The 72,089-nt window shown below is 44.2% G+C and overlaps 1 protein-coding gene across 1 annotated transcript; it reads left to right on the top strand.

Annotated features, from left to right (window-relative positions):
- Nucleotides 1-37,209: 37,209 nt before the first annotated feature.
- On the top strand, nucleotides 37,210-71,878 carry LOC311426609 (urea transporter 2-like). Its single transcript, XM_084503076.1, has 17 exons — nucleotides 37,210-37,298; nucleotides 40,251-40,443; nucleotides 41,291-41,438; nucleotides 43,098-43,232; nucleotides 43,817-43,866; nucleotides 44,779-45,037; nucleotides 57,742-57,837; nucleotides 58,712-58,743; nucleotides 59,380-59,499; nucleotides 65,162-65,324; nucleotides 66,045-66,234; nucleotides 66,744-66,872; nucleotides 67,802-67,994; nucleotides 68,928-69,075; nucleotides 69,672-69,806; nucleotides 70,653-70,702; nucleotides 71,366-71,878. Exons 1-17 carry the CDS (start codon nucleotides 37,225-37,227, stop codon nucleotides 71,540-71,542), a joined length of 2,292 nt encoding a protein of 763 aa, XP_084359202.1. The 5' UTR covers nucleotides 37,210-37,224; the 3' UTR covers nucleotides 71,543-71,878.
- Nucleotides 71,879-72,089: the final 211 nt, after the last annotated feature.

Below are 72,089 nucleotides of genomic sequence, written 5' to 3'. Positions count from 1 at the left end.
TTCAAAACAGAGAAGCATCAAAAAATTAGTATAGCCATTTTCCGGTCTTGCTCTGATTACCTCTTGAAACAAGATCTCGCTAATATTAATCAACTTTGAAAACAGTGTTAACAGTTGTACAAAGTGACTTCCACAAGAAAGAAATCATTCAGCTTTTTTTTTCTTTTTCTTTTTCTTTTTTTTTTTTCTGAACCAAATAAAATACAAAGGAGGAAGAAAATGAATTTTTTATATTGTTCCAAGACAAAGTCTGGCACAATGCATGTACACACATGTATACAAAGCAAAAAAATGTTTCTTGAGAACACAGAATGAAACAGTTGTCCACATTCAGAAGAACCAGGTATACAGAAAAGTAACATAAAGCGAAGAACGATATTACCAAAATAAATGAGGCATTTAAACTCTCCAAGGCTTTGTTTAGGCTGGAAGTGAGGAGAGCACTGTTATGCTCCAGAGGAATTAAGTCTTAGTATGTCCATAGTAACAGAAGGATGGAGGGGGAAGAAATTCAAGCTGCTTTTGACATGATACTCAATCAGCTTCTGAATGGAGATGAGACTTAGGGCCTTCACTACAAGAGAATTAGGTTTCACAACTCAGCTTCTGCTGCTCTGGGTTTCCACAGGACTACAGAAGCTATGCCTGTCCTGCAAAAAATGCCAGATTGCCACTTGAAATCTCTTTGGAAAACCAAGCAGCAAAAATTGGATCTTTTCCTTCAATAATGCAAAGTTATTTCTTTTCTTTCATGTTATGAGCCTGTGTGACAGCTAGCATACTGCAGGTGTCACTTGCCATCGTGCAAATGAACGACTATATAAATATTACTAATCAATGGCAGGTATCGAAACTGTAATTTTCTCAGGACTTTGTAGGACCTAGGTAAACTGCAAATCAGGCATGGAGCTGCTGACAGACAGACAATACAGACCATTGTATTGCTCTTACACAGGGACCTGTGGCAAGGGAATATATTAATTTTTAATGGAAAATGTTATTCTTTATGGTCAGCTCTTTCAGCAGAATCATTTATCAAGACTGACACCAACCAGATACACTGTACATTGCTAAGGATTGATGTTGCAGCAGAAGGGAGGGGAAGGGGGAAATTGAGTATTTACAAATGGCATGGTTTTTAAAACACCACTACTTAGAATCAAGTGCAATTACAGTGCATTTAAATGAGTATTAAAGTATTTGTATTGCCAGTTTGCAAATTCAGCATCTTGAGAAGCCCGAATGGATTTTCATGTAATTATTGTCATTAACTCAAAGGAGTAAATGCTCAGCAGAGAGTCTGCTTAAAAAAAAGCAAGTGCATAAATGTATCATTAAATGGCACCTTCATGCTTAATTCCTCACGTGATCTTCTAAAATATACACCTCATAAGTGCTGAGTACCTCGGTGACATAGCACAAGCTTGCTGTCTGCATGGCATTAGCATCAGCGAAGCTATATTTGAGATCTTCTGAGAAGGTTCTGTCAGGAAGGTGACATTGGGATTCTTTTTTTCTCTGCAGCCCTATTTATCTGACTTTCTTGCTAACAGATCCACCTTGCCTTTTTCTACAAGCACTACACACACACACACACACACACACACACACACACACACACAAAAGGCATTACTGCATGTTGATGCTCTCACAGCTGTCACAAGTTGCCATGGTTGTTAGTCCCTTAGTAAAATCAATAGGTATGGTTCATGAAAAACCTCCAAACCTCCATCAAAATCACCTGGTTTGTCAGATTGTGTATGCTGTGGAAGAGATGGTCACTAGTGGAGTCTAGAAATAACTGGTGACCCTTGACCGAGAAATGAAGACTACTGAGAAATACCTCATCTTTGCCATGCCGCCCCGAGGTCCCGCAGGGCCTTGCGCTGGTGTGAGGGTTTGACTCTAACAGGGTTTCAGCATGCGGCCTAGCTGAGCCTGCATTTCCCAATGGCAAAATGGGGATAAAGGCACTTGTCTCTGCAAAATGTTCTCATCACCCTTCAGTGAAAGAGGATATGAAAGTTCAAACCCCTGTGCTCTTAGTTATGCAGTCTAAATTTCTGGGTAGACCTGTATGGAGCCAGGAGTTGGACTCAATGATTCTTGTGGGTCCCTTCCAGCTTGGGATATTCTGTGATTATATCCCTGAGCAATTCCAACAGTAGCATGCAGTTCCTTGTGACAGAAAACCTTCAGTGTACCACTCATAACCTGACAGCACGAGACCATCAGTGGTTAGGACTGTCCTTCTAGCCAGCTGTGTTTAGGCTCAGGTTGGACTTTGGATAATTCAGTAGCTAACAGGGACAGTGGGGCTTTTTAACATTGGCTCTCTTTCTTCTGGGGCAAAACAACAAGAAAAAATTGCAATAAATAAATAAATAAATAAATATGACAGAATTAGATTAGCCTAACTTTAATAAAGATTAAATTATAAACTGGAAAGTCTGTGTCAGGAATCGCATCTTTACATAACAAACTTCTGTTTGAGGGTGGATATTGAACAGTCACTAATCGCAACAAGTGATATGACATTCAGTTCTCTTTCAGAGACTGTAAACATTTGCCCAAGATAAAATCAGTTATTTATTTGGCCAGACTAATAATGTCTTTTTTCAATACTTTCAGCAACAATCTGCTTTCACCAAGACATCTCAGATGCCTTCATTCATATTCTCAGTTCTTTCCTCGTTGCCACACAAGGACTAATTTCTCCCAGGACTGCAACAAGCAGGTCCTTGTTCCACCCGGATGTGATTTGTGCTCACAAACCGGTGCATGAACTCAATTTCAACTGCTACAAGAGCAAGTCCAAACTCAGAAATGTCAGTGTGTCGAGTGGGGCTTTGCTTTATAAACATTCCTTTGTTAATGAATTTGGAAAAGTTCAGAGGAGGAATTTTCCATGAGTAATCATTCCTCATGTAAACACTGCTTAAAAGTCCCTTTCCCCAAATTCGCTTTGACAGCTGCTTGGGCAATAATAATAATAATAATAATAAAATCTTAGTCTTATTGTTTTATCAACAGAATGAACATCTGCAGGTTCAAGCACTGGAACCCAGATTTCTGGGTCTTCCTCCAACAGGATGCTCTCCTGTAACTCTGAGGCTGGGGAACAGCCACCCAAACTGGGCACAAGATGGTGATGGTCCATTTCTGGAGACCACTGCTTCCAGAGGACTCCAGGAAAACTCTGATGCCATTAGCAAAAGGGAAGCAAGCAGACTCTGTGGCTTCTACGTCTTTCCCAGATCATAAAACCCATTTTCCTCCCTTGCTGCCCAAGGAAGCTGATTCCACCTACTCCCTCTTATCTCAGAAACAGATTGCCATCTCTTGGGGAAAGGGGGCTGGATCTTTGTTATATGTCTCTACAGCACCCTGTGAAATGGTGATGGGATCTCCAGGGATTTCTGAAGTACCGATAATGAATCTGACAGACTCTGCTACGGAGGGGCTGTCAATCAGCAGCGAGCTATTCACATACCCTCTGTCAGGCTCCCATCACTCCACGGCGAGCTGTTGCCAGGGTTGCAGCAGATAGAGCAGAGGGGAGAGGAAACAGCCTAGGGCCAGGTGGTGCAGCCGGGGCCAGCTCTGGTACAGGCAGAGGAGGCAGTCGCCTGGGGCAGGTTATTGCTGCAAGGAGGTTGGAGGAGAATGAAAGACAGGTTCAAAAAATAGATATGGCCCTGCAGACTTTGCATCCTCGAAACTTCACTGTAAGGTGGCAACTCCACCAGAGTTCCTGCTTGCATCTCCCACACTTACTAGAGCTCTTTCCACTCCCAAATGACCCGTGGCTCTCCTCGCCTGCCCTTCTTCCTCCCCTGACACCAATGTCTCCCCTGCCTTTGGTGCTTGGAGGTGCTTGGGGAGTGTTAGAGGTTATCTTCTAATTTTATGCTTATAGGCTTAAGACTACTGAGGATATGGAGTAGGGCACCAGAGCTGTGGGTACCTGCAGGTGTCCCAGCTGCCATGAGCTGGCCCGATGACTTGCTATAAATCCAACCTGCCCATCTCAGCAGCTGCAAAACAAAGAACACAACACATCTGAAAAACAAGAAGTCAGTGAAGGAGGTTGGTCCTGTGCTGCCATTTTTGGAGAGAGAACATAGCAGGTGCAAAATGTACCACAAAACAGAGAGAATATCAAACAAACAACAAAGAAAAATAACCCTCAGAAGTTTAAGGAACAATGTAGGAGGGAAACTAGCGTTGATGAATGACAATGTTCTAACCATTCTGAGCAAGGTCTGCCATCAGAAATGGTGGATGAGAAAAGCCAAAAGATAGCACGGTGCGCCACTGCCTGCATCAGAAAGCCAATGTTCTGTTTGAACCAGCAATGTTCAAAATGAAGTAGAAAGGGTCATGAATTATGCAAAACAACAAGGTTTCCCTAAAGTAAAGCCCTATCAGACAAGCTTTCCAAGAGGTAAATGTTCCTACCATGATGATTGCTCTCTAAGCCTGCAGTTACATTCCCTATTTGAAAAATAAGGTTAAAGTGATGGAGTGATGTTAGCACTGCTTTGTGCTGGCTCCTTTGAGTTCAGAGCTATAAATATTTCCCTTGTCACTGGTGCTGGCCACAACAGGAATTGGCTAAAGCCTCTGTGAAAATCAAAAGAGCAGAAATGAACTGTAGAGCAAGGCTTTTGAAATGTACCTAGGACACATAGAAATTTGAGGTCCTGTTCCTAGGACAAATGATCTGTTTAAGATCCCAACATTAGTGTTACCCATCACTTATTAGTTTTGAATTTGCATATACAAGATAAAAAGAGAAAAATAAATCTCACTAGGATTTGACTAGACTTTGTCTTAGGCTGATATATTCAAAGCCTCCCACCCTTCCTTCAGGTGAGAAAGAGGACCTTTGAGAGTCAAAAAAGCTTGGATCAGTGTTGCTTGTTCCTTTCTTTATTAAAAAGAAAAATTGTTTTTGATAGAGCTTATTTTTGATTTTCAGCTTGTCAATATAGGTTGTGACTAGGCTGGAAGACTATCTGGTGAAGGGTAACTGAAAGGGGAACCTTCGTTAACCATTTACTTAACATTGAGTGTTTAAACTTTAATCTTTAGAAAGCCTGTGTTAAAATTTCAACACTAACACTTAAATTGATTCACACGGTCTTTGTGAAACAGCTCAAAGATTCTTCATGAAAAAGTCTCAGCAAGAATAAGCAGCAAAATACTAGAGGTAAAAATAAAAATCTTTCAGTGAGCTTTTGTTCATCAAAAAAATGAACAACAAAAATTTAGAAAACTTGTAAAGGGAAGAAGGGCAACTGTTGAAAATCCTTGGCAGGATACCTTTAAACACTCATTCCCCTATAGGTCATAAATCAAACAGAAGAGCGAAGCCAACTTGCATCTCTTTATAAGATACAAAAGAGCATAAAGATTTCCATAAATAGCCATTTTCTGCATTAAAATCTGCCTGCGGAGAATATTTCTATCCTGCTTTCCAAAGAAAATAAGGACTTACACAATCCCAGATATGTGTGCATCAGCTCATCTCTTTGTGTCCCTCTGACAACTTTTGAACCTGTTTCAACCAAATTTGATAGAATTGTACAGGTTTCATGAAAATTTACAGCCTGGGGGAAGACAAGGCTTGATTAGTTGCACCAGCCAGAATAAGACAGGATCCAGTTACCCTTTATCAGACGCTGGAGAATCCATGCTGGAGAGAGACATTACTCATATTGCGACTATGGAAAAGCTTCAGTTGGCGTGCTCCTTTGACTAGAGAGTTCAAGCCTGAGATCCATCCACAAGAAACAGTTTCATTAATTCTGCTGTTCATGGTACAACTTGTTCCCACTTAGGACTTTTGCTGAAAATATTAGCAAAGATGGGACTTCTGCCGTTAACACTGTAGTTTCCAGTACTCGGTGAGTGTCAATCTCAATGATACAATCAGCAGAAAAACAAGACTTTTAGAGACATTTTAGGCTGGTGGCTCTCTGGGACCATGCATGCAAACAAACTTCTGACATGAGCATTTCTCTGTTTCACCTTGTTGAAATATGAATGGTGAGCACATGGGGTCAGTTACAGATCTGAGTGTGGTCTGGGTGCCTCACAGGAGCACAGGACAAAGCCACTGAGGCCTCTGGCTTTGTGTTGATGGTGAAAGATCCTTTCCAAAGCTAGCAGAACTGAACCAGAACCAGTCCTTTGTACTTTCTGTTCAATGCCTGGAGACAGACCCACCATACCATCAGGGCCCAAAGTCATCTAAGTGACTGGGTCGGTTCCACCATGGGCCCTTGGGGCTAGTCACAGCTCTCTGACACCTATAGGAGGTTTTGGGATGTTCCCCTGTACATACATCACCTTATTGACCACTCTTGCTTTATAGACCTCCTGGACCTCAGATTCCAGTATCTCTTTCTTTTGGAATGATGTGAAGGGGACAGTGAGCAGGAGCCATCTCCATTTCCCAGAACGAGTAGACAGCAAACTTTCTTATTATTCTCAAACTTGTTTTATTTCAAATAACAAAACATCATAAAAATCAAGAAGATTCAACTCATATTGCAAACTGTAAGCACTGAGTGATTTTGAGCTAGTTGCTGTAAGCTAAAAACTATGATAAAAAATTCTTATAACTTGGAAACACATTTCATGTGCCCTTGCATGATGGCAGCCATGGAAATTTTGCTCAGACTTTCCAAGGTGATTCACTCTCTGGCTTATAGCAAACTCGGTTAACTCCAGGTGCCAAAAAATTCCTTCAAAAAGCATTTTGAGCTAGAATGAAAGTTTCAGTCCCAATAGTAACTTTAATAATTGTTCATTATTCCACATTTCCAATTAGGGTCTTTTTAGGAACCCCTCACAAGAAATAGACCCTTCGGTAGACATCTTCCGTTCATTTTCAAACTCTTTGGGGAAATTTCAGTGACGAGGTTTTAATTTTGAAGGTCATCTTGGGACTTGAACTTCTCTACAGCTGTTGAAGATGTCCTGTTTTTTCCTTTTCATTCCTTCCAACATTGCAGCACAGAGGCAACGCTCACAATGTTTTTAATGTCTTTTTAATGATTCTTAATTGCCCTTTCTTTAAACAATTTGAGCAAAGGTCCTGATTTTTGGAACACGCTAGCTAGCTATCTTCCTCCTGAAACTAAAGCTGGTAATGATTTGCAGATTGGATGGCCAAACGTTGAGGCGCATAAAAACGTCAGATGTGTTTTGTGTCTCTGGTGGGTCTGAAGGACAGAATCAGCCACCTCTGGCAATAAAGCAGGGAGAACTGAAGTAGGTGAATGCTGGTCTATTCATGAATGCAGGCTGATTCCCCCCCGAGAGAGGAGTTTTGCAGTCTCAGTTCCCAGTAAGTACGAGAGCACAGCAGAGCTCTGTGGGCTCTCTTTACAGATTCCATGCCATGTGCACTTGGCTTATTAATTAAAACATATTCTTTACTGTTTTCAATACGTTAAATTGAACGCATCTAATGAATATCCAGCTGCACTTTTCCTTCTTTATACATAATAATTTAGAATCATAAATTGCACTCGTTCCAACCCAGGAACATTTTGCCCATTATATGGCTGCTGGTGATAATGTATCAGACGGCAATAATGATGCTTGATTTTCATAAGCTGCACTAAATGCAAAGTGCTCAGAGCTACATGTTTTGATTAGCAGACTAAGCAAACCATGACATGAGAATCCTTATTTACATGGCATACTAAGGATTCTTTTCACAAAGTGATCTACGTAGCTGGAGGGAGATTTTAAACACACCTGAATGACCTGCCGTAACTGAGATCTAGATCCCCAGGTGGACATCGTTGATGCACAAAGCACTAAATGATTGCCTAGTCCAAGCTAGCTATGCAAAATCATATCCTAAAATTCTTTCTGTAGGTGATTTACCAAGAAATGTATTTTTTTAATATTTTGGTACTGTACATGTAGAAATTAAACCAAACGAAGAACATACTGTGGAGAGTTCTGTAGACTGAGAAAAGATACTTTGCCCCAGCTGAAAATTTCCATGCATCTCATTCTTTTCCTAATGCTCCTTCACCTTACTCTGGAGCAGCCCTGTGTCCCGTATGCCCTATACAATTACACGTCTGTCATTCCACCACCTCAATCCCTTCCCGATCCCCTGAAAAGCAAAACCAACCCGTGCGTGCTCAGTCGCGTGCTCTGCCTTGTTCTTCAGCTCCACCTATTGGCGTCCTAAAGCAGGAGTGTTTGGGGGCAGCAGGTCTGTGCAGCCCGCCTGGAGCACATCGCTCAGCCCTTTTGCCAGACAATGTTGTAGTTTAGCGGGTGAGGGACATGGCTAATCGCTGTGGTTTCAGGGCAGCTGGTTCAGACGAACCTTACTTTATGACGTTTAAATAGAAATCCTGCTTTGGATTGGGGCAGCATTAGCAACTGTGCTCCTCCTAAACTGAATGTAAGCCAACCCAAAAGATGAACCATGACCATTATTGTACCCCAGATGGCCTGGTTTCACGTCTGACCCAAACCCTACTAAGGCTGCAGTGGCAGAAAGGACAAACTACAGAGATGTGAAGCAATGATGATGAAAGAAGGGGTAGCCAGAGGACTACATTTGTTCCTCTCTCCTGCTGTTTCATTTTTTTTCCTCCCTTCATTGTGAAAAGCCTTTGTGGGCCAACAGAGACCAATCACAAAGCTGTAAAATCTCAAATTGTGACGTTCTTCCTAAATAATCACTTTTTTTTCTTTTTTTTTTTTGCTCTTGCAAAGCTCTAAGTGGAGGGGGTACATGGGGAAGGGCAGAGCGAGGGTGAGCAGCTGGCTGACATTCGACAACTTGCCACAAGGTCCTATTCACCTCCTGGCTAAGCTGAGCCTCTCACAACCACATTTCAGTAGCTCTTTTCCTGGGAAGAGCATAGCTGGTGGGTCCCACAGACCTTGTACCTGGGGCACTGCCACAGCTGGCCCTTCTTGCAGCTCCGGATGAGACAGGGAATGGGCAGAGGAGCAGCCTCCTGCAGGGCAGGGGGCACAGGGCCAGGCCACACAAAATCAGAGCTCCCTGTTGGCTCGAACTCGCTACAAGCATTTATTTGACCATGGCTGAAAAATTACTTTCTCGCTTTTTTGTCTCTCAACCTGTCTTTCACACGCAGCTTTTCAAAGCTTGCCTTTAGGGGGATGTGCCAGGTAATCATAGAATCATAGAATGGCCTGGATTGAAATGGACCTAATCCTCCTCCTACCTGCAGCCACAGTCACCCAAATAATTGATGGCAAATGAAGACACATGGGAGAGAAGTTTGGCTTCCAGAAGCCTCACGTCGCACCCATCCAGGAATTCACCTGCAGCCCAGCAGTCAGCCAGAGCTGGGGGATGGCAGGGGGAGACTTTGGAGAGCTGCTCTGAAACACTGGAAGGATTCATATTTTTAAATAACTTCTTGATCCCTGGCTGGAAGGCACTTGCAAAGTGTTAAATAACTTAATGAAATGAGGACTTAGAGACTCTTCCCCAGTGATATACTTTTAAGTACTAGGTTTAAGGTTTGTTTGGTACATGGCCCAAAGTACCGGACAGTGTGTCTGTAAGTGTTTATTGGAGATGACTCCGAGTGCTGATTACATTCAGAGAAGCACTGGCAGCTCTGCAGGTCTCTAGGCATTATCTGAACACTCCCAGCCTACAAATCGATTCTGGCAGTCACAGAGAAATGGGTATTTCCGTCACTTCTGGGAGAAACATCTCGACAACAGCCTCTCCATATCTTGGCACTTCTAGTTCCAGAAACTAGAAGATGGAAGGGGTAGGGGGATGTAGAGGTATTTTATTTTCAGGACTTTAATAAAAGGTTTGGTTGGATACATTCAACACGGTCAGAAACAGAGCAGCATATCCATCATGGGAACTGATGGGCACCGTTATAGCTTTTATCTTCTCTCCTATGTAGCTGAAGTTTACAAAGTAGCTTGGCAGGCTTTTGGAGATAACCTGTCACCTGTAAGGTTTACAGCCTCGTGCCTTGTTTCTGCTCTGTAGCACCTAAAGAGGAAAAGGAGGTGGCCAAATTCATCACTGTGTAACTTGGCTAGACTGAAGGGAGTTAGCACAGGGAACAAACCTGACCTGCTGTATCTGATGCGAGTTCAATGACCTGATAGGATCCAGCTCAAGGTTATGCAACAGCATAGGCAAAAACTGTGTATAGGCATCCCAGGAATGAGGGGCAGAGCTGAGACAAGATCATGCAGAGGAAACCCTGGAGAGATGGATTTGCAGCTCCTTCTGCTGCTAGGGGAATCAACTGCTGTTCCTATGAGGGCTTGACATCTCCTGGGAGGAGATGCTGCCCCAGACACCCCAGTGTCTGCCCTGCAGCAATGGCAGCAGCCAGTCAGGCACTCAGAGAGCCTGGCGAAAGCTGAACAGACAGGGAGCCATGCCATGCTGCCAACCGACCGCTTGCCATCGTGCCCACAGAGCGTGCTGTTTCTAGCTATCCTTTGCCTTCTATCTGGCCCCGTAGTGCCTGCAGCTTGAAGCCATTGTGTCCTTGCTCACCGCTTCCCTGCTCTGAATGGCTCTGTCAGCATGTAGCTGCAGGAGCCACGTTTTCTGTCGAGCCGCTGCAGTCAATAAAGGAGACACGTCCACACCCTGGGCTCTTTGACGGAGACTTTTGCTCATTCTTGCAGTAGTTTTTTTGGATCAGGCATAAAAGCACTTTCCAACCCAAAGGCTTGTTTGAGTGGGAGAAAATGCAGGAGATGCTCAGACTGCTGGAGGGAGCGTAGGCTGTGGACACGCAATGTCTTCTGTCTAGGAGTGCGAGCCCAGGAGGGAGCAGCTTTCCTGCACATGGCTAAAAGATGCGGCTGCACGGAAAGGCTGCCAAAGCACAGCTCAGATACCTGAAGTCATGAGCACCAGATAAGGCTTGTCATTTTAAATAGGTACGGGGGGGTCCTGGAGCACTCTGCAAAGAGAAAAACCATGCAGCCTGCACTCTTGGTTGAAGTCCAAAACCGCACTGCCTTTTTATACATGAGTCATGAGGCTGTGGACTTGTTCCATGGCCCCACACTATTTCTGCATCGTTTCACACACATTTAGGAAACCAGTGCATAATCCTTACAGCTGTATATTTGTACTGTAAATTTACCGGCTGGTTCGTTACCCTCTCCTTCCACACACACACACACATATATACATGTGCTCATAAGTAGGCCATGCCAAGGCTGCAGAACCAAATAACAAAGTGCCTTAAATTAGCATAGAAAATTTTCTCCCCTATCCTCAACTTCCTGCAGTATGATAGACAACTGCCCCTTGGTCAGGCACAGCGCAGGGACAGAAATGATCTGGATTTTCATGCAGAAATGAGCTGTGAGGGGCTTGAGAGGAGGAAACATAGCACTTACTCCAGGAAGCTGCTATCAGAAACATGTTCAAAACCAGCAGTCATCTCACTAACCTTCCATCCCTAGTATTCCCCTTCCCCCATCATCTCCACATTATTATCTGTTTACCACATTTCTAAAGTATAACAAAGAAAGCAGAATAAAATCAATAGCTCTCTTTAGAGTGAGGAGGACAAAAATGTTCAACTCCCTGGTGGGAAAACTGGTTCTTTCTTTCTTCCTTTCTTTCTTTCTAATTTTAAACTTCACTTAAGGTTTAGTGATTGAACAAAAGCAGACAAAAATATTGCAGTTATCTGACGTACAGAAGTGTAACACGAAGTCTGCTCATTATGGATAATATTTATGGCAGATCATAACATTAAATTACAACTCAGCCGCCTCAGCCAGAAATTTGTAACACCACACATGTGCTTCTAATTAAGGGCTTTTGAAGTTGCCCTGGATATTTATTTTCAGGGGATTTAGTGCACAGAACGATTAAAGTTTGCTCTTGTTAGGAGTTCTACAATCTAAAAAAAAAAAATAAAATTAAAAAGATTACAAATGGACCTCAAACTAATATATACATTCATTTTTGCATGAGTGTATATGTGTGTGTGTGTTTATATATATCTATTAAAAAAAAAGTGTGTGTTAACATAGATAAAATAATATATTAAAAAGAGGGAGACAAAGGGTCCTTTGTTTCAAATGTGGTCCGAGTCCAAAATTTGTGACCGTAATTTTGTTTATAGGAAATCCTTTATAATGCTAGTTTAGTGTTTCCATATGGAATTCTCATAGGACTCTTTTTTTCCCCTCCCTTTTTTATTTGGATAAGGCAAGAGAAAAGTGAATGTACATTCCAAAGATGCATAGTCATTCCGGATCAAATTCAATGGATTCTGGCAAGAGTTGAAAAACACAGATGCAGTGTTTTAGGTCTCCTGCTGTGCAGCCTCCAGCCGTGAGTGTCTGGTTGAAGCACTTTGTAAAATCATGAAAACCCTATTAAATTCATGAAATATGATATACTGCATTTTCAAGCTAACTTTCCATTGAACTGTCCATGAAGATGGAATTTAGTTGGCTTACACAGCGAGTGTGCACAGACACACACACACACACACACACACACACACACACCCCCATGTGCACATGAGCAGCAAACCAATAGATGTGCTTCAGTCTTTCAGAGGGGTCTTTTTCTTCTGCTTCTACAGCTGAACCTTCCTCTCTGAAGCCGCAGAACCCAAACCAAACCCTGGGAGATAATTCCCATCAAGCCTGCTCTACCTTTTGTATCACTCGGCTCACCCAATGACCTTCGTACAATAAAATTCAGGGTCCTGATATTTAGGTGAAGGGAAGCGAGCCTCTGACACAGCTTCCCTCTTCCAAGTTAAAACAAAATCTCTTGCTAGGAAACTACACAAATGAAAGCAGGCTGATATTCTTACTTCATTTCCTATTGGATTTCACATAATAAAGCCATCATATGTTTAAGCTTGGGTTTCTTTTCTCTTTTTTTAAATACAAAAAAGAAAAAAAGTGAGAGTGGTCCCCTGAGGTGAATGGTCTTGCTGTTAAAATTGTCCTTGAGACGCAGGCAATTGCAGCCCGTTGCATGCCTGTCAAGGTGAGAGAAGTATGTATTTTGGTAAAACTAGTCTGGCCTTACTTATTTATGTCTAGGCACCCACTTGGTTGAAAGTTGTAACAAGTTCAATAAAACATGCATGTACCTGAGCTCACTGTACAACTGCGTGAGGTTTTCTTTACCTCCAGACAAGGCAGATGGAGCTCTCCCATAAAATATGTTGTACTTCCAATTGTGCCTTTTATTCAGGGATCTGTAGGCACTTTAGAAACACTGAGATTCATAAATGTTCAGGCCAGAAGGGACATTTCAGCATTCAGCCCATGTAATACAGACTGTAAATTTCATCCTGTAGCTGCTGTATTGAGCATAGCAATGTTGACTTCCAATTTTGAGATGAAGACTTGAGGAGAAGAGGAATCCACTGCTTTCCCTGGTAGTTTGCTCCAACAGCTAATCAGCCCTTCTGTTAAAAACATTACCAGCAATAAATAACCCACAAGGCTTAAGACACTATTGCTAATGGGAGGATTTAAGTTGTATATCTGTGATCAAGTCCGTCCACAGGAGATTTAGCCCCAGCCTTCTTGAGCAAAAATATTTATAATATGCTTCCTCTTCTCTTCATGATCTCCATCAAGTCTGCTCCATCCCATCTACAGATAACATTTAAGATTTTGAGTAGAAATGCACAGTGATGATACATGAATATATAATCATACTTTCAGTACAATCTTTCCCATTTCTGCTGTGTAAGTTTTCTATTGATAAAAGTTTGATGCTTAAGTGGGCTCACATCTTCTGAAGCAAGGCACTATTGCAAGCGCTAGAGCAATTTGGAAGTTGCTTTGCAAAAGAAATATCCAGAAGTTTGGCCATTTGCTTAAAAATCCGAGATCCCTCTGGACTGGAAATAAAGGCTTGAATTTCAGTACCACAGTGCACGTCTGACACATTTTCTGGCCTCAGACATGCCAAAACAGAAACAATAGGCTGTTTGCTATTTCCCATTCAAAATAAGAAAAGCAAAGGAATGCCACAAGCCCCTTAAGAACTCACTTTTTGCTAAATAAAGCTTTAAACTTAAGCTTGTTTCAACACTGGTGTTTGCATAAGGGTTAGATTTGAATTCTCTTAGCTTGTGATCAGGTGAGTTACCTTCTGGAGCTGCTTGCTTATCTCCACTGACCAAAAAGCAAGTCTAGTGGGTCTCATTCAGACCTCCATGTCTTTTTACAAGTTTATTTTCAGTGAGAATCCCATTTTTTCTTTAACAAAACACATTCAGACGAAGATAATTGCCAAAGTGTTGCTATAGCTGTGATTGTTTAAGAACATAAGTACACACGCAGTTAGCAGAGATAAGACCTGTTTTTTGTGTTTTTTTTTGACTGGAGGGTGGCATATTTCTGTGCCATGTGCCACCAGTGTCAAGGAGTCAGCTAAGCTATTTTACATGCCTGTAAATGTTATTGAGATTATGAGTCATAATACAATACTCTGTGGTCTTCCAATTTCCTTTAAAACACTGAATCATACATTTGCAGATGCTAAAGGAACATTAATTAATGAGGTTTATGTTAACAGACATCTTGAGAGGATTAACGTGCAAAAATTAGATAACTAAGTGCATGCCATTTAGGCTTAAAGTGCAACTCCCGCTGTGTTGTGTGAAAATTTTATGCAGAAAAGCACCTGTATTCTCCATAGTGCAACAAACTAATGGGAGACTTATTAAGCTTTACTAATTCAATATACAAAGTGGCAGCTACAGGACGCGTGCATTTACTCCTCTCTGCATTCTAGCAAGGAAGGCTCTTCAAAGGGAGTAAGTGGAAAATGGTCTGGGGATGTTTTACTGGATATCCAGTAAGCAAGCTGAGAGAAAAGAAAATTTGGAAGGCCCCTGGCTTCATCCTAACCAAGCCCAGCCCTCTCTGGGTACAGCCATCAGCACAGGACATGCCACCCTTTTGACAGGGATACACCAGTGGATACGTCCTGCACAGGGCTCCCTTTGGTGACAGCAAGCAACGTGCATGCTCATGAATCCCCACCCTTCCAAAGCCTCCTGGGACACGAGAGAATGTAAAGTGGAGCTAACACCAGGCTCCAAAGAGCACTCATTTCCACCTCTGAGCAAGATGTCACATCCTGCCATGCAGCGCCAGCTCTCCCTGACTCCCCAGCTGTGCAAGTCTCACCTGAGCACTGATTTACAGATTGCTTCCAGAGGTGCCATTGAGGTGAGGAATGCAATCCACAGACCTTGCAAAGGTCTCTAACTCTGTTGTTCTTCACACAGACAACAAAACAAACAGAAAGTCCAGGTAAAAAATGTCATTATGCAATTCTGTGGCTCAGGTCTCTCAGTTTGGACTTGGTTTTAAGCCTTTTTGTCAAACCAGGATCCTATTTACCTCTGAAAAAAAGATGATCTCTTCCTTCTTCCCATCTCTCTAGTGGCAGGGGAGATATGTCCCTTTTGTAGTCTCATCCTTGCTGTCAGGTTACCCTCTGGTCAGACCCAGCAGATGACCATGTCTCCTCAGTTACTCATGCACACAGAGCATTTCTTCTCAAAAAGAGACTACTCTTTACTTGACTAGTGTTTTCAAGTATATAGATCATGAAGATTTAACAGGTCTTTACAGTATTCCCCATGCTACTCTTTTTTAGAATTTCAGACCACTACAGAGGCAAAAATAAGGAAGCAAAATGCTCCAACATTCAAAAGAGAACTCAAATTTGATAATACCTAAGGTTAATAATTCCAAAATACAGTTCCCGAGCCACTTGTCTCAGCTGAACCCTTAATTTATTTCACTTGGACCACTGGGCTGTCAACAGACCACCCTTCTGCTGTGTTTCCCACCTAGGTGTCCATTGCCACATTCCTCACAGTAAGGAACAGACTTTACTGTAATTGGGCTGCAAATTCTTGGGAGCAGAAGCATCTTCCAGAGCACCCAGCTCCATGATCATCACACAAAGTGCTAGCACTATGCAAACACTACCTGGCGAAATACTGGTCATTAGGATGGGCAGCAATAGCTAATAGCTCCATAAATTCTCACTACCAACAACCACAGTAATTCATTACTTCAAAACCCATTTAAGGCAAGTGATGTTTTGGATCACAGTCTTACTTCTCCCTCTCCAACAACAATAATGACTGTTAAAAAGGAACATTGTGCTCATTGCTTAAATGTAATGAAAATCTTTGTCCACCGCACAAGTAGCTAGATCTTGAAGCTTTCTGTTTCCTCAGGCAAACCTCCAACAAGACGATTCAAAACGACCACATGATAACTGGCATCCTGCTTAATATGAATTGGGGGGGTTGCTGTGGAGTAGCAGGGATGGGCATAGTTCAACAGTTATTTCCTAAAAACCCAGATTAGAAAATTTATAAATGGAAAGGCAAGTTTGTTGAAATATAGTTCCCCATCCACTTGCAAATCCCAGTGAAAAAAAAAATAATAATAATAAAAAAAATTCACTTGAAATGAATTTGAACATCTCTCTTGCTTGTGGCATTCTATTTTTAGATACAGGATTTGTATTAGATGTTCTATGGCAAGCTTAATTATATTCGCTAGTTTTATTCATATTATTATTCATATTGTGTTCCTTATGGAAGCCGTAATCATAAATCCCACTGGGCTTGATGTTATACATATTCAAGCCAAAAAGATGGCCCAGCTCCAAAGTAGCTTTGGATTGAAACATGAAATAAAAGAAAAGATTGATACAGACAAACAGATGGGAAAACATGAACACAATACAAGGCAATACTGGTCAGCTGAGTAGGCAAGATCTCAACACACCAGAAGCCTGATCGTTACCAAATGCTGCATTTCTCTGTTCAGACCACTGGGCCAATTTCCTGCAGCTCACTTACTTCTCATAAGGTGATTAGCTTCCTCACAACCACCCCATTTTCCTAGTAAGCCTGAAGAAGACTAGCAGAGAGAGGGAAAAAGAGAAAATAGGGAGGAACGGATTAATATCAAATGTGACGAAGCTCTAGAACTGCCTTTCCATGAAAACACCAGGAGAAGAAACCTGGCTGGTCCTTATATGCCCAAAGATTTGTTCTGGGGTTGCCTGGTGGCAACCAGAAGACTGATTTGATGGTGTACAGACAGGGGAATGGCATCTCTGAAACACAGAAGGGAATTAAGGGTCTCCATCCCATTAGCTTTGAATATGTAAACTTGAGTTTTTCTTAGAGATTTGCTTCACTCTCCAGTGAAGAGAAGCCCAAATTAGCAAGCCTACTCCAGAAGCAAAACCAGGACAGGGGAGAGGGGCAGGACCACTTTTTTTCCCTGACAGGCATCCCTGAAAGGAGACTCCAGCTCAAAAGTCTTTTAAGCACACCAGAAAAGTCACTAATTTCTGGTGCTACATCTCACACCTCCTCAAGTATTTAGCAGACTCCACAAATAAATCAAAATAACATAATTAATAACAGAATAACATAATAACATAATTAATAACAGAATAACATAAGAGCAAGTGCCGGGTCCTGCACCTGGGACGGGGAAACCCTGGCTGCACGTACAGACTGGGCGATGAGACGCTGGAGAGCAGCCTAGAAGAGAGGGATCTGGGGGTCGTGGTAGACAGCAAGTTGAATATGAGCCAGCAGTGTGCCCTGGCAGCCAGGAGGGCCAACCGTGTCCTGGGGTGCATCAAGCACGGCATCGCTAGTAGGTCAAGGGAGGTGATTGTCCCGCTCTACTCTGCGCTGTTGCGGCCTCACCTCGAGTACTGTGTGCAGTTCTGGGCACCACAGTATAAAAAGGACATGAAACTGTTGGAAAGTGTCCAGAGGAGGGCTACGAAGATGGTGAAAGGCCTGGAGGGGAAGACGTACGAAGAACGGCTGAGGTCACTGGGCCTGTTCAGCCTGGAGAAGAGGAGGCTGAGGGGAGACCTCATCACAGTCTACAACTTCCTCGTAAGGGGGTGTCGAGAGGCAGGAGACCTTTTCTCCATTAACACCAGTGACAGGACCCGCGGGAACGGGGTTAAGCTGAGGCAGGGGAAATTTAGGCTGGACGTCAGGAGGGGGTTCTTCACAGAGAGGGTGGTTGCACACTGGAACAGGCTCCCCAGGGAAGTGGTCACTGCACCGAGCCTGTCTGAATTTAAGAAGAGATTGGACTGTGCACTTAGTCACATGGTCTGAACTTTTGGGTAGACCTGTGCGGTGTCAAGAGTTGGACTTGATGATCTTTGAGGGTCCCTTCCAACTCAGGATATTCTATGATTCTGTGATTCTATGAATTAAACTACCATGATCTCAGTCAACACCAGCACTCATGAAACTATGAAGTCAAGTCATGTAGCCCAAACTCAGCTCTGGTGTGAAAAAGGAGGATGACTGTCTTATTTTTGCCTGTGGTTTGAAGCTGTGGAAAGTTCAGTCCAATATCTAGTTGGGGAAGGAACCACAGGCCTTCATAAGTAAGGAGGAGAACTCTTCTTGTCGCGTCCCCCAGCCCAGCCCCTGGTATGTGGTAGATACCCAGGATAAGGTGGACTCTGGATCAACACAAATCCTCACGTTTACACTAAGTGCCTGCCTGGATGTGATGCTACAGGTCTGACAGACGTTTGGGGCTTTTCCGGCACCAACTAGTTGGATTCTGCTTCAGCTAGACATTGACAGGACTTTCCCTGGCAATATAAAACATAAATCTCCTTTAATCATGTGTACAACAGCTACCAGTTCACCGCTTTGTTCATAAACACCTCTTCCTCATTCCATCTGTCTCTACAGCCAGTGAATATTTTTGCAATGGTTAATATTTTTGTAATAGGAGCAATAATAAACAGAATCACACAATCACAGAATCGTCTAGGTTGGAAGAGACCTCCAAGATCACCTAGCCCAACCTCTGACCTAACACTAACCAGTCCCTAGCTGCTTGACCAGGCACAAAATTTCCCTAATGCTGGCATGGGTGACTGTGTTTGGACACACTTCTGCTAAGGCAGCGTTTCCTTTTTCACTGATTTCCCCAGGTAGCCCAGTGACTCTCTTCTGTCCTCTCATCTCTTTGACTTGCTGGGTTTTGTGATCAGATCTCCCTTGCTCCGTGACAGCACTTCCACCCACGGGTCTCATGGCATGTTTGGGAGCATGCATCAGTTGAATTCCACAGTGAACAACCACTAGCTGAAATTTGTGAAGCCCCTGAAAAGGCTTTATTAACTATGTGGACCTTAAACTAAAGAAAAGGTCCTCATCCTGAACCCGCTAAAGCCAAGAGAAAGACTTACAATTGACTTCAGTGGGTTTTGCATCTCACTTGTGAGCATTTGATTTCTGAGGTTGTTGATCTGTTGCCTTTCATGAGCACTAATTTTACTAATGTATTTTTCAATGCAGTTCAGCTATCACTTGGTTAATTTCAAATCTGCCAAGTCAGATGGATGTGCTGCATGCCACAGTCCATAAAAATGAAAGGTCAGCTACTAATTGGCTTCAGTTTAAGCTTGGTGACTTCAGAAAAGTCCTTTTCACAGCCACGATATTTAATTTATGGATAGATATATTTGGATCTATTTATTTCAACAACAAAATTCTCTGGTTTGCAGCCATTGATTTTATAAAAGAGATAATAAAAGTGTAATGAGTATGGAGATGCAAAAGTGGAAATGACACCGAGAAAGTAATAAACATTAAAATGAAAATATAAACAAGTCTATAAACCAAACCCTCAAGACATTTGCCATGTGTAATGTAACTTTTATACCTCTTACTTCATAATGCATAACTTTCAAAGAAAATTAATTTAATTCTTTCACTAACCTTACCCAACCCCAATCAAGTAATAGGTAGCAGGAAAAACAATTATGTGTGTACACAGTAAACTTTCATTTAGTTCAAATGGTGATTCGAGTATTTTGATTGCATAATAAAGACCTGAAATCCATTTTATTTTACCAATAGCAATACCAAAATTCCAGTATCTTCGTTTTTTACATCAGATTGCTCGGATGCTTTAACCCTGCTTAAGCATCTAAAACAGGGCTTTTATAGCACACTTATCTGTGCTTGCCTCTGCAAATTTCACCAGCTACTTTTCCTGCGATTCAGAAATACGCTGTAAATATGGGAGCAGCCTTGCAGGAGGGACTAGGCGCAGAGCCAAAATTCGCAGCTGGATGTGAAAATGAGAAGAACCTCTGGGTCTGAGCAGGCAGAGAGGAGAGGGCTGTCTGGCATCAGCCCACCACAGATAGGACAGCCCATGGTACCTACAGCCAGCCTGGCCCTACAGCTCGATGAATCACCATCAGATCTGGGGAACCTGGCAGCCACGGCAATGCCAGGCAGGAGGCACTTCCCAGGATGATGCAGCGGGTGGCCAGGATGGAGAAAAAGGGTTGAAGAGCTTTTTAGCCCCCCAAGGTCCCATCCCTAGTTCTCGGCAGAGTGATCACGGCTTCACGCTGCAGAGGGAAGGACTGAATCATGGAAAGACTGAAGTCAGTAGGCTGAAATAGGGGTGTTTGATCCTTACACCTACCCAGAGATGTGTGGCTTGATTTTCTTCCTTGCTAAGCCTCCCTGCCTCCTGCTGACTTCGACATACTTAAAACCACACACACACATCATAAAATCACACTGACTGTTAAGATGTGCAATTACAGATATTTCCATAATCACTGGCAAACATGCCAGCCTTAAATGGCCCTACGTTCAGGTTCCCCACCTGTAAAACAGAAAACAAGGCACTTCAACGTGCCTTTCCAAATCAAGGACAGAGCTGTTTCTAGAGCCAGCTGAGGCCTTAGGCAATGGAAAACGAAACATGATCTGAAAGTCCAGAGATAAAAAGAAGGTATATGCTGCAGAAAGTATTAAGAGGCTTTCAGAACCAGGAAAAATTGCTCTGTGTTAATAAATCCCTGAAGGTTTTGCTGCCCTTGAGTTCCAGTGACACGGCTGAGATATCTCCAGCCGTATAAAGGCTGCAGTTCTGTAAGTGGTTTTGCTGACTGCCAAAGGCAAGATCTACATTATCGTGATTCATATCAATTAGTTTTTAAAACTGATGAAAACCCAAAAGCTTCCGCTCAGTGGGTGGCCTGTTCCAGTGGCTGAGTGACAGAGGATCACAGAGCAATCCACATTTCCTCCAAATTCACCGGGCTTTGAACCGGGCTCTGAGTCACAGACTAGCTTGGGAGCTTTGGACAGACCCTGTGGGCACCAGGAGCCCTTGAGCTCCCACATTTCTGAGAGAAACCGTGAACTTAATGCAGGCATGATATCAGTGTTGGTTACCCTTTTTCCCTCTATCTCCCTCATCATCATCTCAGTTCACAGAAGGAATTCTTCCATCTTTGTCCGGGAAGCTCCATAGGAGCAGTGTTTCTGAGCAGGCCTGGTCCCAGCACAGCAAGGCCTGGTCCCAGGAGCCAGCTGCGGGCCAGGGCAGCTCATCCAGCTGCAGATCACTGCCTGTGCCCCGGGACGGGAGCAGGGGAGAGGCAGCTGCCAGATGGTTGAACATTTTGGCAGGCTGTCTGCAGCCCAAGGGATGAACATTTCTGGCTGAGAGGGACTCCTGCTTGCCCTCTGCCTTGTGAATGTCTGCCCTGCAGGGAGCCAAACAGGTCATTCCCCATGTGCCGGCTGGGGCACCTGCCTCAGGACACGCCAGAGGGCATCAAGGTCTTCACAAGTGCCCAAGTCCCCTCACACCATCCCATGTATCTGGCTGTAAAAGACTGCTCAACTTCAAAACTAATTCCCTCTTCCAGACTCTCAGCTTCTTAAGCATTTACAACTTAAAACACTTATCTCTCCCATTACCTCAACCAACTTGTTGATATGTCAAATGAGGAACATGTTGGCAAGCTGGCTGCAAATGTTTCTTCTCCTTCCCCTAGCATGGCCAAAACATACAGATTACGCCATCCTGAACTCACATAAACTCCCAACTGTGTTTATTTCAGAGCTGTAAAGCTGACTTGACTTTTCAAATTGATACAAGGAAATAGAAACAAATCACTTTACAGCCTCCAAGTTGGCTTTTGCTGCCCAAACAGCTTTCTTTGTGCCTGAGGCCTCAACAATTCTCCACCAAACTGGTCTGAGAACAAGCCATGCAGCTGAGTTAGTTCTCACACACGTCTTGTAGGACTTTTCACACTCAGATCTTTTCTTATTATTATTTTAAAATATCTGGCTTTCTTTAATCATTCACATACTTATACAGATCTTGCCAACATCCGTTTAAACCAAATGATGTCTTCTGAAATGGTTCTGGGTCAGGCCATCCAAAAAGCTATCTTACAACTTCTGCCTCTAGTATAATCTATAATGAGAACTGTGTAAATAATTGATTTTTGGTTTTAATGATTGAACTAAAAAAAAAAAAAATAGAAAAGAAAAAAAAATAAGTAGCATTAGATGAGTCTGAAACCATTTCATTTTCCTCCAAGGAATGAAAACAAGCACAAAAATGCAATAAATGTTTTACTGCAGTACTTTTTTCCTTTGAAAAATTATCACTGAATTTAGCTAAACTAGGCTTTAAAAAACAACTAAATCATAACTCTTTGATTTTCCCTCCCTGCATTTGATCTTTTTTGTTTTCTTCTGACAAAGTACTCTGCTAAATACAGCTGTTATTGCTATATGTGGAGTGACCGTAAACTGCTTTTTTAGCAATAAAATGCATCTTTACCTAAAACAATATTCTTCTATATCCAAAGAGACAGAGAGGGAAATCTAACCATTTCTTCTCTTCTCATAACACAAAACAAAGTGATACATTAGTCCTTCATGAACATTTTAGCTAAGATGCTCTAAAATATTTACTAAAATCTCTCTGGTAGCTTCTGAGGTAGGCTCTGCTTTATCACCACCCCTAACAGCATAAAGGGAAGATTGGGCTCTGTGGCTTTGCCAGAGGGATGGCATGGATTGGAAGTCAGAGTACCCAGCCTAGAAAGCAGTATTTACTCATAGTGTGGGACATGAGGATCACTCTTGGGATTTTGTTTATACCACAGATGGGGAAAACATAATCCATGGCCCAGAGATGACATATGATGTCAAGGACAACATTATTGATAGTGTGTTTTTTTCATTGATGGTGTCACCATAGCATTTCAGCTCTTCCTAGAAACGTAGGAAATCCCAGAGCTGCCTCATGGAGAAGTATTTTGGTGCATAACAAGGACCCTTGAGTGCATCTTGACCCCAAATCCACCCTTGACTTTGGCTCCAGACAAGGCCTTCAGACTAAGGGATTCAAACCAAGTGGAAGCAGACCTCGGCTCTTCGCTTTGCAGCCGGCAAACTACAGCCAAACCCCTGGCTTTCCAATTCAACTTTTCATGACCCTCCAAACTAATCACAACCTTTGCACTGGCCTCAGTACAACTGGCAAATTTATATTATAAGCCTCATTATGCATCCTTTAGTCTCATAAACCCTAAATTACCCAAGCACTGGCTGTCAACAAGGCACTCAAGGCCACACAAGCCTAAGAATACAGCACTTAAATAAGCTGAGTCCAGTTAGACATTTCCTCCACACAATTCGGAGTCTTCATTGAAACAAAATGTTGCATTTTGAGCATTACAATAGAATCTAGCACTAAACCTCACCTTGGCTATAGATAAGGAATATTCTTCCACGTGAAAATTCACTGCAAGTAAAACAAGCTGATGCAAACTTTATATTTTCCTTCACTGTCATGCCAAAGTTCAGCTATAAGCTTGGATCTGCAATGCTTCTTTCAAGTCCTGTAAAAGTAACTTGAACAATAATATAGGGAATAAAAAAGTCATAAAGCACCACAGAAAACTTGAAGTTAAGGTATTCAAATAAAGTGATACCAATACTCTCCACCACAGGAGAAGCACATAGGAATATAACCATAGTTCTGTAATCAACAGTTTCATAAAGGTTATCCCTTATCTAAGACCAGCCTCTGTTAAGAATACATATTGAGCACAAATTCACAATAAGGCAATGAAATCAAGTGAGATCAACAAAATTCAGCTCTGCTTCTCATTCTGCAGCAATATTTTTCACAACCACAACCCCACCTGAAGACTACTTCCTTGCAGGGACACACTTATAACCAAAAACGAGGAATATAGAATTTTATTTTTAAAACATGCATCCTGACGATACGTGTCCTGAACAAATTCTAAAACTTCAAATTGTATTTTAATTTTAAAATAACTTTTAACAAATAAAATTAAATTTTAAATTCCCAAGACCTGCCACCATGCTCTTCCAAATCCCCTCCATGCGTGCAACTAACCACAAACCTGCCCAGCCTAGGGGTAGGCCCCAAACTGGGTTGCCTGCCCAGCACCAAGAGGGAACAGGGTGTTATTCACACACATGGGGTGAAGTTGGGAACATGTCTAAGACACTGACACATTTCCACCTCTTTCCAGTAGAATAATTGAGTATGAACTACAGAAATTGGCCATGACTTTGGCTCTGCTTCCCTGTTCACATGCCATAACTCTGATCAGGTCTCACTCCCTCTCCCTTTCCCACTCCCTCTTTTGCTTTCCTCTGCATGAATTAAGAATTGACCTAATCCTGGCTCTCCAGCTTTTCTTCTCTGGAAGCCCAGTCTGAATACATCTCCAGCCTTTGGCTGCGCTCTTTGCAGTACATACACTTGCAAATGAAATACAGAAGGAGGTCTGGCAAAATGCTCTTTTATGTCTTTCTGTCCCGTCCCTTTCCTCATGAGCATCAGTGCTTCATCTAAAATATATCCCTGCACATACCTGAGTCTCATCAATCCCCCATACTGAGGGCACTAACCCCACTCCCAGTGCTCACACCCCCTGGCCCCAGCACCCACTGTAGCCAAGACAAACTGGTAAAAAATGCCCTCAGTATGGAAAAATAAATCAATAAACTGGGATGTGCAGCCCTGAATGTCACAAACCATACCCCTGTTTCTAAGTTCGTAACTCAGTCTCCAGAAAACAAAAGGTACATTCTGGTGTTGGCTGAAGTCCTCAACCAGGAGGCTGTTTGGCACCCTGAGATAACATCACATGTGTCCACTGGGAGGTCTGAACTTCAGACAACAACTTACACAACCCAGGTGGCCTTAACATGAGCCAGCAATGTCCCCATTGCCACCCAGCTCACAAGGCACATGTGCATCACAGTGCCTAGAGCAGTTCTCCTAGGCAAGATCATCCACCTGGGATCTTAGGTATGACAGACACTTAGGGATGTCTGTCCAGGTCTAGGAAACACAAGAAGGTGCAGGGAACTGAGAACTGGGGCTGTGATACAGCAACCAGAGAAACAGAGCTGAAGGTTATGGGAATGGAAGCAAATGTGAACATTAATGGGGCCACCACAGCTCCAGCTTGCATTGGGGCAAGCTCAGTGGTGTGCCCTCAGTGAAGATACCCGTGTGCCGAGCTGTGCCATGCAGCCTGCAGTGTGCACACATCCTAGGGATTCCCCCTGAATGAATCCTGCAAACCCCGTAAGGATGCCAGGAAAATAAGCAGTTACACATCCCACTTTCTCCTTTCAGTATTAGGGATGGGAGGTTATCCCAGTACCCCGCAGTGCCTTTCAGAGGAGGCCCTCACAAAATATCTTTTGACCCACCCAATGAACAATTTCCCTGGCATTTCAGCTGGGAGGGTGAAAATTTCCATTGCCCCCTCCACAAATCCCTCATTTAATAGCTTTGCTGCAGCAGAGTTCCTAGATTCCTCGACCACATGCTCCATTCATACAAGAATTAGGATTAAACTAATTTGTGCATTTGTCATCTGACCCTCTCAGCCCCCAAATTTAATTTAAAAACTTTTTGCATTTCTGATAAATAATACCCGCCTCTAATTAGAAACATCATTTAATCAGGTTTCATGTGCTTTCAACCTTATTAGATCCTTGTCACAACCCTGTGTGTGATTTGAGCATCCTGCTTGAACACAAACATATTGCCTACCACCATATGCCAAAGACATCTTCTGATGGTGGGAGGTATTTGATGTTTCAGTTACACGATATTACAGTTCTCACAACACAGTAACAAAGCACCAGGGAGAAAAAAAAAAATAAAAAAATGTAGCCACAAAACAAAGAACTCCACAGAAATGTGGAAATCTCAGGACACAGCAATTTTCTTCTGAAAATCTCTAATACTAGTCAGCCTCTAGTATTCCAGTTTCTCATTTTGAAACCACACTTCATTTTATTTGTAACTCGATATTACAGATATATTGCATTTTAAAAGATTAAAGCAAAATGGAGTATTCTGAAAGACCCCAAAATTAAAAAATAATCTTTTTTTTTTTTTTCTTGTTGGAGATCTTTATAAAGGAGGGTGTTGCTCTGCCTCAGCAGAACACCCCATTTATAAATTTCCAAACCCTTTCCCAAATGCCAGCCATTCTTGACACTCTCAGGCTGCAACTAGGTGTGCCTCGTAACACAGACATTGCATGCAGATGCAGTCAGTGCTGGAGGTGGTGCAGACCTGTCCCGGGATGTGTGCTGCTTCAGTAGCACGTGGAAAGTCAGCTTGTCCCTGTAGGAAACAAGCCCCCACCTGCTCACAGCACCAGGAACAGCTTTTATGTAAAACAGCACGAATCCAGAGCAGTTCCACTGAGGTTGATGGATATGACCCTTCTCTTGCTTATATTAGTGGCATTCTATTAACTACAGAGGAATAAATCCGGAGATGGAAACCAGACTCCATCCAGCAAATGCCGGACTTGCGCTGCTGCAACAAAAGGAAGCCCGGGCCGTGGAGAGGTGCCAGGGTCTGCCAGGAGCCTTGGCAGCCACTGAGTTGTTATCTGCAGCTCTTGCTCCTCTGCTTACTCCATCCTAGGGTCTGATACAGAGGTAATTAGCGTTACAGAAATCCCTCCGCTGTGTTTTCAGAAGGCTTAGAGCCACTTCTCCAGGGCGCAAGTGCCGTTCATCTGGCTTGCGAGCAGCACAATCCCTGCGTGGGTGTGGATGCGAAGTCCTGTGTCCTGAAACCTGCCCTACTTTTCCATTTCATTCTAGTCGATAAGCTCCAGTGCTGCTAGCAACTTGGGGAATTTGGCCTGTCGTCTGTAATCTTTGAAGTGTAAACTTCAGACTCATGCAAAGCAGAGAGCAGAAGTGATGTCTGTATTTTCAGGTGAGCAAAGCTGCAGACTTCAAAGGTTCGGTATTAGCCTGTGAAGCTTCTTAAAGATTGTCACCCGAGTTTCTCAAACGCTGGCTGCAAATGCACATGTACATCCAGATAAACGTGTTCTTTGATCCGAGTGATAAAAACAACTGTTTTTCTACATGTAAACTCCATTTTTATAAATGTTTATGAACTGTGGGAAATTATGTCTCTGCCAGAATTTAAAATAAAGTGATTCAATGGGTTTGCTTTACATTTACCATTCATTACGCTCACTAACATTGCAGGAATCCCAACGGAGTTTTCAGGGAAGGTTCACAGTGTTGTAGTTACCAGGGAAACACACGATAAATTGTAGCTATCTAAAAAAGAAAATCCCTACTAACTTTCTATTAAAGAGCAAGCAACGTGAAATATATGGAGAAATGCCTTTATGGTTACCCTTTTAAAATGCTGTGTGTTTTGTTTCAAGTTTGAACCAAATATTGCCAAGCTCTGACATTTTTATTCATTGTGAACAGCACCTAGCACGTTACAGCCTGTGGTTTACCACGCATTGTTAAAGGCAGTCCAGTACTCAGCTGAATCGACCCAGGAATAGCAGCCACCCTGTGATTGTTCCTGCACTTAAAACATTTACAGGCAAAGCTTTCTTGGAGAGAGGCTTGGTTCTTCCTCACTCAGCTAAAAAACAGCAGCATATTTCACACCAAAATGAGGTTCTTTTGCCGATGACTTGTACAGGTTTTCTGAAACCAGCAGAAGGGTTTACAGGTTTAGCCACCAGCTACCCCTGTCTGCTATAGAAATGGTTTCCAAATATATATTCCACATTTGGGTTTTGTGTGCACATAAGTGACATGGGACAAAGATCACCTAGGCCCCACAGGATGGTGGTGTAGACACAGATCCTCCAGCCCCACCATGCCCTTGGTGCTCCAGGGAGTGAGAGCACCCAGGCTTCACTTCAGAAGCCAGGGGGAGATATCAGAAAACTTTTATTTGACCTCAGGCAGCCCTGCTGCTGCAGAGCAGATGGGAGGTTTAAGAAGTCATCACCACCCCTAACAACCACATCTCAAGCTTTTAGGATTGACCCCAAGAGCTGCTACAGCTTCATTGCAACACAAACAGACTTCCTAAAAGCACCTTGAGTAGCAGCTGAATTAAATCTGGTTTCTTCCACACTGAAATATCCTAAAAGCTTGTTTCCTTCCTCATCCACTTGTTCATTCCTGTCTGTTGTTGTATCTCAGCCAGGCAGAAGTAGCTCTTGTTGGGACATCTAAGCTTTGTCTACCAGAAGAGCATCCATTTGGACATGGCCTTGGGCAACTGGCTTTAGGTGACCCTCCCTGAGCAAGGGGTCGGACCACATGACCTCCAGAGGTCCCTTCCAACCTCAACTCTGCACTTCTATAATCCTTAGAAATACTCATAGCAAAAGCATTACAGGTCAGGTGGATATGGAAATTAATTTTTCTCCACTGGTGAGACTGAGCAATAACTGGTTCTGAAAGTGAAGACATGCAGGTTATGGTCAATGGGAAGGAGAAGGACAGAGGGCCACATCAGAGTGAAGGCTGGGAGAACAGTGGTAGGAATGGCTGCTAAGCCCAGAGAGATGGATGCTGTGCTAAAGAAGTGCTACGATGAGAGATGAGGTGAGGGCTTTAGCTCCTTGGATGAATAAGACAATCAGACTTCAAAAGCCATCATGCAGAAAGAACCAGCAAGGTTTGGGCACAGCCTGGGTGCAAGGCACTGAGCAGAAAGAGCAGCAAGAGTTACAGGCTGGGAGAGGGGTGATGACAGAGAGCAGCAGGAGAAATGGGAAAGGGAAGCCCCAGGGAGCCCAGGGGCAGGGTTTTTCCATGACACATCCATGGACCCACTCCTGCTCCAGGTCAGACAGGATGGAAAACATCTCAGACCACCGCTCAGTTCTCCAGCCACAGCACAACGGGCCTGTCCCTTCCTTTGCAATCAAAGGCTGGTCCTGCTTGAAATCACATCTCTAAGGCCATAACCCTTTGGGAAGTGATCACAGGGAACCTGGGGGCTCTTTAAAGGCAGGCACAGGTCCCATGCCCCATCTCAGCTCCAGGTTGCTTTGCTGGTTGCTCTGAACACCCAGCTTCCCATGCAGGGTCAGGGAGCTGAGGCACCCCATCAGCAGAGGTCTGACACCACGCAGCTCCACGCTGTGGATTTTGCCCTGGCCCTAAATCAGCATCATCAAGATGCAAAATAACGGAAAGAAAGTCTGAGGCAGATGAACTAAAACGTTGACCTGTTTTATTTTTCCTCTCCTTATTTTTATTTTATTGGTCCATTTCTTAAATTCATTCCTAAAACAAGCAGGCCCTTTTTTGTTGTTGTTGTTTCCATTTGCAAAGAATTTTTGAATAAGAGTGAGAGACACAGACACACAAAGCCAAAAAGAAACAGAGGATCCAAGCGGAGAGGTATGTGTTATTGGACAAGTGTTTAATTTATGGAACTTGGCCCACAGAACAAGAGTTTGAATTGTACTTCAATAAGTGGAGCTCTTAGAATAAATGTGGCTTGTAAAGTTGTTTTACAGTCTGCTTTGCAGAGCAGCCAACACCTCATGGAAACCTTTGAAAAACATTCTGTTTAGAAGCCACGGTGTTTATATTTCATATTTTCTCTATTTGTTTTCCCCTCTGGTTTTATAACTGAAACCATATGCAAGAAAACAGGATTTTTGCATCTTAAAATATCTACCTGGTCTGACTACTTTTATTATTAAAAAAAAAAAAAACAGTGAGCGTTTTGAAAATTCTTTATACATTAGATGCTCAGTTCAAACACTAACATGTCCTTGGTTGATACCCCAGCCAGCTACAAATTTCCCAGATGACCCTGGGATAATCACTTTGGTGAGATTCGTTGTCCCTCTCCCTCCATATAGGCGGTGCAGCTGTGTGAGCTGTCTTTCCCTTTGCAGACAGCAAATGCAACAGTTTATGCCACGATTTATCTGCACAGGATGGCAGGGGATGAGCCATGCTCTAGATCCATATATTGACCAGCTTGTCCCCACTACAAAGCTAAGCTGCTCAGCTGCAGACCCGTACACTGGAGATACCCACGGCTGGTCACTTAGGAGACCTGTGGTAAGGAAGCCAAGCTCTCCTTCTGCACTGTCACACACATGTATGTGTATGTACAGCCCCTACAGGAATGGTATGAGCAGGCTGCCTACCCAAGACACTAGGACAATCCTTCAGCTAAATTCTGTGCCTCCACTGGGCAGGCTGGGAGATGCTGCTGCAACAGGGGGAAATGAAGAAGCAGTAAAGAGAGGCACCGTTTTATTAAATATACAGACCAAGAAAGGAAGATACAGAAGGACTCCAGGACTATATCATAACAGCCAAGCATCTAAATCTGGATGTAACAGATATGTTTGCACAGATATGACAGAACTGCTCTGGAAAGTGGCTTCATTTAATGCCTATGATGGGAAACAAGCTTACCTGAGTGTTGTGTTTCTGTTGGGTCCCTTTGTTTGCTTGCTTTGTTTTGTTTATTTAAAGGGCTGTGTCTAGGTGTTTTGTACCTCTGCCACTGGGCTGCATTCAGCTTCCATGACTGTTCTGAAATACCCTGCTCTGTTCATTCATTTCGGTGTCACTGATCCCTGGTAGAGCTCTGCTCGGTAAAGCCATTACGACTCAGCCAGGCATTCTGTCACCATCCCAAAGTTTTGCCCTCTAGCTGTACACTATTTTTCTTTTCTATTTCTTTATGGTTTCTTCTGAGACCAACATGCTTTTACAAACTGCTCCTTTTCAAGGCCCTTGCGAGGCCACGTCCCTTGAAGTCAACACTTCTCTGATCACCTCTATGCTTTCAGCCCTCCCTGCTCTCCTGCTGGCTCCCTTTAATTTCCACACCCCGGAGCCAGGTGACACCAGGGGATTCAAGCTAGAAAGAACTGAAGTTTCTACCATGCGAGATTACACAGCTAGAAATCATGATGAGAAAAGATTTGCATCCTGAAAGCAAATGTGCTAACCCAGTACTTGTTTAAGCAACTCGAAATTTTAAAGCCAGGATTTTCATTGCAAGGAGGGAGGTTACAGCATGGGCTCATAAAAACAGGGAAAGAGCAAATGCCCAGCTTTGGATTCAGGTATCCTGAAGGTATCCACTCACACCTTGGTCGTGCACCATCCCACTACTCACAGCCCCCTCGTACTGTTACTTGTTTATGGAGCCAGATCTCTGCAGGATGTATGAGGGTGCTACACCACTAATGTTTACTCCAGTAACAAAAAGCCAAAGAGAAACACAGTGCTTTCTCTAGGAGGCTTAAAAATACAAAGAGCTGTGCTATCGTTACCTTGCACCCCAAAAGCACACTGTAACAGCAGTCTGTTTGGGAATGATTGGGCACAGGAAAGTCCAGAGATGAGCCCCAAGTACTAGGCACTGCCCTGCAGCCTGACAAATGTTCCTACATGCAGGATAGCTCATTACCAGTGATGAATCACTGTTTGCTGACAAAAGGCCCTTTTCTCAAGGAATTCCCCATCAGCCCTAGGTGTGCCATAAGTGATTCAGGCTCTCATTAGCCCTAATTAGCTAATTGTTCAAATGATTTCTCTATTATTCCTGGAGCCTGTACCACTGAGCACACGCCTGCCGACTGACAGGTGCTCACTGCAAAGAAATGTATTTTTCCAGGGTGACTGCTGCAGGGATCCCTGTGCCCATCCCAGCCCTCCGGGATCTCCTTTAGCTGCTTGCAGCGCCTCAGGCTGCTCTGCTACAAAGCCTTAAGGGTCACTGCTGTGCCAGTGTGGAGGGTTTCAGCATCCCCATATCTTTCTGGTATCATTTTCTTCCCCAGAAAGTTGGTAATTCTTCAGGCATCTCCTCCAGTCACATCCCGGGTTGCCTCCCCAGCTGAGGTGGGTGAGCGTGCTTCTTGCAAACAGAGACTTAATTCTCTTCTGATCCACAGGACGACAGCAAACAGGAATCATGAGACCGTAACTTTTCTTAGCCCCACAGCTGGGGTGCCCTTCTCGATGAAGATTACAGGCCTGTTACAGATGGTTCAGTGATTTAAAGCACTAGCCTGGGACTCCAGATCCCTCTTCCATAAACTTTAAGGTTGACCTTGGCAAAAGCTCTTAGGCTGGAATTTCGCTCACCTAAAAATAGCCCTCAAAGCTCAGCAGACAGGCTCCCTCTACAGCCAGCGGAAAGAGAGAGGCACCCCTTTATCCACAGCTAATACAGGCACATGACAAAAGTGACATGAATCACTCTCCCAAGGTACCAGCCTCTCTCTGTACCGATGGCAAAAGGCTCTCACGCGACTGCTTTACACTTAACCCCTACTAGTTAAACTGTGTGAGAGAGGGCAGGAATTTTAAGACATATACAGGTCCCATATCTCAATTTCAGGGGGAGCTGAGCAACGCAGTCCCGTAAATCCCGACTTTAGAAGCTCTGCAGGGACAGTTCCCCTTTGTAAAACCCAACTGTATTTTTTGTGGTAAGGTTTAAAATGACCATGAGCCATTCAGGTGCCAAGAAGACAGACAGCTACTCAGCACTTATTCTCCCTGCTGGTTACAGCTGCACTCTGTCGCTGATCACAGACATCGTTTGCAGCAAAAGGGCCACTACCCCTGCTTCAGCGACACATCCCTGTGACTTGGCGATCCTAAGAGATGGTCCAAATACCTTTCTAGAATCCTCCTCACCCTCAGGATCAAGCAAGCAGTGCTGTTAGGCTCAGCTTTGACGGCTACAGGTAGCTACACCGCCTGCCAGCGCGCCCGGCCCCTGCCGATGCTGGTGGTGCACGAAGGGCACTGCGAAGAGCGGCGTGCGGTAGGGACGAGCTGCCGGCAGAGAGAGCCAAAGCACAAGGCAGCAAGCACTGCCTGACGTTTCCAGAGCTGCATTTAGCATCGTAATGCCAGGGGTGAAGGGAAAACGCCTTCTGGTGGTCAAGGATTTTCTTCCCAGGGCATGCAGAGCCACGGAGCCTTTTCCCATCTCCCAGCAAAAACAGCCGCCCCTCAGCCAGGCATCCCTCCCAGCCTACTTTCTTTGCGCACTAGCCTGCCTGAGCTCCCAAAAAAAAAAAACAGATCCCACCAGAAGGTGGTGCCCGTATTCCACAAAACGCGAGGAAGGCTCTCGGTAAACCCCTCGAAACCCCAACACACAGCTACGAAGGTGTCACCTGCAGTGTAGCTCAGTGGGGCGCGGTGTATTTTTGTCTTAAGCGTTTATATCTGAACGGGCTTTTTAATGAACGGAGCCCTGCAAATGTTATTTGGAGTTTAATAAACACATAATCTCGCCTGGATGCTCACCGGCTAATTAAAGAGCCTACAGCCCGGAGCTTTGATGCTTGTCTTTGTGCAGAGCCGCGCTGGACACCAATTTCTGCATAACTCTTTGACACTGCCCCAGTTTGCTCGTGGTGGTCTATCAAAGGCAGATGTGGGATGGGGAGCATGGCAAGGCTGTATATTTGCCGTGCCGTGCAACAGTTCCAAATCAAAACACCAGGAGGGGCTCAGGCACTGTATTTTCTTGTCTCCTACTGCCTGCTACCTCACTGGCAACTCATGTTGCTTCCCTCCAGCAGGTCAGGCAGCTCTGGCCAGCAGGCAGGCACTGCTTGGTTACTTTTCGGGCACCATGTCCACTGTCCAACCTGTCACATATCAGGGTGAGATGCTCCAGGGCACCCGTGCCATATCCACTCTGCCACCTCACATCTCTGTGCCACAGCTCCACGGCAGCACTGGGTCATTTCCTGGTCCTCATCCCCAGGAGAAGACAACCACAGCAGGTAACTGCTGTGCCAGGTGGCAGCTCACGCTGCTCCCAGCACTGGTTCAGGCAGGTGTCTTCCATGAAATGTCCCATCTTTGAAAAAATGATATCGCCAAGGGGCTCTAACCTACAGCAGAAAGTTGCCAGAGCACAACCCAAGAGGTTTTCTAACACTCAAACTTTGTGATTTACAGTTCCTTCTTTTCACCACCCAAAGGAGATGGAGCTCGGAGAAATCGTAGTGACTGGGAGTCCGGGCGAGAGGAATTTGTACGCAGAGCAGAAGCCACGAACCCAGGACCTGCTGGGGAAGAATGGAAAGCAAATCCACCGAGTCTTCAAGTATCTCACGGGAGAAATGAAAGAATATGGGGAGTGGATGAAAAGTAAGCATGGGGATGTGTTTGGGGCTCTCAAGGAGCGAGCTGGAGCAGCTATGTCACCACTAGCACTAATAGGGCTGGGGCAAAAGGCGAGGGGCTGTTTCACCTTCTGGGGAGGCATGGCCCAATCTCACTGCCAACTTCTGTCCTTTTAGCCCAAATTACTCTATTCTCATGAAAGGAATCTCACTGCATGCTCTTGCTATTATCATGGCTGCACACAATTCAGCACAGGCAAGAAGATGTCTTTTACACTTAATCAGTCATTAGCATCATGTTCCTGGCGGCGGTGCCCAGAATCACACGTCAGGGCTGGGAGTTTGGTCTCATTTGTAAGTGCTTTAGATCAGCAGCCATCTCCTTGGCCACGTGTGGGCTGGCAGTGGGGACTTGGCTCCTGCATGTGCGGGCAAAGGCTCTTGTATAACCATTCTTCGGGGAGCAGTAAGCACCGCGGGTGTTTTGTTCTGATAAAGTACAAAGCAAGTCCTGATCTCAAAAGATTTAATGTCCGGGTAGGAACAATACATGAGCAGATGGTCTGTGTTACCCAGAATTATTGGGGATTAGGGGCTCTGGGAGGCTATGCAAGACTGTGGGTCCTCTGTCAGGGCTAGGTTCGTTAGCAGCACAACTCTTGCAAGGGGAGAGAATAAGAGACAGCTGTGTGCAGCCTGCTGGGCTGCGCAGTGGCCATCCTTGGTGGAGGAGGTGGGCTGAGATGCCTCCATGCAGGGGGCTCAGCACAGTCCCCAGCCATGGGAAAACATCCCCTCTTTGTTTACTCCAGTGGCCTGTGCTTGGCAGACCACTTTTATTATTCAGTGTCCCGAAAAGCTTCCTACCCCTACACACTGTAACCATATTTCAATACCATTAATACTGGTGTCTAACACCAAGAGCACTGCTGATATATTTCATAGCGCAACAGTGAATTTTAGTAAGAATTCCCAAATGAGCCCAATCACTTTTCTCTAAGGAGCTCATTCACTCCTGGTTGTAACTGCCTGGCTCCACATCAACACACCGCCCGAGGGATGCCTGCAGAGCCATCCCTTAAGTCGCACTCCAGCTTTTTGGGAGGGCTCTCCCAGGGATGCTGAAGAGATACAGGATGGTACCCAGCCCTTCAGAGATCCTCTATTTAAGCTTCTCTCCTCAGAAAACAGGTCTTGAGACTCAAATATAAATACAACAGAGAAGGGAAGTGAAAAAGTGGGTGAGAGAAAGCTATTAGGAAAAAGATTTTGCCCAGGTTCAAGAAGTAGCCTGGTACTTTGCACTGTGCCTAACTAACAATGTAAACTGAGAAACAATTAATTTTAAATATTTACAAAGATTAAAAATGTATATACACATTTTATGAACATCTTGTACATGCAAGCACACCTTCTTTTTCATATCTTCTCCTTACACCATGCTTATTAACACACAGCAGCACAATACCATTTACACCTCTCCCTCAAACTTGGCAGCAAAAGCCCTCAGGTCAATTTACAATAGAAAAGCCAGCAACAGAGCTCCTGCAGTGCTGCAAGACCCTCCTCTGCCCACGGAGATCACTAGGAGCACCGTGCTGAGATACGCTCAGACAGCCACGCACATCCCACCTGCCCCTGCACTCACCTGAGGCACTCAAGCTTGGGGTCCATTTGCTCTGTCCAGTAGGCTTCCATGAAGGGCAGTGGCCCTTTGTGCTTTGGAAATGCCTCTTTTCTCTGAGGACAGTCTGAGCTATAGTAACTGTTGTCTTCATTCAGGTTCTTCACTTCCCAAAGTACTTTTATATATAATATTTTTAAACTTCGTGAGTTTGATCCCATCTCCTGTATATAGTGTGCCTCCATATCATGGATTGCCAACTCTCTCCCTAAAACAGCAGAAGTGTTTCTTTTTATATTTCCCTATCCCCACACAGATTGCTTTCAGCCTTTGCCTAAGTCCCTCTCTGTCTGAATTATACATAGAAAAGGGTCTATCTCCTTGTTACATTTATAGCAGAATCTTATGCAACCTACTGTGCAAGAAAGACTATTTTTTTGACCACCATAAATAAACCACTTTTTATGAATCTCTCCATGGACTTTATAGCAGTGCCCAGTCCACCCCTGTTAGCTTTTCAAGTGCCAGATGCAAAATATGCTCAGACAGCAATAAATCAGAGACCATTTTTACAGTCCTGTTGATACTTCGCCTCTGTTCTGTGGCCAGAAAGCAACTGTAGAGCTGAGTGTGCTTTGAAGAGGCCCTGCTGAAATGCTGCCTTATCACCAGCAATTTTATTTGATCTCCTCCAGATAAGCCCCTAATGGTTCAGCTGGTGGACTGGATCTTGCGAGGCACCTCCCAGGTGATGTTTGTCAACAACCCCCTCAGCGGGCTGTTCATTTTAGTGGGGCTTTTCATCCAGAAGCCCTGGTGGATGCTCACAGGCTGCGCTGGATCAGTTGTGTCAACGTTAACAGCACTGGCCCTCAGCCAGGACAGGTAGGTGGAAGCTCGTGGCTGGGATGATCATTATGGTGTCAGGAACCAGCTGAGGGGTCACAGCCTCACGTTCAGGTGTATCAGAACCAGCAGACCAGCTTCCCTTGTGGGTCATCACGGTTCAGTGGGCTCCAAACTGCCTCCTCCCTCGGCACATCAATCCAGCATTTTTTCCATCCTCTCCCTACAGTCCTTTTTCCAGAAGGAGGGCATTTTTAAGTTGTATTTCATTGGGTCTCTGTGACAGGTCACCTTCTGCCTTGCAAACGTTTCTTTCCATCACAGATCAGCCATTGCAGCCGGGCAGCATGGCTATAACGGGATCTTGGTGGGACTGCTCATGGCTGTCTACTCTGACAAAGGGGACTACTACTGGTGGCTTCTTCCTCCTGTGGCAGTTACATCCATGGCCTGGTAAGCATCCCTTCTCCTAGGGACAATTCTCAGAGAATGAGGAATCCTGCTGTGTGCATCTTAAAGACATTGCAAGGCGCCTCTGCCCAGTCTCCTACATCAGTAGCTCTAGCCACAGCAGTGCTGGGAAGGGCATTCGTTGATGCACAGAGCTTGTCAAACACCTTGGTAGAAGGCCGAGTGCGCTGACAAAGCTAATCACAGCAGAAGGACAAAGCAGCTCTACTTCAACACTCTGCAAATGGCCCTCATCAGCAGACCACATTCAGGGCGGGTGTCATTGCACTCAGCACCCCAACTGTCCTCCCTTACCCAGGCACTGAACTGACCTGGAGCTCTCCCTCAGGCTGAATTCAATCTTCCCCGTCTCAGATCCGCAACCAGTCATGAGCAAAATTAATTCCTCCAAGTAGCTCCAAATGCCAGACAATGTCCTTTAAGGATTAGTTACCAATGCTAAATACAGACCTTAACAGCACTGCAGAATCTGCCTAACAGCTTCGATTGAAATTAATTTGAGAGTCACATTTTAATCACTGCTAGTGATAAGACACAAATCATTATTGCATTTCACTGCTTTTAAAATCAGATTTTTCAATATTTTATTTCATTAGTCACTCTCAGCGAAGGTCATTTTGTGACACCCTCTCAAAACCCAGAACATGTTGCAAGAATGTTTAGTCTGTCTTGCCTGCCAGAATTCCCTGAGGCTTTTTATTCAAAATTTTCCTTATTCTTCTAGTTCAGGGACTTGAGGGAAGAGCTGAAAGACTTTAAAATTAGACATTTCAGTGATTTTTTTCAACTGGTACTTTGTATTTCAGCTTTGGAAGTCAGCATTTCTTTAATTGTTTCTTTCTTCCTGACAAGATGTATAACTGGCAGAAGCTTTGTATTTCAACACAGAAATTAGGACACTGTTTTCACTGAAGTGGTGTTTTTTCTTTTGCACAGTGACAAGGAAATCTGTAACTGCTCTGGAAACCAAATTTGTCATAAAAGAATAGGCTTCATCTGAGAATATAAAATGAGAACAAAGCATTTTTCCACTGATAGTATCTACACAACAGGACACAAGCTGTTGCTTTTGAAATGCCAAATACTTCTTTTTTTTTTTTTTTTTTTTTGTGGTGGTGGTGGTGGTAGTGGGATTTTTTGTTTGTTTTGTTTTTCCTTTGTGTGTGTGTTTTTATTTTGTGTTTGTTTTTAATATTTTACATCTCTTAATTAAGATTTTCCGTCCTGCTTGATCACCTCTCCTGCTTTATTCCTCTTCCAGAATTGTCTTACCACTTCTGGTACTCCCCAAACCATTTGAACACACAAAATGCAACTTTATAATTCCTTCTTCTCTCTTGTCTCTTCAAGACTGGAGCTTTTTTCACCAACCAGAGTTTTCCATGGCTGTTCCTGTGGTATTCCCCAAAATCTGCTTTTCTGTTTCTTGCTACATTTCTCTACAGGAGTAGAGGCCAGATCACCTTCTTCCCTGCAGGCCTACATACAGTTCTGGATGCTTTTCTTTATTGTCTCCCTGAGCCTGGTATAACTAGCAGAGCACCCATACACTAGCCAACTTTCCTGAGAGGACAGCATGGCGTTTTTATCACCTGTTGTTAAGCGAGGTGCAGACCATGGCTGCATCCTCCAGCCACTGGGGCCCAGACCGGTGCCTGGGATCCAGGGCCTCTGCCCATGCCAGGGGACATGGCTGCTGCTTTCCCCTTTGCAGACCCAGCTGGTAGAAAAGCTGGGCACGTACCCCAGGGACACACAGGGTTTTGCAAGTGAATTTAGTGCCAGCAGCCAGCCTCAGACACAGGGGCTGTGATCCATGGTCCTGCTCCAGCCCTCACTCCTCCCTCACGCCAGTCCCCCAGCAGCTGGGGAGCACACACCACTCCCATCCGGGGCTGGGAGGAGAAGACCCCACTCCTCCAGCAGCTGATGGCAGGGCCCCGCTGACTTCCAGAGCTGGCACCACAGCCCTAGGCCTACGCCCCACAGCCTGGCTCCAGCAGCTGGCACTAAATTCACTCACACACACACAGATCCCTGTGGGACACACACACACATAGGAGGGAGTGTGAACGCACAGAGAGAGAGTTGGGAAAAGGTTTAATGAGAAAATATAAGAGCACGGGACAAACTGCAGTGACCAGGCACAGGGCTCAAGCAGACAAGCGTACTGAGTGCCCCATTTTATACACAACTAGCCCTTCCCTACTCTTTCTACCGACTCCTCTTCCATCCTCCTGCTGCACTTCCCCTGCACCCTCCCCCCCACCTCATGGCACCCAGTTTCTGCACCCTCCCAGTCTGGGTCCCTCTTATCAGCTGCAAAGTCCAGCTTTATCTTCCTGGAAGCGGGTCTCTAGTTTGCAAGCCCATCAATCTGTGTGACTGTGAGGTTTGTTTCTGGTCATTGTCTATGTTTTACTTTGTCGGGTCCATGTCTCAGCATTCTGATTATTGTTCCCTCTAATTTTTATTATTAGCCCAATTTAGAAATCCTCAGTCAGGCAACCTTGCTTGAATCAACATTACCATATTCCATCTCTTTCCTTATCAGTCTGTACAGGTATCTGGTCAGTGTATATTTCCACTGATTGATCAGGACCTCTCTGAGTGGTTGTTCCCTTTCCCCTTCATCAGCCACCCTCCCACTAACCCATTTTTGTGTATCCCTTAGTCAGACATTTTTTTCCTTCAACAAATAAACAGCCTCACACTACACGTACCCTTATATCCAATAATCGTATATGATAATTGCTGTAAAAAGACAAATAGCATTCTCTAACTTTTGATCTGATGCTGTCTAGAACATGAAACTACCCAATGTTTCTAAAACACTTGTGTTTACAAGAGCTTATGACCAAAGTAGTAGGGTGTTTCACCACTTTAACTATTATGAACAAGCTATACTTGTTTCTTTTCTTCTTTTGTACTCAGTCCAGTCCTGACCAGTGCATTGGGATCCATCTTCAGTAAATGGGACCTTCCCGTTTTCACTCTGCCCTTCAATATTGCAGTGACTTTGTACTTGGCAGCCACAGGACACTACAACCTCTTCTTCCCTACAACCCTCATCAAGCCTGTAGCATCAGTGCCCAATATTACCTGGACTGCAATCAATGTGCCTCTGGTAAGTTTCTTCCCAACTAGTTTATGATATTTCATTAAAAATGTGCACGTGAAGACATTCAGCTCTGGATAACAATTTTGAATAGGTCAGAATGGGCATATGATATGTACAGCCTGTAGCAATTCACAGATAAATGTCTTGGCTCAGTTCATTTCATAGAAGACAGTGCCCTAAAAGCCCCAGGGACAGTCCTGGCTGACCCAGCAGAAAGGCTGATCAAGGCTGAAGGAAGAAAGATCCTGAACTTCTCACTCCACCTAAAGCTAGACTGCCCTAAAACATGGCTTGAGTACTCTTGATACAGAAGTACATCTCGATATTCAATCCCACTGCCCGGATGTGTTTAAAGGGATATCAGCAGGACAGTCAATGACAATATCAAAAGAGGGAATAAACATCATGATATCAAAGGGACAGAAATTCATTTACAACCAGTCCCCACAGGCCAGATCTAGCACTGGAAAAGGTTTTATTACATTCACCCTCACAAAGAAACGTAAAGATAATTGGTATATTTCATATAATATAATAAATCAACCCCACCACAGTATTGCTGCCTAGGAAGGTTACTGTTTCTCTTCCACTAAAGGCACCCCCAACACACTGTGTGTGTTTGTTCAGAGACCATACTACCATCCCAGAAGAAGCAAAAGTCCATCTTTAACTTGAGGAAGTTCAGACCAAACAGTGAACTAATTCACACTGAAGGACAAAATACTCACATTTACCCAGCAGCCTCACTCAGAGCCAGGATTGTTTCCTTTCCTTTCTAAACATTAGCTTGGATGAAATAACTGTTGTGTCCTCAGAGTTAGAATAACATGCCCTTTTCTGCTGGCTGCTGCAGCTCTTGCAATCCATCCCGGTTGGTGTTGGGCAAGTGTATGGCTGCGAAAACCCCTGGACTGGAGGTATCTTCCTTGTTGCTCTACTTATCTCCTCCCCACTTATTTGCTTGCATGCTGCAATTGGGTCTGCAGTGGGGATGTTTGCAGGTAAGAAATATTTACCAAAGTAATTTTTGTAACTAGACTACCTTAACCCAAGATGTCAGGAGATTCTGTCCAGACTTAATAGATGAATGGGCTTAGATGTACTTGGGAATACACTCCTATCCTTGAAAGTCTCTCTAAATTCCAAAGGTCTTACTGAAGGTCACTCAACATGGTGAAGGCAAGAACAGAAGCATACTTTCTTTAAGCTCTGAACTTGGTACTAGATTTGTAATTCAGGCAGGTATTTGTTCCACCTTGATGAATCCCATGGAGATGATGATAAAATAAAATAAAATAAAATAAAATAAAATAAAATAAAATAAAATAAAATAAAATAAAATAAAATAAAATAAAATAAAATAAAATAAAATAAAATAAAATAAAATAAAATAAAATAAAATAAAATAAAATAAAATAAAATAAAATAAAATAAAATAAAATAAAGAAATAATTTCATTGATCTCTTGCCACCAGAAGTATGCTAAATTACAACCACAAGCAAAGATCTGCCTCAGAGCTAACCAGTCAATGAGAACAAACAGACTTTTCTACTATGGAGTTCATTCTACCTTGCTGCAGATTTGTAAAAGCAGCTCAATGAATGCTGCCCAAAATAGCCTGTCTCTGGGAAACAGTCTTAAGCTAAGACAGACAAGATCAATGCCATTTATCAGAGCAATTTTAGTTTAAAAAAATTATGATGAAATAAGCGTGGTCTGAGGCAAGTACCTCTAAAAAAAGGTGCAGACATGCAACATTAAGTTCTGATTTCTGCTCTGAAAAGCTTTATACAAGATGTCATCTGCCTTGTATTTGTCTTTTTAAACAAAACTATCCACAATTTGTACAGTTAAGAGCATTTGGCAAGTTGGGTACAGATCTGACATTTAATCTAGAAGGGAAAGGTCAGGGGAAAGTCTGTGGGAATAAGTGTGGTGAAAAGGAACAGAAGACGAATGAGGGCATTATAGCAGGAAATGTCTTGATCTTAAAAATAAGGTGGCCTGTGTACTACATATTGTGCTATCCTTTTTATTGGTACATCTGAAGCCTATGAGAAGTCCTGTAGAAGTACCTATGACATCAGGTTTGGAGCAGACCTTCAGCTCCCACCCGAATGGAGAATTTCCACAGCAATGATGGAGTGGCCACATTTAGTATTTTAGCAAAGGTCACTCAGAAAAGATGGAAAATTCTGCTTCCTCCCACAAAAAAAAAAAAAAAAAAAAAAAAAAAACACTCAGCTGTTCCTCCAATACTGAAGCTCAGGGTATGCGTGAGCTTTAAACAATATACATGAGCACAGATTTCTGCAAGCAGTAAAGCTAAGCCAGAAACCCCTCGTGCACTCTGGCTAGATCCTCCATCTGGAGATCTGGGGGACTAACCACAACACACTCAGGGCATAAGCAGGAAATTTTTCTGAAAGAAACCTTTCAGACTGAGTCAAACACCAACCCCAAGGACATCATCATAGCACCAAAATCATAAACTTCATTTTATTTCACCTTTTTTCTGCACGTGGTTGTCATGCAACTGTGAACCCAGTTAAATGTCTCGATATCATACGGAAGGGGGATTGGGTTCCCTGCAAGTCACGGATCCTCCTGCAGATACTTTTCATACCTGACCTCAACCCACTGCTTTTTTGTCTTGCAGCACTGAGCATTGCAACACCCTTTGACAGCATCTACCTTGGCTTACACAATTACAACTGTGCACTCGCATGCATTGCGATTGGAGGCATGTTCTATGCCCTGACCTGGCAGACTCACTTGCTGGCACTTGCTTGTGGTATGTATCTTTTACATTAAGGGGAGCCAAAAATTGATGCAGCCACACAGTCTATGAACAATACGGGCTTGGAGTCAACTGTGGACTCCACGTTTTGTTTGCTGCAAAACATGTTACTGTGCAAGAGTTATTTCGGTGATGGCATCAGATTTTAGTCACAAGTGGTTGCAAGTCACAAGTGCGGAAGGAAGGGTCTTTAGATACTGATAGCACAGAAACATCTAGAAGGGGCAGAAGCACCAGGGTTTGTGAAAGAAGCACAGCTCTGCCATTAGCAGAAGCCTAACAAATTCAAAACTCGGCAGATTTATAGAAGCAGCCATTTCAGACCTATATGTACCCTTATGGGAAATGCATCATAAATAGAGAGCTACTGCACAAATTCAGTTCAAAAAAAAAAAAAAACAACAACAAACAAACAAAAAAAAAAAACTAATTGTTGAATTCTAACATTAAACCTCACATCAGGTAGCTGGGAGGATCATTTCCCATGCATTTGGACACTTTAATATTTCTGATAATTTCTTTGGAAAGATGAGCAAGGCTTTCCTCACCTTGAGCTGTCTTTGGTTTTCTTTCCTCAGCATTATTCTGTGCCTACTCTGGAGCAGCTTTTACTAATGCCCTATCTGTGGTAAGTTTAGTTATTTTGGGGGTTTTGTTTAACTGTACTCTTGATTTTATCATTATATAAAGCCAAGGAAGTTCCTCCAAATTGTCAGTTCTGACAGCATTGAAGTGAGAATGCTGCAGCCAGCAGCAGGTCTTTTATAGATTTCACAACAGTTAACAGTGCACCTGCAGACTACAGCTGCAAATATGATTTCAAAAAACTTTGGAGTGGGAGTGTGCACATACATGTGAATTCCAGAAACAGCTTGTAGTTTGAGATGCAAGATTTAGTTACAGGCAGCATTTTTAAACAAATACAGCAGTCTACTGTTTTCCTTGCTTTTTCCAAGGTCTTTTTCCACACTCTCCCACCATTTTTTTTCCCCAAGTTTGGTCTGGCAACAAGAACTATACAAGTAAAAAAAATGAAAATAAAAAAGCCACTGCTCTCTTAAACATAAACTGATTGTATCTGGACATCTCAAGAAAGAGATGAAGCCAGAACAGCCATGCTTTGTGTCTTCTTGAAGATCTGAAAGACTAAAGCAAAACCATATTTTAATAAAATTGATTTAGTAACTTACAAGGAAAAAAAAAATAGAACTAGAAGCTTAAATGCATTAAATGTATTCATCTGGCACCCTCTCAGTAGAGCATAGGTCCACGCAGAGGGGTTGCTTTGTTAACCACACCTGGTTTGGGGATGCATCAGGGAAGAGGACACCTATTTCTTTTCTTGTGACCTTGGTTTTGGCAAACTCAAAGCCAGGTCAGGAGGTGAGAGCACAGTGCAGGACTGAGGGTTGGACGCAATGCCAGGAACGCATGGGCACTGACTGTGAATGTGTGTGAGTAGTACTCTCAGAACATGGTATTTGACAGGATGGTGAGAGGTTTCAAAGTGCACTCATCTGTCTGTCCTGTCCCCTCCCAGCTTGGACTGCCACTCTGTACCTGGCCTTTTTGCTTCTCTGCACTTCTCTTCTTGCTGATAACTTCAGACAACCCAGCCCTCTACAAAATCCCCCTCTGCAAAGTCACCTACCCAGAAGCCAACCGGATCTACTACCTGAGAATGATGAGAAGAGCATCAGAGAGCAGAAGAGAAGAGCAGAAACGAAAGGAGCAGAAACCTTCAGGTGGCTCTAAAATAAGCACAGGAGGCACCCCCCTGTGCACCCCCAAAAACAGCCGTGCTTACTGATTTCCAGTGACCAAGAGAAAGCAGTATCAGGGCAGTTTGTCAGATGCTAGCCAAGCGCTCTGCAGCTACAAACACCACCTTTGGCAGTGGTCTGTGAGCCAGGGATTTGGCACTGTATGCTGGAGGAAACACGATTTGCCCTTAAGCTAAGCTTTCCAAAAAGCACTCAGGTAACATAATAACAGCTGCCTTATCAATCCACATGTTATTATATTGAAAGCCACCTCTTATCAACAATAATTATAAGAATAGGCAAAAGAACATAAACACTGGCAAGAGGCTGCATTTAATCTTGGATATGTAATTTAAAAAAATAAATATGCTGAGATGAGACATGGCATCTAATAATAATAATAAATAATGTAAGAAATCAAGTGCTGCACTTTAAATTAAGAACATGTACATCTGAAAGTGGAATAAACAGACTGATCTCTTACTTCCTTGTGTCTCATCAATGTCTAATCCTCTTAATCCCTCTTAACAGCTACAGCACACACAGGTAAATTCTTACAGTGTGTACTATTTTTGCTGCATCTTCTGACTCCTCATTAAGCTCCAAGACAATGAAGGTCTAAATATACATGCTTTAATCGTACTGGAAAAGTGACTAGCTAGCAATGATCAAATGTTTTTCTTTTCCTTGCATGATTGTCTGTCTTGCAAGTAGAAGATCTATCTCCTGCAGTCTGCAGGATAGCAGATCTGAATCCCCACATGCATCTGGTGGGAAATAGGAGCCTTTTATATAAAGAATTATATAAACATTTACTGTTGGCAGCAATTACCAAAGTCCTTTCTCTCCCTTTCTTAGGGAAATTGTTGCATTAAATCACAAGCAATGAACAAGTCCAAGTCTGCTCTTGGTGTCTGTTGAGGCTTGGACTGGGATCTTCTCATGGTTCTTCAGTATCTGGGCTGTCCCAGAGAAACCTCATGAAACACCACCATCGTTAGTCATGGGAAACTGAGGAGGACCTTGGTGCTGTGACACCCAGGGGAGTGGTTTCTGGCAGACATAAAGTACAAGAACACTGCCACTCTATGCTTCCTCTAAGTCCTTATGACAGGGAAGGGCTAATTAACCAAAAGAGTACTATCCTTGGGAACCTTTTCCAAAGCCACTGAAAAAAAAAAAAAAAAAAAAAAAAAAGCCTACCAGAAAGGCTTCCTCATCTAAAGCCACTTCATACAATCAGTTTAAAAATCATGGACCCAAATGAACCTGAAGATTTAAGGTTAAAATCCAGAGAGACACCACACAATGTTCAGATTAGATTGTTGTCCCTTCAGCCTCTTGATGTTGGGCTGTTTTGCAGATTTATTTGAGGCTCTCTGAGCAAACAGATAGGAGCCCAGCTCTAACTTGAACCTTTTGGAAAAAAGGTGGGCCTGAGCCCTGCCCAAGGGAAAGTCTGTGTCTTTATAAACTTTATAAAGTTAGCAGCACCAGAAACTGCCACTCTAAGCATCCCCTAAGCAGAGGCACACAAGATTGAATTCAGCCTGAGGGACAAAGTTATGGTGCTATTAAAAAGCATCTGAACATACTTAAAACAGGTTAGGCCATTCCAGGGACTTCAGTAAAGTTTAGTTCCCCCAAATGGATTACAACAGATTCAAGATTCCACCAGGTAGGACAGCTTCACACATGCACAAGACCAAATTTCAGTAGGCATAACTCTGTCATTGAAAATGTAGGAACCCAATGAGTTTTTGAGCCTGCTCCATCCCACAGACTTTCACCTATGTTACACCTCCATCCCATTTTAGACCTCAGGCTGACCTCTGAATCCAACCATATAAAGGCCCTCCAGGAAAGCACCAAGGGAACCAGCTGGCATTCCTGCATGCCACAAGTCTTCTCAGAGACTAATAAAAGACCAAGAATCCCAGCAGCCTGCCCAACATGTTGGTCAGGAGACTTTTGCTTTGCCTAGAGGAATGGGACTGACCAGAGCTTGACACCTTGCCTACCTCTATGAAGGGGAGAAAGATCTGACAGACGTCCAACAGCAGCAAGTCAAAAAGCAAATCCATTTGCCTTTGGCTCCCATGCAAATCCCAGCAGCCACCCAGAGATGCTGAGCTCTTACAAGCTGCAGGCACAGATGTATTTCTTTAACACAAGACCAAGGGAGGGGAACCAGTGATTTAGGAGAAACAGATCGTTTGCAGAAGCAATCCATTACCCAGACACTGGACAAAAGCAGTGATGCCTTCAAGCTACCAGCAAGGGCTGCTGCAGGTGGATCTCCAGTCTCAGCCAGAGTCAAATGGCATTTGTAGGCTGTCCACACAGCTGCATATTCCTGCATGGTGATTCCAGAAAAAAACAACACGGGACAAAGAAACCGTCAGAAAAGGTGTCAGTGGGCAGAGAAGGTGGTAGAGTGCCACAGGTTGCCAACCCATCCTTTTAGCCACAATATCAGCAAACCAACACTAGCAAAAAAGCAGTCCTGTACAGCTACTACAGATCAAAGACATCTCAAGGTTACTAATTCTGTAGAAAAACAAAGGCAGAATAACACATGAGGTGATACACGGCTGTCTGAACACCTTCCCTCTATAATAGCCAATGAAATATTAAACACACTTGAAATAGCAGGACCTGTTCATCTGCTCTGCATAATTTAAATTAGCTCATACACAATCCACCATTAAAGAAGGAATTGAATAGTAGCAACAGTTACAAAAATTACTGTAATAGAGTCAACTAAAATAATGCTAGAATCACGTTTTGTTTTCTAAGAAAAATATCAACTGTGGTTAATTATGCCAAGCATATTATTTATTTTCTTAAAAATAAGAGTAAAGTCCAAGCACAATATGGTTACTGGAAATAATTTGTCATGAAAGAGCCATTACAAACTTTAATTCCTCAGCCACAAGAGAATCCATTCTGAAATCAATTAGCAAAACAATTTCTAGAGTTGAAACCATCCATAAAGAACAGGGAATAAACAGCAGTCAAAAGATGTGAATAACTATACACACTACTAATAATTCTTGAAAACAGACAAGACAAATATCAAGTGTCTCCTGGATGGGAGCAGTAGGCAATAAAATCACTGACTGAAACTATCAGTGAAGCAACCCCAAGAGCAGGCTATCAAGTTCTACAGAAGATGTTAAGAGAAAGAAAAAAATAGTTTTTAATGCAACTAATAAGTTGCAGCCATTTCCAGAAGCACCACAGATTTAATATAAATTAATTCTGCCAAAAGGAAGGGGAAGGGGAAGGGGAAGGGGAAGGGGAAGGGGAAGGGGAAGGGGAAGGGGAAGGGGAAGGGGAAGGGGAAGGGGAAGGGGAAGGGGAAGGGGAAGGGGAAGGGGAAGGGGTAGGGGTAGGGGTAGGGGTAGGGGTAGGGGTAGGGGCAGGGGCAGGGGCAGGGGCAGGGGCAGGGGCAGGGGCAGGGGCAGGGGCAGGGGCAGGGGTAGGGGTAGGGAAAGGGAAGGGGAAAGGGAAAGGGAAAGGGAAAGGGAAAGGGAAAGGGAAAGGGAAAGGGAAAGGGAAAGGGAAAGGGAAAGGGAAAGGGAAAGGGAAAGGGAAAGGGAAAGGGAAAGGGAAAGGGAAAGGGAAAAGCCCCCCCAAAAAAGTGTATTTTGTAGTTAGAGCAGTTACTCCAACCAGCTCGCATCTGCAGCAAGTGAAATGAATAATCATGCACAAATAAACACCTGGCATATGTAAAAACAACTTCCTGGAAACGTGCCTTCAAAAACCAAACAATGGCAAATGGGAGCAAACTAAGAAACACGAAGGAACCATGAATAGAGAGGACCACCTATTCTGTGATAACTGGAGTCCAGTGTAAGACTACCTACACCATGTGGCTCTAAGAAAAATACTTACCTTATTATTCTAAATGTCATTTTTTCTTACTCTTTTATTTGCTTCTAACCCCCCAGTTTAAAATAAATAAATAAAACACCTTTGCTGTTTGAGATGACATTTCCATCTCTTCTCACACACACATAGGTGCTTCTGTTGTTAAGATCTGTTGCAGAGCCTCTAACAGCAAAAGCTGAGATGAGTGCTTCGGATGTCCTGGCTTGGGTATTGGTTACTCCAGAATGATCTGTTAATCACTCTTCATGAACAACCAGCAAAGCTCTGCTGAGGTAACATGGAAGGGATTTGCCATCTCAGTGAACGTTGGTGGCACAAGTCAGAGCCACGCTGCCATCCACACCAGAGCATCTCATTCCCCACAATCAGCTCCCTTCACCTGATGGCCTTTTCCAAAGGGGATTTGGGCTTTATAAAATCTGTCTCTTGGAGCAAGGGCCTTCAATTAGATCTGAAGTCACTGATGAAGCACACAAATGCAATCCCTCCAGCCCTTCCCCAGTGCCTTTGCACAGCCCAGACTGCAGCAAAACCCCACCTACTTTGGGCCTTGTACCCATTTTCATCTTGTAGCAAGAGTCAGGTTAAACATGAGCACTTAAAACAGGGTAGCTCTATATTTTTGTGAAGCCATTTATAGTTTGTAAGGGGGAGGGGACTGGAGATGTTTCTTTCCTTCCTGCTTTCCTCAGTAAGTTCAGCTGAAGCCAAGTCTCAGAGGTTTGTTAGGGCTGAAGCTGTTAACTCGCCTCAGGAAGAGTTTGACAAGTCAGATGCAGGGGTGGGTTGCAAAGAGTTGACAGGAAGAAGAGAGATTTCTAGCCAAAGGCTATCAGAGACCTATCCGAGACCCCTTTATATAAGGGAATTCTCCAGCAGCAGAGATTTTGACAGAAGCTGGTAGTGGAAATTGTGACATGAGCCACCTAAAACTCGTTGAAGGCCTCGCTAGGGTATGTTTCGGAAAGAAAGTCTAGCAACAGAAATTGTTTGAGTCGGTCAGGGCTTGGTCTGGGGCCACACACGTCTTTAGGCTCTTAGGAACAAGGCATGCTCAAATGCCTCCTGCCAATGCGTAATAAAACGCATTTCATAAATTACTTCCTCTTGAATTTTGCTGAAGCTCAGCCCAAAGCTACAACGAACAATTTCAAAGCCTGGCCTCCCATGGAGACATATCTCAGCACACAGCAGCAGGATTTCTGCGTTAGCTGGGAAATGGAGTGAGTGCTCACTGCTAGGCTTTTACAAGTCAAAAAAAATAGTGCTATAAAATGTTTTAAGTGCTTCACTGGCCTGAGTAAGAGAGGTTTGATTTGGGCCTGCAGCACACAGTGTGGCCATGTTTTGAGCTCAGACATGGAAACGGTGAGGTCTGCAGCTCACTGACATCCAAGAACCCCTCATGTATTTTCTTTTCAAAGCCCCTGTGCAATGCTGACCTCACTTCTTCCCACAGCCACCACTACAGACCGGTGTCTGTGCAAGCAGGAGAGCCAAATCATCAGACAGGGAGGGCAGGTGTAGCTCCCAGCTGGCATCCTGGCAGCATCCAGCAAGTATCTGGAAGGGCTTTATGCTCCAGAGGGGTACTCCAGTAATACAGGCTCTCAGCATGAGCTGACAAAAACAAAACTTTACAACATGTTCAAATATTACAAGGCCCTAAACTCTCCAGCTGCTAGGAAGTTGCTCTGTGCTTTGTCAGTGCCAGATAGCCCTGGTCTGCAGGGATGTATATATTCCCCAACTGTTTTGTTGTTGTTGTTTTGTTTTGTTTTGTTTTTGTCGATCAGGTTTGCCAGGGTAGCAGAAATGCCAGCACTCTAAGGGTGAGATTCCTTTACCAAACCCTGTCCCCCTGCTTCCCTTTACACAGACAGGTGTGTTTTAATTTTGAAGATGGAAAGAGAGTTCAAACAGGGAACAAACCCTGGTTGCAGCTGGTTTTGCAGTTCTCATGGGGTCCTTTGCAAACTCTTGCAGCTGCTGCAACAGCTAGAATTCACACATCCCCATGGCAAGATGAGAAGACCGGGGAAAGCTCTGTGGGAAGCAAAGGTTTCTTCCACCACACTTTTCCTGAGAACAAGCAAACAGTTTGCATTTGGGCACCTCCAGCTGCAGCTCAGCACCTCCTGAGCATTACCGGTTGCCTCAGAGCATTTAGCAGTTTAAGCTGCCATGGAGCTGCATCCTCACATTCCCCTCCAGGGACTACCCTTTGCACAAAGAATTGAGACAGACACAAATCCATGCTCCAAAAGCATGCAGCTTCACTCAACACAGAATGGGCAAGGTTCAAAGACAGATAGGAGCTTTTCCAAAGACACCTAGCCACCTTACCCACCCAAAATGCAGAGGTGCAGGTGTATGGGCTGCTTCGCACATCTCAACAGCCACACAGCAAATTGTGCAAAAGGCCAAGGCAGACATAAAGAGACACCCTTAAACTGCTCAACTAGCATGATCCAGAGCCTGTTTTTCCCTCATTTCAGGGCACTCCAGCCTGCACCTGACCTTGCTTTTCTCCTTTTCCTTCATTTCAGCTGAGCGCTGACAGCTCCTCCCTCTCATCCACAAACCTCTGCTATGCTAAGCCACGCAGGCAGAAGCCAGGCAGCTTCTTCCTGGCTGCAGAGAGAATCAGGAAGGCGAAGATGATGATGAACTATCAACCAGCTACGGTTTCTTACTGGAGCTGAAGGAGTTTATTTCACTTGTGTAAATTAAATCCCACTCAGGGCATTTTCCATTCCCAGAAATTGAGTTGTCCAGCACACATGACTTTTTTTTTTCTTTTACCTACTACAAAATGTGAATCTTTGCAGCAAATAGATTTATGTGTTTGTGTATGTGCATAAAAATGCTGCTCTGCAGTACTGCTTACAAAATCCCATAAGCATCTACAGCCAGTGCAACTACACCATTAAACATCACACCGATTATTAGCTTTTAGCTCTTCCTATAGTCTGCTGGTCCATTTCCAGAAGCTACCAGCCCTCTTCGTCTTGCTGATCAGAGCTGCAACCCATACAATGTACAGTATAGCATCTTCCACTTCTGTTAAGACCTACTTGCTAAGAACATGGTAACCACAGGGATTTATATGTCGAGTTTCTTTCTGGAACCAGGGCAGTGTTCTGCTCTTTCCTAGGGCCTAACACCTTCATATCCTACAACATTTTGGCTTGTGAGAATGGATTATTTCCTTGAAAGTAGGCACGGACTTACATACCCACCATAAGGGCCAAAGAAGCAGAGAGGGAGTGAAACTCTACTAAGCTGAGATCAGATGCAGGGATGTTGAGGGAACTGGCTCTGAAATAGCAAAAGGGGATGAAGCAGCAGAAAAATGCATTCCCTTGTATCATAAAAAATGAGGCAAGCTTTGTCATTCTTGTGGGGCTAGTGCTCTCTTGAGGTAGGTCTGGAAAATGAATCCCTTTGGATCTGGGATCACCCCTGGTGCCAGAAGCACACAACAGGGGTATGAGGCTGGAATTCAGAACTGTTTGAGTTGCAATTTCCTCTCCAGTTCTGAAACCCAGTTAACTTTCTGATACAGTTAACTTTGGGCTTCCAAAACCCTCTACTGTTTTAGGACATTTCAATCTGGCTGATGCTGTTTGCAAAGCTTTAAGCGACCACAAAAACAAACAGCCTCAAGGTTCAGACTCATAGCGCGAAGCTGAGAGCTTTGCTCCCCACCAGAGTAGGTCCTGGAGCAAAGACACAAACAGGATCGTGCCAAGTGTCAGTAGAACTGATACACCCTCCTCCAGGTCAGAAGTACACAACAGGGAAAGAGGAGAGGATCTGAAGGTGTCTGAAGCTGAAGACAACTGTACCAGAGGCCAGTGACCTCCAGACAGGTGTATGTTGTCCTGGGACCCAGCTGGACATAGTGGGTCATCAGAGCTGGGACCACAATGCTGAAAAGAATGATTTCCAGTGGTCCCACAGGTGCGTGTGACTCCATCTCATTTCCACAGGCTTCCAGACCAGCCACGTAATGCCCATTGCTGATAATAAAAGGGACAGTGCTGCCTGGAAAAAGGGCAAGGAAAAAAAATCCAAACAAGGGGACCCAGCCAGATAAATGCACTTGGTTTTCCTTGACTTGCATTTCACAGGGCTTCCTGAGACAGATGACTCCCTGGTTTTAATTTGGGCTTTGGAGATATCTCCCATGCTGGACACCACGGCTATGTCTACACTAGAGTACGGAGTGGTGCCAGGTGGTGCACATCACCACCGAGATGGCACCCAACGTGGGGCTCGAAGGGTTGAGATAACAATAGAATTGATTAAAACTCATACAACTAACACACTTACTCACTAGTCACCATGTTCAGTGTCCTGTTAATATTGGCTTGTATGATCGTATGTCATGCAACCCATGTCATGTTCTCCTTTCTCCTCTATATCTGATCCGAGAATGTGCTACAATCTGTGTTCATTGTTTTGAATTCGCTGTGCTGCCAAGCACTGACCTTGAGTTTAATCTGGCATTCAGGCTCTGCACTGTTATCATTTGGGTCTCATGGAAACTATCTTTTAGAGAATATTCAGAACTACACTGCCTTCCTTTCCTCATCTGGATGTCAGTTTATGAATAATATCAGGAATGGTACCTCCTCCTTCTTTCACAGTGGGCTAATTGCAACAGCTTTTGAGTATTTTGAATATCCATGTGTAACCAATATTGCTGTTTCTAATCCTGAATAACAGGTTTCCTCTTCTCTCTAAGATTAGTCGATAGTTTAGAAAGCTTACCCGGGAATCTGTCTCGAGACAGTCTTGTGGCAGGTGGCAAGGTGTGTGGGAGGATATAGGGTACCTGTCACAGGTGTTTCCTCCAATAGTTTTGAACTTCACCCCTGAACAAGTGCAAAATCCTAAAAACCTGATAGAATGCTTGAGAGTCGTATGCCCTGACCCTGATAATGCTGGGAGAATGACAGGTCAACTTTGCAAGGAACCGGGAAAGTGCAACAAGGACTTGAGCTAAGCTGGTGCTGGCGTCCAGACATCCAACTCCGCCTGCCCTTAGCAACCAGTTTAGCAGATGAAGACCAAATCATCAACAGTTCTTATGAACATTTTCCAAGAAAGACCTATGGAATGAAAAGATACACCTGCCTATTAATCTGTTAAAGGACAAGGAATAATGGTGATGAGCATACTTATATGCTAAAGTATGGGGGATCTGAGAGTGACACAAATGTTATGGAATAAGGTTGGAGGTTGTACTGGGTCTGTCTGGGATGTTAACTTTCCCTGCAGCAGCCCACACAGTGCCGTGCTCTGCACTTGTAGCTAGAACAGCAGTGTTATCACACCAGGGTTGTGTCTGCCGCTGAGCAGTGCTGGCACAGCATTGGGCCTCTCTCTAACCCTCCTAGGGGGTGGGCAAAGAGTGCGAAGTGAAACATCACCAGGGCAGCTGACCTAAACCAACCAAAGGGATATTCCATACCATATGATGTCACATTCAGCAATAAAAGGTGGAAAAAGAAAGAAGAAGGGAGGCTGGGCTCTCGTTGTGAAAAAGTCGGTTCTCCTCCTGAACACCGACTACATGCGTTGAGGCCCTGCTTCAAGGACGTGCTCAAGCATCGCTCATTTGTGGGAAGTAGAGAGTAATTTCTTTCCTCCACACTTCTACATAGCCTTTAGTTGCTTTTTCCCTTTTCCCCTCCATTTTCCCCTTTCCCTTTTTTTTTTCCTTTAGTTAAATTGTTTAGTTAATAATAACCTTTCCTTAATAATTATTATTTCTTTTCCCTTTAATTAAATTATCTCAACCCATGAGTTGTTCTTTCCTTTACTTCTTCCCCTCCTCATCTAAGGAGGGGAAGTGAGAGGGCGGTTGTTGTATCTAGCTGCCTAGCACAGTAAAGCCACCACACAGCAGCATCTGTGGAAGGTGTTGGCTTTGGCCAGCTAGCACACTCCCAAACCATTCTTCATTTCAGCAGCAACATTTTAAATAAATTTCTTGAAAAATCTGCAAGTAAGAAACAATTTGCTTGCTAACCCAGCACTCCACTGTTCCAGCCTGCAGGAAGAGTCTGAACCTCTGCCTACTGTTGGTGCCTAATTTCCATGATAACACAGAATAGAGCTTTCCTACACCCTACTCTAACCATAAACCATTTCTGACCTCCTCTTTACACATGCCTGCCCCACTCCTATCCCAGTATATTGAGACGATGGCTCTGGATCAATAACTAGGTTTCCACACACCAGTTATGCACACTTCTAGCCGTGTGGACAGAGAAGCTGAGCCCTGGGAGGAGGTCAGGCTGGACAGAGAGGACAGTGGGGCTCCAGAGCAGGTGGACAGGGAGGGAAGTAGTGTGCATGCACTATGAGATGTAATTAATTTGGAGGGCATATTTCAGTTTCCAGAGGCTTACACAAGCCCAAAGCATGGGGAGATTCGGACAAGACAGCACCAGGGAACTGGTGTTTCTGAGGCATCTAAAACTTGTCATCTAAGTATTTGCTCTGATTTTTGTAATGAACATGAGACTGTGCCAGAAACATACCACGAGAGGGAGACGGACAGCAGAGCTGGGCCCTTCAGCATTCCTGATAGCCATTAGCTAGAGAAAACACTGCCAGTTGTTGCGCAGAGGAATGTCAAATAACAGCTTTCTCTAGAGAATTTTTACAGGCCAAAATGAAGGGGCAGAAGCAGCCTGCACCAGCTTGGCTTTTGGTCTGCTCTATATAAACCCTGAACTATTTCCCTCAGCAAACAAGTGCGAGATTGTGACAGATCCCTTGCATGCTCTGTGGTGAAACAGATTTTTCCACTCTGCTTTTGCTCATAAAAATGAGATGATGAAAAGCAACGTGGCCACAGATGCTGATGGAAACAGACCTGCTGATATTGCTTGTCCAGGCACCCTGCCTCCAGGACATCTCAGCCCTTCCTGGCTGGAGGAGCTGCCTCCCAAATCAGCAAGCAGGATGAGCATCACCTCCTGGTGATGACCTGGGTGATGGGGTAGTGCACCCTCAGCAAATCTGGAGAAGACACCAAACTGGAGGGAGTGGTGGGTGCATCAGGGGGTGCCGCCCAGAAGGACCTCAGCAGGCTGGAGAAAGGGACACTCAGGAACCTATTGAGTTCATCAAGGAGAAGTGCAAAGGCCTTCATCTGGGGAGGAACAACCCCAGACACCAGGACATGCTGCTGGAAAACAGCTTGGCAGGAAAAACCTGGGGATCCTGGTGGGCAGCAAATTGAGCAGGAGCCAGCAGCGTACCCTTGCCACAAAGATGGCTCCCTGCCACAGGAGAGATGGGGACATACCAAGCAAATCCAGCAAAGGGCCATGAAGATGATTAAGGGATCAGAGCACCTGTTCTAGAAGGGAAGGCTGAGAGAGCTGGGACTGGTTTGCCTGGGAAGAGAAGGCTTGGGGTTCACATCTTATCAGTGTGTAGAGATGTCTCTAATGAAGGCAGAGCCAAGCCCTTCTTGGTGGTGCCCTACAACAGGAGGGCGGCTCCTGGGACTGCCGCGCACCCCAGTGAGGGATGATGAGGAGCTAACAAATACCACCTACATTTCACACGGCCACAGCCCAGCCTAGCAGGACTTTTAGCAACATGCATACGTGGATTTGCGTCACTTTAAAGCACCCATTGGACTGCAAGAGCCAGCGCAGCTCCCTGTGCACACCTAATCCACACCGTGCAACCAGAGCCAAAGAACACAGCCAAAAGCAGCAGTATAATGGCAACCTGCTAATGAGCGGTTTTCAGAACACCTCTTGGAGGCAACTGAACCTGGGGAGGGGTGTGGAGACAGAACGTGTGAAGCTGGATGAGGGCCACAAGGGTGTCTCCTGGCAGAGCTGACGAGCTCCAGCACTGCACCCAGCTAACACGGCCAACTCAGCTCCTGCCCAGTGGGGTGGCACAGTCGGGGATCGTTCAGGCATCCCTCCAAACAGCTCAGGTACCGCATCTGGTTGGGATCCAACCACCAAACCTTCTTCTGACAATGTCAGCTGAGCTTACGCCAAGAGGTATTTTCAGAGCTACCCTCCTGCAGAGCACAGCAGGCAAAAACAAAAATAAAACAAAAAAAGTCCAACATCAACCTGCCTCACTGGCATGAGATGAGTTACATCATGGATTCAGCGTTCCTAAATCACACAGGATTTAGGTGTGAGACACAAACCCCAGCTGCCATGTCCTCCTTGTCCACCAAGTGGTCTTCATGGCTACCTAAAACCAACAGGCAACTCAGTAGTCACCTGGAAGTGTCACCTGCATGCTCAGCTTGTACAGCATTACCTGATCACCTCACCCAGAGCTGGTGTCTCTCTCCCAGGTAGGTGGATGGCTCCATAGCAGGCACATGGCATGTCCTGGTCCTTTTGGACTCTGCCGTTTTAGTCTCCCCACCTTGCATCTCAAACCCCGAAAGACAGGAGCAGACCTCAGGAAGAGGTCAGAAAAGCCAAAGGCCAAAAGACAGGGGCAGCTCAGCCTGGGGTGGTGGTGGGCACCCAACTTGGCAGGGACTGAACTCCACCTGGGGCATTTGGCACCTGGGACAGTCCCTCCCCATAGCTGGCCCTCTACAATCCAGTAATCCCAACACGTGGAGCTCATCACTGCTCTGCCCCCAATTCTCGGTGCAGGCTGTGCCAGAGACCTCATTCCCATGTAGGTATCGGCAGACTGATCCTGTCAGCTATTAACCAGCTGTTTGATAAGCTGAACAAAGCCTCAGCCCAAGACAACCACCCCACACCTGCAATACTTTGGCTTCTTTGTGAATCTCCTCCAGTGTGTTGACCTCTTTAAAGTGCCAGAATTGGACATGGTGGCCTTGAACCTGGTCTTCTGGAGGACAAAAGTGGCTGCCAAGCCTGCAGATCCACCTCACTGCTCTGCAGGTGGAGGTAACACAGCCCGACAGCCATCCCTGCCTGCCCCCTGAGCTGCAGCCCTTTCACCAAGAGCAGACAAAATGCTGTGTTTAATGACACTGAGGCCAGGCCTGAAACAAGAGAAATGTGAAATTTAAAGCTCAATCCTACCAGCCTGTCCATAAGGCTCTCCCAGCTGAATTACCCCCTGAATCTCCCTCCTTTCGAGATGCATGGATTCATTCTACTAGAGAGAAAGCTGAGGCAGCCCAGGGAGTAATGAACAGTAAAGGGAAAAAACTTTACTGAAGTGGAGAGAAGCATCTTCCCCTGCAAAGAAATGTTTTCTTGCCTCATGTAAAATGTTCTGCTGGGTACAAAGTCGGTGGATGGCAGCATCTGGCTCTCACATCCACCGGTGCCTGGGAGATCAGACACACTTTTTCATGCAGCAGTGCTAAACTGACAGCCTGCTCTTAGGGAGGGAAAAGGCATAAAAAGGCATCCAGTCTCCTGTTAAAAACATCTCCATCAAAAGAGAGACACCCTGGGAATGAATGCAATGAGAATAACATCACTTCAGCTCTCGCAGCAGATGCTGTATTTCCACTGAGCTGGAAGCAAAGCCGTAAGGCTGGAGGGCTTTTTTGGTTCAATAGCAAACCACTGGCCCCTGCACTCAGGGGAAGTTGCAAGGGCACTTCTCTAAGCTGTCACTCTTCTAGGGTCTTAAAGTGAACTGAGCTGTGGTTGAAATTAGCCTAGCAGGTTCCTTAAGTTCACAAGCTTTTTCTCTGCCCTTTCTCCTATAACTCATCCTCCCAAGACTTCCCTCTCCAGCCTCCTCTCTGCCTTTCATGGCTATTTCACAGCCTTATAAACCTCTCAAATATGCCGCTTCTGATAGTCCAGATTCCTCCAGAGAGCCAGGGAGGCCAGGTTAAAAAAGAAAGATTGGAAAATAACAAAAACATGAATTTCTCAAAAAAAAAAAAAAAAAAAAAAAAAAAAAAAAGGTAAAAAGAATCATATATTAAACAATGGAGCCAGGTCCTTTGCTCCAGTGCATTAGCAGAATAGTGGCTCCAAAACCCACCCAGAAACAGCTGAACTCAACAGGCTGCAAATTGTTGTGGTGTCTGAAGCCTCCACAGAGGGGACATCTCAAGCAACGCTTCTGCTGTTGGGTTCCTTCTCCTCTGTAGAGCCAACAACGTTTTGGGAGGGATGGAGGGAGGGAGAGATGCTGAGTGGTCCTGAATGAGGAGATTAACAGCAGAGAGGACTGGATCAGGTAGGCTGAGAGTCCAATTTGAAGCCTGGAGTCCTTCTAAGTGATGAAGGAGGGGAAAGGACAGAGTTAAGGGAGATTTAGTTAAAAGAAAACATCAACGAAAGCCAAATCAAAACAACAACAACAACAAAAGCAGCAGGGAAGAGGACATTTGGAGAGGCTACTGGCAGGAGACCAAGGACAGAACAAGAGGAAAGGTGGAGAATTCAAGAGGGAACCTTCTTGACGTTTGTTTGAAGCTCACAAAGTGGGAGGAGAAACAAACTAATTAGTAATATCAGGACAGGAGCCATGCTAGCCTATATAAGCTGGTGGGGCATTTTCTTTTCCCCACTCTCTTAGCCCTGCTTTCCCTCTGTACCAGCCAGCAAAGCAACAGCTACCCCGAGCTCAGCCAAAAGGTAAGACTGTATTGCTCCTTCCTTTTATTGCATAGAAAAAGAAAAAAGAAAAAAAAAAAAGTGCCTTACTGACCAGCTTACCTAGATCTTTCTCCCCAAACCCCTGAACAAAGAGCTTTTAAGAAGTCCTCCTGAATCAGAGCAGCTAAGTCTCAAGAAGAAAGCAGAGGCTAGGGAATGTCACAGGAATTTCAATTATTGACAGCTTTCTAGCAGGCTGAGGATTTATTAGTACTTCCTAGCACGTTTGGCTGAAAACTTTGAGGGGGTAAAAAAAAAAAAAAAAAAAAAAAAAAAAAGTAACTCTTTAGCATCTCCTTTTCCTGCCTTTCCCTTCCACAAAATGAAAAATGCCCAGATAGCAATAATATGTAGTTAATGTGATAGTATCTCTGGATCTCTCTGTGCCAGAGAGACAGATCTCTGAAAATTGAATTGGGAATGCGCTTAATGAATATTTGAATCTGAGGGATGAGTTTCCTTTTGAACTATTGCTTTGAAATGTGTCTTCTGTGGGAAAACCTGAACTTTTTTCAGTGAGGGTCAAGTGCATTATAATCTCTCTGGTTCAGGGAGTGTGCCTGTGCAGTCATGTGTCCCTATACATAACACAACACTTACCCAGCTTTATTAAACCCCTGGTAACATTACTCAGGCTAGGCTGGAATCAGGGCTGCTGAGGATCTGGCCCTTTCCTCCTATTGTGCTCGGATGCAGGAATCCCTTTAAAAACATGCTGCACACAGAGCTGGCTGCCTGCACACTGCAAGGCACCAATTTGGTGAATGCAAGATACAATGACTGTAATTGTGCGGTAGCAGCTCCTTAGACACACAAATACCACTCAGCAATTTAAATCCCTTTGATTTACAAAGGAACTTGAATTTTGTCAGGGAGAGAGGAAAAGCACAGAAAGAGGAGAAAACAGCAGATAATTTTGCTGCATTTTCCGAGATAAAACCCAACGCCTAGCAACACAGGCACCAATTTGGAAATAACTATTACCTGTGAGTCCAAAAACAATTAAGCCAAATAAAAACCTCTGTCCCTTTTCCAGCTGCATGCACAGCACCACTATTACCACGCATAACACATAGTGACCGTGTCAGCAAGTGAATAGAAACCTGTTTGCAGGCCAGATGTTGCAGGAAGGCAGCACCAGCAAGGAGTCTGCTGTGCTGCAGTTTTAATGAGGCATTGCTGAGATGCCGCAGGTGTGGCGTGGCATGGAAGGAATACACACAAGGGGAAGAGAAATTGATTTAGGGAGACATGAAGTTGCATAACATCAGTGTTTTGCTACGGGACATTCATTAACTCTCAAATTATTAAAAATAAATAAATAAATGTTTCCTGGCCCTCTGATGACTTCATTTTCATGCAAAAGATTTTTTTTTCCTAATCTCAGGGGTTCACTTCATAGCCAATACAAAAGTACTTAGATGCTTTCAGCTGCAAAATTTGTACAGTGAGAATGGCAGTGAGACCTTTACCCAGCAGCACAAAGACCTCTAGGCAAGGTAGGGCAGCAAACATCTCAAGTCACTGGGGAGAAGCATAAATGCCCCAAATCCAGCTCTCACCCAGTGCAGTACACCATGGGAAAAGAGTTTTAGATAGTTACTCTGCACTTATAACAGAGCACAAATCAGTACTTGCTGTTACACACCAGCACCAGGAGCCCACACTGAATTTCCTACCAAATGCATGTCTGGAGCACCTCTCCCTCCGGAGCTCGTGAGAGCACACAGTGCACTTCATGCTGTGCATTTGAGAGCAGAACCTATGGTCTTAAGAATCTGGGATCAAAAACCATTTTCCCAGACTAATGAAAATAAGGCATGAAAAAAACAGCAATGAAAAGTCCTCCCCCCTGCAGAAGTTAAGCACTGTTCCAGCAGAACAGTCCTTTCACAGTTATTTCCATTTTCCTTCTTTGTGCACTAAGAAAAAAAGATCCCTGACTAGAAACCACATGTTAACTCCAATGGCAGGTCTTCAAAAGACCTGCTGCAGACTGGATTTCTTGCAATCCCCATCGGAACACACACTTTTAATCTGAAATTAAAATTCGGACATCACGGTCTTAAAATTCCTTGAACATCCCCACGATTCTGGGATGAGACACCTTTATCCTTTCTTAAAGAGCTGCTTTTGCCTACTCTATAAAAAAAGGTAACTCATTAACAGACCCTTAGTCAAGATACACAGGGCAGCAAGTGCTTCTTATAGTGACACAAGTAATTAAAGTGGCTCCAGAAATACTCTTCTACCTCAGCCGGTGCCAGTTTCCACGTGTTTCACTGATGATTTGTACTTTCTTTGGATGACTAAGTAGGAGTAGTGTAAGCACCTCATGCTCTGAGTTTCAGGACAGAAGGGAGTTCCCAGGGAAGGACAGGCATACCTGTGCACACTTCCTAATTTGTGACCATCTTGCCATTAATTGTGTGAAGGGAAAATGCAAATCATCCAGGAGGGGTGGGCAAAACAAGCTGATGCAGCAGGAGGCAGCCAGCACGCTGTGCCGGGGGTGTGAGTCAGGATAGCAGTGAGGCCAATGGGCCTGGATCTGGAACTTTATGCTGTCACAAAGACCCCACCCATCAACCAGTGTGCTAGTGATTACATATCGAGCTGCTCTGCAGGTGATGGTGGGGTTTCATAGTGATTTTCTTCCACTGTAGCATATATTATGTGACAGGGAAGATGAATCAATGTTCATGTTATCCCTCCAATAGCCCACTCTTGAGAGACACATCACTTGGTAGACAGGGACAAAATGACATGATTTTGACCAAGAGATGCCCGTGATCACCCGCAGAGCATTCCAGTTGTAAATATTCTGGAAGAACAAATACACAGGGCTTGCACACAGCCTTCATCAAGGGTACAGATCAGGCCAGGATGGTGGGAGTGACTCACCTGGCCTTTTTGCCACTCAGCGCATTGAGCTGAATTCATTTCTGCCCATGAAAACCCAGAGCGAAGGAGTCCCCAGGCTCAGATTTGCACCACGCAGTGCTGCCTTATACTGTATCCACACCAGCTGCTCAGCCCACGTCAATGCCAAATAGTCTCGATAACAGATAGAAGGCTTTGCTTCTCAGAGGGGCTCAAAGCACGCAATTATTATATATCCAAGGGTAAAAATTCCTTTGCATAAGAAAGGAATGAAGCTCTACTCAGACACTCACTGCAGGAGAAGTCCTTTTCATTCCCATTCATTCTGGCCCTGACACAGTAAAGCATTGAATTCATGTAGCTCCTCTGGGAAGTTAAACAGGCATTTAAGTGCATTCCTATGGGGTATGTGTTTTGATGAACTAGGGTCTGCAACACAACCCCCTTTTCCACTGTGTGAACAGAGCAGACAGTGGCTCCAACACTTCTTGTGCACACACATTATGTCCCAGAACATCTCCAGACTACTGTGGTGCAAAAAACCTCCTTGCTCAGCATGCAGAGAAGCATTTCAGGAATGCTAGCACTGGACACACAGCAGCTCTCTACAAATGCAATTGTAACAGCCTTGCTTTTAGGAATTAGCTACAGAGAAAGCCAAAATTCCACAAAGAGAAAGACTCTTTAAATTGAAAATGTAACTGCACTTTCACCAAATGAAGAGCATTTATCTTGGCTAGAAATTTTGATTTAACTGAAAGTGCATCCAATTCACTTATTCCATTATTTCAGAATAAAATATGAGAAAAGTGAAGGTTAATGAATCAAGGTAATGAATTATAACTGAGCTGGGAAAAAGCCCTCCAGCACCAAGACACTGTCCCTAACAATGCTCTCATCCTTTTCTTCTCTTTCTCCTCTAGCTAAGCTCCTTGCCTTTGTGCCCTGTCCCAGTGCAGATTCCACACTCTTCTACATACTGGTCCTGCCTTCAGCCACTTTCACACATCCTTGCATGAGCTGGGCCTTCCCAGAAGACATAAAATGCTTATTTTTATGTATTAGTTCTGCAAATATTTACTAGTTGGTGAAATGTCGCTATCAGCCCTCCAGCATCACACAGCAAGGGACTGGCCGGGGTGCACCCATTCCCACAGCCAGACTCCGAGCTGCTTCACCACACACCGAGGTCTGCAGGGTAATGCCCAGGGGAGAGGCTGTCTCAGCCTAACTACTCAGCACCTTCACTTCTGAGGTGTGAATTCTCTTCCCCAGCTGCCAGGAAGTCACAAGCGAGTCGAGGACTAACTGCAAGACTTACGTGCTGGTATCATCTTATTTAGGCTACTAACCCACAGCCTAAATGCTTTACTTCTTGCACAAGCTGTTACTCACTGGGGAGAACCAAAACAGCTCTGGTTCTCTATTCATTCAACAGCAGTACCTCGTCTTGTGTTTTCTTTGTCTTGATAACTACCCAGATTTAGTCCTACTCTTCAGAAAACTGAGTACACTCCAGGGAAAGGTTTTACCGTTTTTAATTTGCTGCCTTCATATTGAGAAATGGCACTTAAACAAATAACAAGCCAGCCACAAGTCTTTTTTAAAAAAACAAAACACAACAATGTTTTCAGTTAGATGCAAGTTTCTGATCCACGTACCTGAATGAAGCTGTCTAGAGCTGTAAGATGTGCCACAGTGCATTGCAGCAGCTCCTGATCTGAAAGACACCTCCCATATGGCACCCCATACCTGCCAGCCCCATGAGGATGCCCCAAACTCCTCATCTAGGCCAAAGCACCTCTATACAGTGCTCTCCTACCTTATCTAGGGCTTGATACAATGTGTACTAAATTTAATAAGTCTTTTCATTACTCCCTGAGGGTTTCTTATTGCAGGCTGTGCTCACCTATCTTGTCTTATGTTGATGAAGAAAGATTGGTGCAGACTACCTAGCACGTTATGGGGCAGAGAGAAAGCAGATCAGAGAGCAAGCACTCTCAGCATGGTCTCTAATTTCTTAAATCAATGCCGGGTACTTCTGAAGACAGAGCAGCTAAAAGTAAAATTCAGTGGAGCAGAAAACGATGCATGTAAGCCTATGCATAACCGAGTAAGGCTCCGTGAACAACCCATAAGCTGAGCCCATACCCATGAGAAAGGTTGAACTGATCACCATCGTGCCCATATAGAGGCGTAAACCTACACCCCGTAAACCTAACGTTAGGGACCCATTGTCGATGGCTGATGGAAAAGTTCAGACTGGAAGTACAGGTTAAGCAGCAAGGAAAATGTAATCAATCACTGAAGCAGCTTCTCAGGTGTGGGAAAATCTCTGACCAAGCTGAATTTTGAGGTGTGCTTCTACTTTTGTGAAGCCAGTGTCTGGTAATGCCACCCTGCTCTTGAATTCAGCCCTTACATCAAGAACTGCTTGATTTCTGGAAAATGTGATACAGCTGATCACTGTGTTAAAACCAGGTGAACCACCACTATGACACAAGGCTCGGGTGTTCCTCCTGGTGTTCAAATCTACTGCTGCATGAACATCTGGAAGGACAGCACAGGGCCCCAAGAGAGCACGAAGAGAGGATGTGCTCATGGAGACACAAGAATCAGGCTTTAACACTAAGGATTTTCCTCTTTCAGGCTCCAGCATAACAGGCAATGAGCAATAATATGTGGTAGGGAGAATAAGCAGGGATGAGTAAGAGGCATTGTAATGAGTGTGTTTGTTTTTTCTTGAATTCCACCACAGGGTCAAAACCTCACCATGGAAAACAGTGTTGATGTCAAGATAGAAAATAACGGGGAAAGAAAACCAAGAAAACAAAGTCCCTTGAGCAAAGGTGGGAAGAGAATCTGCAGAGCTGTTGGGTACATCACAGGAGACATGAAGGAATTTGGAGCCTGGCTAAGAGGTAAAGCTGCTTCGCCATAATTAATAAGGGGATTCCAAAGAAGAATTATACCAGAGGAGTAATAACTAACTTCTCAGTAATGGGATTCAAGTTGGAGTAGAACAGAAACAACATCTGCCTTGATTTATGTCTTTTTAGTGAGTAAAGTTCAGCTTTTTTGCAGAGCCACATACTGCTTAAATCCTGAGGATGGCTGAGGTGACATTTACCTCCCAACACACCATGTACAAACTGAATTTAGTCCCACAGAACGTAGCCTGGGATGGTTATTCCGTGCTCTGCCATTCCTCGTAATGTTCCCTCCCCTATCAGCTGAGCAGTTTCTGTCAAGCCTAATGCCACTGTGAAGCTAAATTACACACAGGTAAGTGTGTTTGGTCCCCATAATAAATCAACAACAGGATACACACACAATTTGCCATCTGAGGCACAGACGTCATAAATTAGCCAGTTCATATGAAGCTGGTCTGGGGTGCTTTACAACAGGGGACTCTGGCAACCACACTGTTCATCTCAGCTTTCCAGCTGCAAGACTTCAATATAGGCCATAATAAATCCCAGTCGGGTTTTACAGTCTTGTTGATTCATTGCTTCAGTCATGCTGCCAAGTTCCACTGCCAAAATTGTTTTTGAGTTTAAAAAAAAAAAAAAATACTATCCCAAATCAGTCGCATCTGTGCATTTTTAGTTATACTTATTGCTTACTTTGATCTCTTCCAGACAAGCCTATTGTGATCCAATTTATCGACTGGGTGCTGCGTGGGATATCCCAGGTGATGTTTGTCAATAATCCCCTCAGTGGGCTTGTTGTAGTAGCTGGCTTCCTGGTACAGAACCCCTGGTGGACACTCACAGGCTGTTTAGGTACAGTGGTCTCAACATTAACAGCACTTATTCTGGGCCAGGACAGGTAAGTCCATCCTTTGCCCCTTCAAAATAAAACTGCCATATGTTAAATAAGCAGCAGTGATGAAAAGCATGAATTTGGCCCTAGCTAGAGCTGTTAGGGCCAGACAGGTCTTCCCACCAGCACCAGCTGCATCTGGTCCGTAGGGACACTGAACATAACCCCACCACTAAACATATGCCCTGTTCCTGGAGGGAAACAAGGTCAGATTGGATGCAGCCCTGGGCAACATGAACTAGGGGATGGCATTCCTGCCTATGACGGGGGGTTGGAAATGGGTGACCTTTAAGGTCCCTTGCAACCCAAGCCATTCTGTGATAACTGCAGAAAAAGTAGTTGGTTCTGAGGGGACACGGGACTCTAGCCAGTGTGAAACTGGAGGTCGGTCAGTGCAAGACTTGGTAGGTCATCATCACACAAAGTCACATCTGCATGGGGAGGGAGGGAGGAGATGATGCATGCAAGGCACTTGCAGGGGAGAAGATTTCAAGACAGTTGTTTTCTTCCCACAGAGCAGCCATAGCAGCAGGTCTGCATGGCTACAACGGAGTCTTGGTGGGACTGCTCATGGCAGTCTTCTCTGCTAAGGGAGACTATCACTGGTGGCTTCTACTGCCAGTAGCACTGGTATCCATGATGTGGTAAGCGAGACATCTCTACTGCTTCTTACTCCAATCCCAGTGTTTCCTCACTGAGACTGAGCCACTGTATTTTTCTGTGCTATACAGACTACAATAAAAAAGAAACATAACTGGCATATCCATGCTTCTAAATCTGGATAATTATTTGCACTTTTAAACTTGAACGTAATCCCAAAACAAATAAAACACTCACATAATCACACAAACAAACCAAATGGATAAAAGGAAAATTGATGGTTGATCATGTGTAATTCAATGCCCTTAATGTTAGCCATATTGCTGTGACGCATTAATTCATGTTTTTCTCAAGAGAAACATTCCCTGCCATCATCAACCACAAGCATTTCATCTATTTAAGCCACCATATAAAAGTGTCACGAAAATTTACCTCTCTGGGCACAAAAGCTGCTCAGTGATCTCAAGACATGATGGTTGATGCTAATGAAAACAAACAAGCAATAATACTTTACTCATACAACACCGTAATCTGCTAGGTATTTGGACACTTGAAATTTTTGAATGCTGGTCTTTGGTCCCCTAATATCTAGTTGGAGATTGCTAGACCATGCATATCATCTGTCTGTCTGAAGTCCATGTACTGATATATTCATTTTAATAATCATTCCTTTGATGTCAGCCTTTACTTCTGATGATCCATAAGCTTGAACAAGGACACGCAGCCTTCCTTCCAGGTCACTTAGACCTGGCACTGGTGTCCTATATTCAGTCACTAAGTACTAATAAGTCACTGAGATAGGCATGGGAATAACTCCATCTCTGGATCCTCCACACTTTGGACCCCTTAGGGTCACCAAATTCACTATGTATCATATGGAATAAGTCAGCAAGAATCAGTATAGTGCTAACTGGTGTGTGGAGGGCAGGGAGTTTGCTGAGCTCCTAGTGAGACCATTCTGTTCTTCTTTCAGCCCTGTTTTCACCAGCGCTTTAGGCTCAGTCTTCTGTAAGTGGGATCTGCCTGTTTTCACCTTGCCTTTCAACTTGGCCTTGACCCTCTATCTGGCTGCATCAGGACCCTATAACCTCTTCTTCCCTACAACCATCATTCAGCCTGCAACAGCAACACCAAACATCACCTGGACAGAAGCTGAAATGTCAATGGTAGAATTGCATTTATAAAACATTGCATTTATAAAACAGCTATTATCCAATCTATAAGGGTTTATTCCAGGTATTTATATTTTGGATTGCTTGAAAATGAGAATTGTTTTGGTATCTTTTGTTTACAGCTGTATCTAAATGTATATATTACCAACTTCAAAAAGCCTCTGCAGCCTAATTTTCCATTGCGGTGGGTATATTGCTCACCACTCCATAGCTAAGGCCACGCTGAGGCTACCAGTTGACTCATAGGTTATTTGAAATTTTCCACACAAAAAGGGTTTTTAAAAATGCATCAAAGCACAGTCTTTCAGATAAGGAATGAGCAAGCAGGTATTATCACGACAAAATTGTTATAAACTTGGGTGCAGGCATATGTTCACATACTTTCAGTTAATATTCAGGTGGGACCTTTCCAAAGAAACACTTTATTCTCCTGTGTAGCACAGTAAGTGGCACAGACACTACAGTAAGCGCTTTCCCCTAAGGCTCGGTGGACTATTTTAAAGGGTTCCCAGGTGTGATTAAGGAAGTTAACTGACACTGAATAGCAATCCACTCTGGTAGCATTTCCAAAAGAACCTTTACCATGACACAAAGTTTTATGGGGACCAAAAATGAACAGTTCCATATGGGTGGGACAGAATATTTTGGGGAAAAGTATCTCAAAACCATCTCTATAGCTGCAATAAAATTGGGCTCTTCTGACCTGTCTAAGGGGAGGGCACAGCCCTCTGGTATGGACCGCTCTAGTCCATCAGTTTCCTCCCATCCAAGCCACTATTTTTACAAAACCTCCTGAAACAAGCACAACTTCTATAACTCAGTCAAATTAGGTTGAAAGCAGCCAACAAAACTAGGTTTAAAACAAAATGAAACACCAAAGTGGATAACAAATTGCCTTTTTTTTTTTTTTCCTCCCCATTCACACAGCTACTGCAATCCATTCCAGTCGGGGTGGGTCAGGTTTATGGCTGCGATAACCCCTGGACTGGGGGAATTTTCCTGCTTGCTGTATTTATCTCATCTCCACTCATCTGTCTGCACGCGGCAATTGGATCAGCAGTGGGGATGCTGGCAGGTAAGGATTTGATTTGTGTCACAGCTTTCTACAGAGAATAAAGGAGGAAGTGGAGGGACTCGAACATTTACAGTCACAAATCTGTTTTCCATTGGAGAATGGCTGCTTGAAAAAAAATACCCACTTCTGTTTTAAGAATTCTTTTGATTGACTTCCGCATTCTCTTACCTTATTTTATGACAGCGGAAACCTTCAGAGGAAAGTAATGCATTTTTGGCTGAAATGAATTTCTATCCTGAAATACTTAATTTCTGGATATATTCGGATGCTTTTAGGAGCAGCTTAATAAAAGCCATTGCCACGAGTCTGAACGTGCAGGCCTCAGGGACGTATTCAGAGTTCAAATGTACACTTGCTCACTCATATGTCTTCTGGTGAAACGGTGAGGCCAAACTCAGCTCAGCAGCACCAGGGAAAGTCTGCAGTGATTGCATTAGACTGAAAAGCTTTATTCCTAGACCATGGCAACATGACCACAAGCAGGAACTCAGCGTACACATGCAGGCTTCAGCCCTCAAAAACTTGGGTTTGTGCCATTTCTCAGCTGCTTTTATCTCTTGGGCCAAGGAATGACACATCTTTGACTTATTTTGCAGCGCTGAGCTTAGCAACACCTTTTAGCAAAATCTACTCTGGCTTGTGGAGCTACAACAGCTCTCTCTCCTGTATCGCCATCGGAGGCATGTTCTACGCGTTCACCTGGCAGACACATTTGCTGGCAATTGCCTGTGGTACGTACCCTATGGATTTTCCCTGCTGCCGTACTTCCCTTTGAAACGAGATAAGATGTGTTGCTGCTAGAGGTGGGCTGAAGCCAGATGGCCAACTCTAGGCAGGCAGATGGACTCGGGTGAGACTGACGAAGGACTGAGGCAGATGTTGGAGCTATTGCTCTAACGCACCCTGACAAAATAAAAGCAGTGACTTGACTTCCAGCCAAGAGCTGTGCTCAAAACAAAAGAAGCGACCAGTGGATTAACTAACATATTTGAAATCAGGTACTTAGCTTTGAAATTAATTGTGTACATTAAGAAAACTGGAGCTCAAGATGAATCAGAACCTGGAAATAGAAAATACAGCTTCCCCAGCCTGTGGAAATGGATACCAGAGGCATGAGCTAAGCAATGCAGAATGATTGAAGAATTATTTATAAGGCAATTCCATATGAAATTTCAATATCACAGGGAGCTGGGAGTGAAACTATTGCTCATTCAGTGTGCATATAAAAAAGATTTAGCTTTGTATCTCATTGACCCCCCTTCTAGCCCTAGAGGCAGGAGAGATGGAAGGGTTATTTTCCTGTTTAACTCCATCCATCAACCTACTTACTTTCCATACATGTTTCAAGAGCCTATATTTCTATAGTCACACTTTTTACCACTCAATCTTTTTTGTTTTGCCCTTTCCATGGGCTCCAGGTGTTGGAGGGTACACTGTGCAAAGGACAGATCTTTAAGAGGGGCCTGACCAGGCATTGTCACAAGTGGTGCCTGACCTACCCAAGGCTGTGTGAGAGATGTTTCTCCTCCATGCTGAGAGCAACAGAACTCACCAAGAATTATCTTTCTTTTCCACAGCACTCTTCAGTGCCTATCTGGGAGCAACAATGACAAACATGTTGTCTGTGGTAAGTAGTTTATTAGCTAAAGGCTTGTTTCACTGAACACGCTTTGAGGCAAAACATTGAGACTCAGAGCACAACTCAGCCAAAGGCAGGGCAGAGCTGGGTGAGGGAACGCAATCTGCCCAGGGGGTGGTGTGGTTACCACTGAAACATGGCACTTGCAGTCATTACTTACTACTCCTTATCCTATGAGCCTGCACAAACTTCCATAGATCTACCCTCAACAGCTCTGAAATAATTACATGGCTATACTTTCTGCCTGAAGTGATTGAGAAAAGATCCCTCCACATGGGAAACAAAGCCTCAAATTTGGTTTAATTCCTTTGCTGAAGTGTTAAAAGGCAGTCAGAGCAACAGCCCAGGGTAAAGATAAATGTTTTTGTATCCACTCCCACCTCAGCTCCATCCAAAATCTCTGCAGATGCACAAACAGGAGGCATCCTTCTCGCCAGAGCCAGTAGACATTACAGGTTAATGCATAATGTCAAGATCCCAAATGCTGCTTCTCCAGGGAGATCCTCTTTGCAAAACCAAGTCCAGACTTCCTTGAGAAAGCTTATTTATTCCAAGCTGCCTGGTTCTGAGTCTTTTTTTTTTTCAGGACTGCTGATGGGCCAAACAAAAGACAAATATATAGTAAATATGGGTTTTGGTTTTAATTTTCAGTTTGGGGTGCCATCAGGAACCTGGTCTTTCTGCTTATCTGCACTGACCTTCCTGTTAATAACCACAAACCACTCTGCCATCTACAAGCTACCACTCTCCAAAGTCACCTATCCAGAAGCTAACCGAGCATATTACCTGAGGGTGAAGAAACATCAGATGTCTTGCTGTGATGTATAAAGACCCAAGAAGAGAGATACTTCGCAGATTGTAAGGCAAGAGCACAAGGTATTCCCCCTATAAAGTCAAAAGACCAGAAAAACCCACCACCTTTGAATGAAAAGACTTTTTGCATCGCAATCTTTTGTTCTATCCTGATTAGATAGGGCTGTGCTGTGTTGGAGGGACCTTTCCCAAGGCTAATCTGTAGTGATTTAAAAGCACATATGCCTGGAAAGATGCTTGAATTTTAAACAGCGGGGAAATGACTTAGTAGTCAAAAAGAAAAATCTGTTTGTGAAATACAAGTTACAGCAATCAAACATAAAGCAATAAAGAGCAGAGCATCTCTCAGCATCTGATGGGACTCCTAATCAATGGCTAAACCCAGCTTACCACAGCAATAGGATGCATCTTAGGGAGCTTCATAGTAGCGGAGAACTGGAATAAAGAGTACAGTTTGCTAAGTAGAAAATAGGTGATGAAGAAATGTGCCTGGAGGATCTCGAGCGTGGTGGAGAAATATGTGAATTAACAATCATCACATGCAGAATGGACACAGATGAAG

This window comes from Aythya ferina (genome assembly GCF_964211825.1).
Source record: "Aythya ferina genome assembly, chromosome: Z".
NCBI classification, from domain to species: Eukaryota; Metazoa; Chordata; class Aves; order Anseriformes; family Anatidae; genus Aythya; species Aythya ferina.
Note: the sequence above shows the minus strand (reverse complement) of the source record. Positions and strands in the feature narration are given on the sequence as shown.

Bases quoted from the DNA above. Each gene is read 5' to 3' on its own strand.
- LOC311426609 (XM_084503076.1), top strand. From the start codon at position 37,225: ATGGCTGTCTACTCTGACAAAGGGGACTACTACTGGTGGCTTCTTCCT. The intron at 59,500-65,161 runs GTAAGACTGTAT...ATTCCACCACAG, and splicing joins ACCCCGAGCTCAGCCAAAAG to GGTCAAAACCTCACCATGGA. The intron at 65,325-66,044 runs GTAAAGCTGCTT...GATCTCTTCCAG, and splicing joins ATTTGGAGCCTGGCTAAGAG to ACAAGCCTATTGTGATCCAA.